General features: G+C 44.5%; 1 long non-coding RNA gene across 2 annotated transcripts; it reads right to left on the minus strand.

Moving 5' to 3' along the window:
• Positions 1-17,252: 17,252 nt before the first annotated feature.
• On the minus strand, positions 17,253-49,574 carry LOC142830937 (uncharacterized). Of its 2 annotated transcripts, XR_012906500.1 has the most exons (8): positions 49,440-49,574; positions 47,890-48,125; positions 45,981-46,062; positions 26,451-26,528; positions 24,548-24,653; positions 23,786-23,890; positions 19,222-21,564; positions 17,253-18,506 (listed from the first exon to the last, which is right to left on the minus strand). It is a non-coding gene; the product is annotated as an uncharacterized LOC142830937 (long non-coding RNA). The 2 variants fall into 2 exon arrangements; XR_012906499.1 differs by lacking the exon at positions 17,253-18,506 and having other exon boundaries at positions 19,004-21,564.
• Between the last annotated feature and the right edge of the window lie 6,461 nt (positions 49,575-56,035).

Consider the following 56,035-nt stretch of genomic DNA (forward strand, 5'->3'; position numbering starts at 1 on the left):
TAAACGATATTCACTTAAGGCACGTCTACACTGCACGCTTATTTCTAAATAAGCAATTTTGGAATAAACACTCTGAAATAGCTTATTTTGAAATAGCGCGTCTACACTACACATGCCCATCAAAATAGTGCTGAGCTATTTCAAAATAGAGTGTCTACCCTGACTGGCGTCTCAATCACATTTAAGGACCCCCCAGAAGCACTTTGGACAGGGCATCAGGACAGCAGACGCCTCCTGGAGCTGCAGACTGAGGCCAGCTGAGGCTTGTGCTAAAAGGACCCCCCTGAATAGTCGTGTCTCAGGCTCTTCACCCTGTTATTCTCTGTTAGGGGTGGCTATATCCTACACTAGAGAGAGGGGGGTGAAAGGCCTATGGGCAGAGAAAGCACCGCCGCTTTCAGCCAACTGGGCATGCTCCCGGTGTGGGGACTGTGTAAAAGGCCTGAGTACAGCTCAGTTGGGGGAACTGCAAGCAGGGAGGGAGCTCAGGCTGGAGCTCCTGAACCAGCCTGGTCGGCACAGCCGCTCTCCGAGCAGCAACCCCAGCAGCAACCACCGCAGCCGCTGTTGGAGGAACAAACCCAGTAGCCACCACCCCAGCTGCAGCCGGACCTGGAGCAACCATCCCAGCTGCAGCCCTTTCTGGAGTAGCAGGCCCTGCTGCAGCCACCACTGCCGCAACCCCAGAGACTACTCCAGGACAGGGTGACAGCCACAAGATCCAGGAACATCGTGCCACATTCTGGGGATGAAGGGATACCCCTCCAGGAGCTTAGCACATTTCGGGTGGACTTCCTGCTTAGCTGGCAGTGCAGTTTCCACTGCCAACAGAGCCCCGGGTTGGAACCCGGTGGAGCGGGAGGGCCTGGGTCCTCCTACACTCACCCCAACTGGTGTTTGGCTCTCCAACAGCCGGGGAAAGCACACCGACTACTCAGGCTTCTAGGCCATTGAACTTTGGGAGTAGGCCTGTGTGGGCCGTATTTCCCCTGAGTAAAGACAATTGAACTTTGAGATTGCTCTTACGGGGTTGATACACCCCGTGATGGGGTCGTACCCCATGACAATCTCCTTCTACAGTTGGTGAGGGCCATCAACACCATCCTGCTGTGCAGGATCATCATCCTGGACAGCATGAAACACATCATGGCTAGCTTTGCTGTCATGGGCTTCCCCAACTGTGGGGGTGGGCAATGACAGCACCTTTAACCCTATCCGGGTCCCCAACCACCAGGCATCAGAGTACATCAACCAGAAGGGGTTCTTCTCCATGGTCCTGCAGGCTGTCATGAACCATCAACTCTGGTTCACCAACATCAACATCTAGTGGTCGGGGAAGGTGCACAATGCCCACATCTTCAGGAACTCCAGCCTGTTCCAGAAGATGCACACCAGCACCTTTCCCCCTGACTTCACCATCCAGGTTGGGGATGTGGACATGCCTATGTGCATCATGTGGGATGCAGCTTACCCCTTGCTTCCCTGGCTAATGAAGACCTACACTGAACACCTTGACCCCACCAAGGAATGTTTTAATGTCAGACTCACCAGGGCCCACATTATTGTGAAGGCGCCTTTGGTGATCTCAAAGGGAGGTTCCGCTGTCTCATCACCCACCTGGACCTCGATGAGTGGAACGTCTCCCAGGTGGTGTCAGTCTGCTGTGTCCTGCACAACTTGTGCGAGAACAAGGGTGAGAGACGTTCCTGCCAGGATGGGAGGCAGAGACCAAGCAGTTGACCAGAGCCTTTGAACAGGAGCCATCTGGAAGGCCCATAAGGGGGCTGTGCACAGACAAGGACACCTGTTCCACTGTCCCCCAGGCATCTCCATAAGGGGCCTCTGCAGTGCCCCTCTGTGACTTTCGTCCCACACCCTTCCCTGCCCTTGCCCTCCCTTCTCCCCCCTTTCTCCATCCTCTCCTCCCCTGCTGATAAAATAAACAAGACTTTTTGTTTTGGAACAAGAAACTCTGGGGGGGGGGGCATTTAGGTAAATGTAACTGTGGAAGAACTGGGGAAAGAACCTGGGAGGTGGGAGTGGGAGGAGGGGGGAAGAGAGGTTCAGGGATAGGGCTGGGGCTGGTGCCTGCCTCAGGCAGTCCCACTGCCTTGTGTGTGGGGCTCTCAGCAGCCACGGGTGGGGCTGGGGGGAGAAGCTGGAGGGAAAGGAGCAGGAATGGGTGAGGAGGGGTGTTGGGAAGGAGCAGGTGTGGGGAGGAGGGATCTTGGGAAGGAGCCAGTGCAGGGGGTCTTGAGAACGAGCGCGTGTGGGAGGGCAGCTGCTGGCCCACTCGATTGCAGTGATCATGTGGTTGGCAGTGGTACCGTATGCCACACACATGCTCCAGGCCTCCTGGGACAGCTCCTGCCAGGTAGAGCATCACAGCACCCGGTCAGCACGGAGCTCCTCTAGGTCTGCACCCATCCTGTGGGTTCCCACCGAAGGTCCTCGCGGGGTCAGCGGAGCCTACGGGTCTTGCAGTGTCAGAAGTCTGGCGCAGGAGTTGTGGTTCACGCCCCATTCGCAGCTGGTCCAGCTGAGAAGAACAAAGCGAAGAGCAGTCATCCCAGGAGACAGGGTGCATGAAGCCCAGCCCTCACCTCTGAGCTGAAACCAAAAGGTCTCACTTCAGACAATGGGGATGTGCTTGGAACAAGGCTATCTGAGGCCTGGACAGCAGGCACTTTCCTGCAGGGGCACAGATGTCCATGGGGGGAGCCTTGCTACTCCCACATCCCAGGAACAAGCAGGCATGGGAAGGTGCTAGCAAGGCCGGGAGCCTGCAGGTGGGTGGGAGGCAACGGGGCACCTCAGCTTCCCTCTGTGCTGCACACACACCGGGTCCAGCAGTGGTGGCATCCCACAGAGGGAGGACTTGTACCCCTGACCTCTGGAAGAAGTGGGGGAGGGTGTTGTTAGAGGTGAGCGGCAGTTGCCACTTGCTGGGGAGGGTGCTACTGACAAGCCTTCCCCTCTCAGCAGGCTCCCCTTGCAGAATAATGGTGTCCTCCACCTCACCACACTTGCCCAGGAGCGGCTGCTGCCCCAGAGTGTGGGCATGCCCATGTGCAGCACTGCTCTGTGTGTGTCCCTGACCCCATCTTCTTTAGTGGTGGCTTGTGGAGGAAGGTGCCCCACCACGGGCTGGGGAGTAAGGCAGGCCTGTGCAGGAACCTTGTGAGTAGGAGCACAAGGTTCCTTTGTGGCAGCCTCATTGCAGCTGTGTGCTCTGGACTGGTGCTTCATATGCACCCACATGCACAGGCTGCTCTGCGATCCCCAGGCCAAGAAGGCCAGGTGAGGAGCGCGCAAACCCCTCCCCCCACAACCGCCTGCTGCTTCCCCCACGTGTGTCTAGGGAAAGTAACAGTCACCTGATAGACCTTCCCCAGCCTCGTCCAATCCCTGGGTGGCATCCTAGGAGTCGGGGGATAGCTCCAGGGACAGGCTGAACTTGTGGCTGGTGGGCATGGTGTCGGTGCTGATCTCCTTGCCTTCCTCTTCCTGCACCTCCTTCTCTTCTTGCTCCACCTCCACAGCCACACCCTCCAGGAGGCTGGTGACAGGTGTATCCCACCTACAGTCCACAACAAGGGGGGGAAGGGACTGATCCTCCCTCCCAGGATGCAGTGAAGCTGACCGAAATACTGAAAGGTCTGGGGTGCCACCCCAGAGCAGGAGATGCACTCCCTGGCCTTGGTATAGACCTGCCTCAGCATCATCACCTTCATCCTGACCTGATCCTGGGTGCGGCTGTGGCCCCTCTGGCCCAGGCTGGTGGCCATCCAGCAGCGTATGTCAGCATTCCTGCACAGGGCTGACCAAAGAGCTTGTGGGGCCCAAAGCGGCATGTTGTGGTTGGCTGCACTGCATGGCCAGGTGGCTCCTAGCCAGGGCAGTGAGTGAGCAGCCGAGTGGGAATCCCCTACCTGCTTCCTTTCTCCCACATTCAGCTCTGGCTTCTTCACTCTGCTCTACTAGAGTGGAACAGGAACCCTCTGGGTGACCAGATAGCCAGCCCAGAACACAGCTGTTGTCAGATACCTTTCCTTCCTGCCAATCCACATAGGGCTGTGTGGGTGAGGTAGTGCTGGGAACAGAGTTGGACAGCACAAGGGTTATTCCTCAATCTTGCTCCATACTTTTCACATGTACCTATCTTTTGACGGGCTGTAGGTCATCAGGAGTTTGATAGATTCTGTCCAGACACTTTCATTCCTCTGCCTCCATTCTCTCCTCCAAGTCATGTCTCAGAATACATAATGATACAACGTGACATCAGCTTGCATAATGACATTTTTAGATTGCAAGCCTTTCCGGGCTAACCTAGACTGCACCTAGAATGTCATGGACAACCCTGGTTCACCTCTCACTGACACCACAATATAAATCTTAAGCAATAATAAAAAATAGACACTACCACTATGGGAACTGGTGAGTTCCCTCTTTGTAGTTGTAACTACAACTCATGATATTGTCACTGGTTCAAATCCATTCTGGCCCAGTGATGAGGAAAATCACCACTAACCTGATTTATGTAGTTTCAGAGAGGTAGCTGAGTTAGTCTGTAACTAGAAAAATTTAAAAAACAATTAATAGTCTTGCAGCACCTTGGAGCCTAACAAAACATGTAGATGGTAACATGAGCTTTGGGTGGCACCCACAAAAGCTCACAATACCATCTGCATGATTTGTTAGTCTCTACAATGCTGCGAGACTATTTGTTGTTTTTTAAGATTTTCCTGATGCATGTAGTAGTGTTGTAGCCATGTTGGTTCCAGAATATTACACAGGCAACATGGGTGAGGTAATATCTTTAACTGAATCAATTTCTGTTGGTGAGAGACACAAACGTTTGAGCTCATACAGAGCTCTAGATGTCACCTCTCTCACTTTGTCTTATTAACCGGATGGCAGCTTGAATCTGTCTTTGAAATGAGGTTGGCAGTCACTGTTCAGTTCTCTGTGGATATCACAAGAAACACTACCACAATTGATGCCCATGTTGAAACTCTGAGCAGGAATTCTGGTGGTTAACTAGGCCATGGAGACTTAACTGCCCTTTTCCTCCTAAAGGCTATCCCTCAGACAAGGGGTTAAAGTATGTTGGCAGGGCAGAGGAAGGGTATCTCACGCTGCTGTTGCCTGTACTGTACCTATTTGTGGCTCAATAGATTATTTCAGTCTCTAATACAGAGAAGCTAACTATGGAAAATTAGCTCATTTGAGCCTGTAAAGAAAACACTTGATAAAATAGCAAACTGAGTTTTGATGCTATTGATTTGCTCCATCAAACGGCTGGTGGATTCAACCTGCTGTCCAGGAAGAAAGTGCCCTTTGCAGGAATTAAGTGTGATTCCTGATTCAGCAGTCAATGGGCCTTACAAAATGCTGAACAGGGATGTCTTAAAGAACATGTTTAATGCTTTGCTGAACTGGGTCCTAATTGACCACTGGAGAAACAAAGCAAACAAATAACCCCTCACCACATTCTCCAAAACCCAAACAACCCCTCCCCCCATCACAACTACACGACAGCTGCAATTTTAAAGCAATAGGTGGTGAATACATTTTGTAGTGAATACATTTTCTGCCTATTCATTTATCAGTTCTTAAACTATAACGAATGAATAATCAGGAATAATTGTCACATTTGTATAATGATAGAGAAGCGCTACCTGTGAAGATAGTAGGATCATTTTAAATTTATGAAATCCTATTTTATTTTTTAAACTTCTTTCTGTGAAGGCAATTCCCATTGCTAGAACTTTACTTTGCAACTCTTATGTAGATTAATCACGAACAGAATTCATTGCTTGTCATTAAAATTTGAAAAATGAATTCCCATTGATTAATCTAACCCAATGCCTTGCTCAGCTACTGTGTGGAGTGCTCTGTATTTTCATTTGTTTTTTCAGTCAGAAAACTTAAAACTGGGAAGTCAGGATTTGGATACAAAACAAAATGAAACAGGGATGGGATGATGGGTGTGTGAAATGTTAGGGAGATTGAATAGCAAAAGGGTCAGATTACAGCTCATGAAGAGGCCAGGGAAATATTAAAAAAATATGAAGTTTATAATACTGGACAGAGGATTAAAAAAAAACTAGAAATACAACACAGAAATAGATGGATGACAGCTGTGGGAGGGTGAAGAGAGAAAGAATAGGAAGGGGCTGATTTTGTTCTCACGGAAGTCAATAGCAAAACCCATTTGACTCCAGTGGGAGCTGGATGAGGCTTATGGTAAATGAAAACTCACGCCTGTGAGAGAAAATTCTAGAATGAATGGAAAGGGAATAAAATGAACAGGGGTAGGAAAAATAACAGAGAGCAACAATCAAAGCCTGAGGTGACACAGTAAGAGGAGTATAAGTGGCCAAGACAGTCAGGGAAGTGAGGGTCTTCAATTTATGAGCCAGTCTTGTAGATCTTATTGTAGATGTGCTGTAAACGAAGCTGGGGAAAGAAATGACAGTCTTGTGACTACAGCAACTGAATGTTCCCATGGAAAATTGGATTCTATCCCTGCATCTTCCATAGAGTTCCTGTGTGATGCCAGGCAAGCCACTTAGACCAATCTGTTCACCAGGGGGTCTCTAACTCCGTGTTCCTTATTTTCTATGTGCACAATTTGAGATAACTGGCTTCTCACGTGGAGAAGTGCTGAGCAATCACAATGACAACTGAAGCCAATGGAAGCTCAGTAGGACTTGTACACATATAAATTCTGCAGAATGCCAAGTACTCTGAAAAAATCAGTCCAGAGGCATGTCAAACTAGGCACCAAAAAGGAGTTGACACTTTGGGCAATTTTGGCTTTAATCTCCGTGCCTTCATTCCCTGGGTGCCACCTGATCTCACAGGGGTGATATAAAGAAAATGTCATTATTCTTTATAAAAAAAAGGTAAGACATTAAAATGACGACCATAGAAACACTTAGGAATAAATTAATAATTCTGTATTCAGGTAGGGTTGGGATAGTGTGCAATAAATGAGACATGGGCCTTATAGCGAACGATGAAGATAAATGGAACAACTGAATCTTTCCTGTGGACTTTAGGATCGAACTACCTACTCCGTGCCGCATGTAGCCGCGGGCACGGAGTTCGGACTAAGGAGGATTTTAAAATGGTGGCGCCCGGGGAAGATGCAAATGAAGCCCAGGATATTTAAATCCCGGGCTTCATTTGCAACTCTGGTTGCCCTCATTTTCCTACCTAGCTCGAACTACTGAGTTAGTGTAGACATACCCATGTTCTGTGGGGGAAAAATGATCATCTTATTAAAAACTATCAAAATTCACATATATGAGGGGGCCAAATTAAGGTTGTACAGGCAGCCTTAATTCTGTCAGTATGAAATTTCAGTGTATTTTTTTCTACAGTAATTAGAGGTAAAGATAGAGAAAGAGTTTAATGCAGATAAAATGTGTGTTTGTATACATGTGTGCACGTTTGTGTATATACACATGTGCATATGTGAGAGAGAGAGAAAGACAGAGAGAGAGAGTCTACTGTCTGAGACAAAGAACATAATGTACTGTGTGCAGGTCTTTTGGGGCTGACTTGGCTTCACACGCACACCCCCTTCATTCAAAATTACACACAGATGACCCATTAATTACAATTATCCTATCTGGGAAAGGACATCAACAATATTCCCAATCTCACAGAGCTGTTGGAAGACTTAATTAATTTATTGGCCCAATCCTGCTCTCCTTACACCCTCAAAATTTAGTTTAGTTCAAGCAGGACTTCTAGAGGGTGCAAGGAAAATAGGCTCTGGTCCATCACTTGTGATCAGATTTGAGCTCCTCAAATGAGAGGGCCTGTAGAAGTGCAAAACACAAGAAGTGCAATACACTGTACTTCTCACAGAAATCTCAGACCCGGTTTACTCCTCATCCTTGTTATTTGGCATTGCTTGTGCTGTCACTCCCAAATCTGTCACGTTAAAATCAAGTGTCAGTGAACCCTGATGGTCTTTATTCACTCTTTTTTGTTGAAAGAACAAAGATTAAAGCTAAGTCCATTGGGTATAATCACATGGTAAATATTAATTTAGTCCAGCATCTGAACATTTGGAGTAAATTTGAAAACAGAACCATCTGTTATATAAACTAATCCAATAGACTCCACACTTTGTATGACCAGCCGCTGTCAAGTAACAGATTATGAAACCAAGTAATAAATCTTAATTCAGAAAATGTTTCCCCATCTGAAAGGTTTGAGAATTCATTTCTGCTTTCCTTGTTTTAATGTAAACTTGATGCAAGTTGGCAGAACTCTCTGACCTAAAGGGGTTCTGGTATTCACTCAGATCCCTATGGGAGGCTGTGGATCAAGTCTCACTGAGGTCAATTGCAAGGCAAGCCTTGTGATACAGGCCCTCTTTTTGTGTTTCAACCATTTGCTCTCAGACACATAAAGTGTAAATCAGTGTTTAAAAAGAATTCTAAAAGGCCAGTGTTTTTCTCTTTTCCCCAAAGAAGGAGCCGGCTTCTAGTACTGGCCACCGAGCTTTCTTTTACAGTATGCTGGGGAATTACTAGTTCAGGGTAGCTGGCCCAACCCTGCTACTCTGACAATCCCTGTACTTATTGCATAGAGCTGTGCTCTTTCCTCTACTTAGGGAGAGAGATAAAGCACATCCAAAGACAAGCAGGGAAAAGGACTATCCCTTCTGCCCACATCCACCTAAAATCTGTATGAACATATTTACCTACCTCTAGTCATATAATTTATCTTTCATGTATCGATGTGACACACAGAGGAAAAAAAAACATTTTTTAGGGAATATAACAAGAAAACAAACAAATTAAATGGAGGAAAGATCCACAACTATATTTTATTTTCAAAGCAAAAAGGTTTTTTACTAATTTATTCCTTTAAATCCCAATCCCAAGCCAAGTTTTGTCATATCCCAATAAGAATCACATATGTGGGGAATGCCATGGGAAATGTAATAGCTTTTGCCACCACATCTACAAGCTAGAATAAAGTTAATCAATGAAGAGGCCACTGGAAATACTTAGGAACACCAAGCATATGGAAAACTGCAAAGATTAGTCACCTTTAGTTTGGGTTTACTCCCAGTTCCATATGGTAGTGGAAGTTGAAGAACAGGATTTGTTTGGGATAAAATCTTTGGAAGCCCGATGATGTTGTGCTGGGACTTGTTTGCGTGTCATGGGGAAATAAACATAGGATGAAGGAGTAGCTATAATAGCTTATTCAATAATGGTCAAATTCTCTCAACTTTCTGATGAGTAATACATTATTTCTCCAGCAATCCCATCATTTCAATGGGACTACTAAAGAAGTAAGGCACTAACCTTCAGGAATAAGTGTGGAAGAGTCTACTCCTAACAGTTGTATCTCATTATAAATATACTGTTTGCTAAAATCTTCCAAACTCTATTTTCTATAATGGCAGCTGTGTATTGCTGGGGAGCTCCTAACCCAAATTATATCTTCCTATTTCCTTCTTTACTACCAATACCCTCCTCCAATGAATGATTAGGTGAGCACTTCATAAGTAGCACCACAAGTATCCAATGGGACTACTTTGTTGAATAAGGCCTGAACCCACAAAGACAGAGCTGTCCTTACCCATACACCAAACATGCAGATGCATCGGGCACCTGAAAATTTAGGGCACCACTGGTTTTTAATGTCCACCCACCTGCCTCTTTCTATCCTTGCTCTGAGGCTTAAGAGACAATCTAGTTAACTTAAAAGTGAAAAAGCCTGCCAGTCCAATCAGCAGAATCTGTGAAAGAGCCATTCAAGTGGTAACAAATCCCTTTAACAGGCATTTGCCAACCTCTATCAGTTTCTGAATTTACTGTGTTAGTCTACAGGACCTTAGTATAAAATATGTTTTTAAAAGATTTCATTAGTGCGTTACTGAGGATTATAAAATCACATCTCTCAAAAATCATCGTCCCCTCTGGCTGCCATTGGATGCAGGGCACCGGTTTAACAGTACTGTGTAGGGTTCCATAAATCCTAAGAATAGCCCTACATACTGGGACTTGCATACTGTGATGCTGAGTATCACAAAGGCTATCTTTTAGGTGTCTAGAAAATCACATGAACAACACCGAGCTCCACAAAGCTTCATTTAGTTGTCAAGGCTCCTTGAACAGATAGAGGGCCTTAAAATGTGATTCATAAAAGCCAGCAAGCCAGGCAAAGACCCATCTAAACTAGCCAATGGGATAAGCTGATGAGAAGGGTGTATCCCAATCCCCACCCCTCTTGCAGAGATCAGCCCCTACCGGTAAATCTAGGCTTCAGGGAGGCATCTATCTCTGCAAGTGATCCACAAACCAGGGCAAGATAGGTGTTCCTTTGCCAAACTCATATACAAATCCCAGTCCAATAGGTGTGCTCTGAGGCCACATAAATCTACACAAAGCAGCTAGGGAAGGGGGGGTATCCTTTAAAACCTTTATCTCAGTGGTTATAGCATTCACCTGTGGCTTGTCTAGACTACGCAGAAGATTCGAAAGAGAATATGCAAATTCTGTGGGAATTTGCATATCTTCTTCTGATCTCCGCTTTCTAAAGTGAAAGTAGTTGGAACGCAGCTTTTTCGGCAAACCCCCCCTCTTTTTCAAAAAGCTGCGTAAACCTAATTTTTTGAGGAAAAGCAGCTTTTTGAAAAGGGGAGCTGCCAAAAAAGCTGCATCCTGACTACTTTCACTCTGCTCTGCTTTCGAAAGTGAGATCGGAAGAAGATATGCAAATTTCCCACTCAAGTTTCAGCTCAAGTCTCCCCCTAGGGGAGAGCCCTAACCACTCACTCCTGATGGCCCACTTAATATTGGATTATTTAATTAATTGGAGTGGAAGAACCCCAATAGGACCAATTGAGGGACACCCACAGCACACAATATTCCATAGCCTAGCAGTTAGCGCACCTCTCCTGAGAGGTGGTATATCCCTGTTCAAATCCTGTGGCACGAGTGATGGGTATCGTAAGCTAGGAGAGGCTGAGCCTCCCCAAACAGCCCAGTGTGGCCCACCCAAACTCCACCCCCTGGTTCCCTCCTGCCTGCTTCCAGTTCTTGCTCTTCCATGACCCAAGCCAGGGATGGGGGCGACCGGCCTACTCAGGGCAGCTGAGGATGGTGCTCACAAAGCTTAGGCCAGAGGAGCTGAGCCTGTGGCTGTGCCCGATCTACCAGCTCTGGGGGGTAGGGGAGCAGGGATTGTGCTGCCCACTCTGCCCTCCAGAACAAGGGGTGCTTAGATGGCCTGCGGCTGAGGTAGCAGGGCAGCTGATAGTCACAGTAGGAATGTTCTGGATTCTGGCAGGGAGAGCATGAAAGGGGACAGGAAGAGGTAAAAGGGGAGGGGTCAGAGGCTAGCTTACCCCAGCAGGGAGTTCATCTGCCACCCATGACCTTTGGATAGATGGTTGAATGGAGTCTGCCACCTCCTGGGTAAGTATCCTAACCAGTGAGCTAAATGTTAGAAGGGTGTTTGTTGTCATCCTCCAACTTCCATGTGTTTAGTAGATCTAGGTAGCCTCTGAGCATGCCTACTAGACACAAATTGGGTGGAAGAACACCTATTTTTCCAATGTATGGATTGTTATGGAGTTTAGGTAGGCCATAGGTGTGCAGGCACTCAGAGCTAAGCAGCAGTGTGCATAGCTGGAGCCAGAAACATAGATTCCTAGAGAACTTTTACTGCAAAAGCTTAGGTGCTGAGAGAGTTAAGTTGCCTATAGAGAAGGCAGGAATTGAGCATGAGTTTTGTGGATTGCAGTAGTGCCTAAAATGGGGCTAAGGCATCTAAGTAACTTTCTGGGTAGAAATCTAAAAGCTCAACAAAGTGATTAAGAGTTACAAGACTAGTTATTTCTCTGTGACACATATTTCAACTTCTGGGTACTTGCATTCCATAAATTACCTATATTCTTTCTGCACATTTCCAGTTCTAACCATTATGAACCGGTGGAAAATTACTGAGAGACATTTGTTCTCCCATCGATTTACTGAACTATTTCCCATTAACATGTACACAGAAAGGAGAATAGGTTCTGCAGAATGCAATAAAAATATGTTTTGCTAACTAAATAAATTCCTTTATATATTATGGCAAGAAAAAATAAACAAACCCTGAGATTTACAGACAGCCACCTTGGCTGACATTTCACAGAGCTGGATCCTTCAGCAATACTCTTTGCTTCATTCTATCCTTTCAGAGCCCTGGCACTGCTCCCAACATCTCATTTTTCCATCTCTCCCCAACATCCTTCTTTCAACCCTATTTCCTGATCTCTCTGTTTCCCTTACCCCCCGTCCTTTATGAGATTCCTCTCCTTCAGGTCCCCAAAGCCTCTTTCATTGATGTGTTTCATTCTAACCGTCCAAGATGTCTCTCTACTCCAAAAATCAATTTGCCCTTTTTATTATTTCCAGGTCCTTCTTCCTTCTGCATGCTTTCTTCCTTTTTCTGTCTTATCTGTTCTTTCACATTCTTTCCTCCAACACTACTTCCCCTTCTGCCTCTCTCATGTCTCATCATCCCATTTCTGGCCAGGTCTTTCTGCTCTGAGGGAACCAACAAAAGGATTTTCCATCATACCAAAAATGTCACTTTTTTTTTTGAGCAGGGTGGGCTCAAAACAAACTTCCCTGGACAATGTGGGGGCTCAGCTCCACTCCCAGAATGGGCAGGGCCTCAGGCAGAAGGGATGAGGTTAGGAACAGTCAGCCCTCGGTGCTGACCAGTCTGTGCTGTGCGGAGCTCCTACAGCAATTTAAAGGATGTGGGGCTCTAGCCACCATTGCTGCCATAGTAGCACTGATGGCAACCTGGATCCACAGGCCCTTTTAAATCGACGGGCCCTAGAGCAACTGCCCCTATATCCTCCCCACCCCACCCTTGTCAGCAGCCCTGGCTTTGAGCAGTGACAACTGAAAACGCGAAGAGCTCAGGTTCACAGAAACAACAAAAGAGAAGACATTTGGACAGTTTTCACCGCAAAAATCTATGCAGAGCAACAGGCAAGATAGAGGCACATGTTCATTTCTGAAGCCACATGAAACCTGAGTTCTGAAAACCAGCCCAAAAGCTGCTGAAAACCAGTAAAAACTTTCCAGAACTATTTGTGGTCTTCCTATCCTTCATCTATATTTCCCATGTCAAAAGGCATCATTTGAATTTGACCTGACAAGCTCTGCTCTAAAGATGAACACTCAAGGTCAATTTAAGAATTGGTGTGATGTAACTATGTCCACTAACACCAGCTTGGATTTTTTGGCTTGGTATCTTCACTTCCAAGAACTAAAATGAACAAATATTACCCAAGCGAAGTCACCAAAATCTTACGCTACATACTTGTCATTATGTATTTTGTTTTCATGTACATTTTGACATGCAATATAAAGTAAATGCAGATAAATCTAACACAAATTAATTGCTTATTCCTACTTGGTCTTTTATTGGCAGAAGCATAGGAGAAGGTAAAATCCTTTATTGGAATGTCATACATGGAAACTTTTTTTTATATTTGTGGGTTCAAATTAATATGAGACTGATTATTCACAATTTATCTCAAGTTTTCTTTGCCAACAACAAAATACTTAATTTTTATTAAGGTGTTCACTCCTGTTCCCATTAATGTCAATGAACATTTTCCCATGTACTTCATCCAAAGCGGGATTAGCAAGCAAGACAACACAATTCATTCTTATTTAACTTCTGAAATTTGATGGTGTTTTATGCTGCATTCCTATACAAGCAAAACTCCCACTGACTTCCTGTATTTGGAATGCAGAATCAGGCACTTCACTGTTATATAGCAGATTGACAGAACCTGAGTGGTACCATCTATTACTACTGACACACAACATTTGAATTCATCTTCCCTTTATTCACAGGATGACTCACGCTGTCTTGTACACACTTCACTTTCGATTTATGTAAGATGTAAATTTCAACATCCTCTTTGAGATGCTCAATTATTCCATCTATTTTTGTCTTTCTATTCATTAGCTTTTGCAAACCATTTTGCATTAATAATCAGTCTCCGTTCTGACTCATTATTTAGTATTATTTGGTATAACGGAGTATGTGCCAATTAATCAGAAGTTGGGATGAATGACACATTTACTGCTAAAAGTTAAAACATAAAACTTCAGGCAGCAAAAAGGCAACCTATTTCTAAACCTACTGTCTAGTTTTGAAAATCATGGGACTGACTTGTGGCAAGTTAATAATAATAGGGCTCTCTTCCCAGCTTTCCAAGGGTCAATACCTACCTTCCTTCCAGGAGGACACTGTACAACACCCTTAGGGAAGGGTCTATTAGAAGGGATACTCTATCATCATAGAGTGACAATTGTAGGACTGAAAGGAACCTTGAGAGATCATCTACTACAGTCTGCCGCACTCATTGCAGGACTGAGTATTATCTATCCATTTGTGACAGGCATTTGTCTAACCTGCTCTTTAAATTGCCAGTGATAGAGATTCCATAATTTCTCTAGCCATTTTATGCCAGTGCTTAACCACTCTGGCAGGTAGAAAGTTTTTCCTAATATCCAGCCTAAACCATCCTTTCTCCAATTTATGCTCATTGTTTCTTGTCCAGTCCTCAGAGATTTTAGGAGAATGTTTTTTCCCTCCTCGTAATAACTTTTTATGTACTTGAACGCTCTTATCATGTCCCTCCTCAGTCTTCTTTTCTGCAAACTAAACAACCCCAATTTTTTCAATCTTCCCTCATAGGTCACATTTTCTAGACATTTTCTAGACCATTCATCATTTTTGTTGCTCTTCTCTGGACTGTCTCCAATTTGTCCATCTTCTTCCTGAAATTTGGCACCCAGAACTGGACACAATACTCAAGGTCTAATCAGCAGACAGTGAAGCGGAAAAATGACTTCTTGTGTCTTGTTTGTAACACTCCTACTAATTATCTTGGAATGATTGTTTGGGGGTTTTTTGTTTGCTTTTTGGGGGGTGTTTTTGTTTTTGCAACAGTGTTACACTGTTGTCTCATCTTTAGCTTGTGATCCACTATGTTTTCTGCAAACAATTTCCCATCATTCATGTATGTGCACTACTGACAATTCCTTCATCAGTAGAACACTTTGCATTTATCCTTACTGAGTTTCAGACCATTTCTACAGTTGTAGTAAAGAGGAGAGCATAGAAATTGATAAAGTACAAGTAGGAACTGAGGAAAAATAGCCAAACAAAAAAATCTCCAATTCAATTACTTCACGAGAAGGCAGACAACTAAATATTGGCACATTTTATAAGTGTGTATATATAAAAGCCAGAAGTCTTAATATTAAAGATGGGTGAACTTGAATGCCCGGTATCAAATGAGGATATTGACAGAATAGGCAGCACAGAAACTTGACTGATGATGATAATCAGGGGTGCATGTAATAGCAGGGTAGAAAATATATAGGAATGACTGAGTAGGTCTTGCAACCTCACCCCACAGTGGAGAAACGGTTTTGGAGACTGGACATCAGTTCGGATTGGTGGGACCGGCTGATTATGGAGTGGTGGGACTACCAGCAGTGGCTCCAAAACTTCCGTATGCAGAAGGGCACCTTTTCAGAGCTCTGTGCCTGGCTCGCCCCTGCCCTCCAACGATGTGACACCCATCCACGGCCCACCATCCCTTTGGTGAAGCGGATCGCAATTACCGTCTGGAAGCTCACCACCCCAGACAGTTACCAGTTGGTGGGAAACCAGTTCGGCATGGGGAAGTCCACAGTCGGGGCCTTCCTCGTGGAGTTAAGGAGCTCTCAGGCTGCAATCCCTGCTGGGGATGGGGGGAGTCCTGGAAAAGGGGGACCCTAGGGAAAAGGAAGTGGGGGTAGGATTGGGATAGGGGTGGGGGGAAGCCCCTTCCCCAGGGAGTAGTGCCGTACCACCCTCACACAGCCCTGCTGCTGCAGGGTGGTGGTCTCATAGAGGGTGGCTCCTGGGGTGTTTGGAGGTGGGGGGGAGAAAGAGGAGCAGGCACCTTCCAAGGGCTCAGGCACTCCCTCTCATTCTCTGCTTCATGTGTTTGTTTGTCTCCTTCTGCAGGTGGTGAGGGCCATCAACTTCATCCTACTGCACAGGGTCATCCACCTGGGAGACCTAGACCCGATCGTGGCAGGATTTGCCACCCTGTGGTTCCTAGTGGCGGGGGAGCCATTGATGGAATCCATATTCCAATCTGTACAAGTTATTGAGCAGCCCAGTATATTAACAGGAAGGGCTACTTCTCAATGGTGCTGCAGGCCCTGGTCGACTGCCGTGGACAGTTCACAGACATTTTTGTTGGATGGTCAGGCAGGGTGCACTATACTCGTCTATTTTGCAACTCAAGCTTCTATGGGGAAGCTCAAGGTGGGCACATTCTTCCCTGGCGTGACTTTGCAGTTGGGGACATGCAGATGCCACTGTGCATCATGGAGGATGCAACCTACCCCCTCATGCCATGGCTGATGCAACCATATACCGGCCACCTGGACCCCAGCAGGGACCAATTTAATTCCCACCTCAACCAGGCGAGAATGCAGGTGGAGTGCACTTTTGGCTGCCTCAAGGCATGGTTCAGGTGTCTCCTGACCTACCTCGACGTGGAGGAGCCCAACATCCCCAAGGTCATCTTGGCATGTTGCGTCCTCCACAACATTGTGGATAGGAAGGGGGAAGCCTTCCTACCTGGGTGGGTGGCAGAGGCCGGTTGCAAAGGGAGACCCTTCAAGCAGACACAAACAGCTGCCATCCACTGGGCCTATCAGTTGGGGGTGCATATCCGGAAGGAGAATTTCTCTCAAGGACCCCAGTAACTCTCCACAGGGCCTCCCCGATAGGGACCTGGGCCTTGCTCCAATATCCTTTTTCCACCCAAACCCTCTGTGACAGACCGGGCTGTGTCTGGGCACAGCTGAGGGCATCCGCTCAGGGAGAATTGCTCAAATCCGGGGCTCCTTACAGCCCCCAGACTGGTGACCTCTCCAAATAGGCCACAAAACAGTTTCACAGAGCACTTCAGCTGCCTGCCTGAAGCCTCACGAGCTAAACCCCTCCGACACCCCAGCAATATCCGTGCCCCAGATGGCCCCGGGCCTCATACACAGGAGGGGGGTCCTAGCATCCAATCCCACCTACCCCGAACAAGTTCTGTCCGGTTCCAAGAAACCAGCCACAGATCCCTGGTCAATTTACCCTCTGGATCTTACCCACAAATCACGCTGGGCCAATCCTTTAGAATCTAAAACTAAAGGTTTATCATCACAAGAAAGAAAAGCATGAGAGTCAGGTTGTTAAAGAATATTATGTTACATGCACCGAATCTCCCAGTCCTTGATGCAGGCTCTAGCAGAGATGTTACAGCTGCTGGTTTAAAAGTTCTTGTTGCACATCCTAGCATCAGGATGGGTTCACAGGTCTTCCGGGCTCTTTGATCCCTGCAATGCTGCCTCTGGGATGAAGTGCTGAGCTGAGAACAAAATGGCATCTACCACACCTACCTCCTTCCTGGCCTCTTCTTGTATGCAGCAGGTCACCTGGTCAGAGGCCAATCTCTGTGTTTCCTGCTGGCTGCTCTCAGGTGACAGCCCCCATTCTTTGGGTGTGTCCTTGGCCCATCAAGTGCCATTGTCCTACAGGGCCTGGCTAATCAGCCTGTCCACAGCAATGCTTAACCACATTCAGAGAAATATTCAGCTTCCACACAGATTACAGATTCCTACCTACACACACAGACATTATACACTCACATAAATAGCGTACATAAGATCAGCAAACAATAAGCTCCCATTCAAAACCCCACATGGCTCCCTTTTATACCAATTTCTGGGGCCAACACCCCCACCTAGGGGTGCAGCAGCGATCTGGCTGCTTCCCTCCAATTCGGTAATGTGACACCCTCCCCTTCCCCCCTTCCCTGTACAGTCAATAAATACACCTGTTTTGATTTAAACATAACAAACTTTGTATTTATCTTTCAATAAAAAAGATGGGGAGGAGGGGGGCTCAGAGCTGGGAGTGGCATGGGGAGCAGCTAGAAGTGCCATCTTGGGTGCGGGGACCTTGACGAACTTGGGGTTGGGTGGGTCCAGGGTAGTAGGAGGGAGGCTGGAGTAGGATCAGGGATGGCAGGGGTCAGGGGGAAGGGCATGGGCATCGCTTGGGGAGGGGGCAGAGGCATCGCCTGGGAGTAAGAGGAGGGGAAATGGGCATAGCATGGGGGGCAGGAGCAGGGACAGCAGCCATGTGTGCCATCATTACATGCACGATGTCCCACATGTTGTCGCCCTGCCACACAAGCTGGTCCCACATGCGGGTCCATCATTCAGCGTCCTCCAGGACCTTCTGCACCAGGCTCTGCTGCATGTCGTGCATGATGCCCACATGATGCCTCATCAGGTCTTCGTAGACCCTGGAGTGCTTTCAGGTCTCCCGGGGTCAGGTGGCTGTTTGGGGTGGTGTGGCTCACCCCTCAGTGATGGCTGCTCCAGCTGTGGAGAATAAAGAGGGAGAGGTGGTCAGTTATCCATGCGACACTGTCTCTGAGGCTGTGCCCTCCTCTGTGAGCAGTGAGCAACAATCCTCGGGACAGAGGACTGGGATGTCCCAGGAGCAAGACCATGTGTGGCCTGCACCACAGGCCCTGCCTCACAGGGGATCCGAGGTGCCCAGGGAACCATGATGGCCGCTCTCCCGCCCATGGACAAGCAGGCAAGGGAAGTGTCCAGTGACAGTGGGATCCCATGGGGGAGGAGAGGTGCCTGGAGCAGCCTGGCCCTCCCTGGGGCCTGCACACACACCTGCACCTGGCAGCACTGTCCGCGGGAGTGGGTGGTGCCTCGCGTGGGCAAGGATGCCCGTGTGCTGTGTGCGGCACTCCTCGGTGTATATGGGCTTGTGCCTGCACCCTTGGTGCCCGCCTGCTTCCAGCGGTGGCTGGTGGTGGGAGGGCGTCTCCCCTTCCCCCCCCCCCCCGCCCCACGGCCAGACATGTATATGGCCTCCTCTGAACCTGTGAGCAGGATCCCAGGGATGCTCAGGGGCTGCTTCCAGAGGCAGCGTGGTGCATGCTGGTGCTGCACTTGGTTCCACATGCATGGACTGCAGCATGATGTCCAGCCCAAGCAGGCCAAGCGAAGATCGCACCCCATCCTCTCTGAGTCTGCCTCCCCTGCCTTGTGTGTACGAAAGAATGAGAACACTCACCTGATGATCCCTCCCCACTGTCAGATGATGCCTGAGACATGTCCTGGCCCTGGGGTACCGTCGCCAGGGTTAGCGTGACAGTACTTGCCATGTCCTCCTCCTCCTGCCCCTCTTCCTCCTCCGCAACCTCCATCCAGGAAACAATAGGCATCTCAAGGCCGGAGTCCACCACCATGGGTGAGGAAAGGGCTTCCCCACCCCCCATTATCTGATGCAACTCCTCAGGAGTGGGGTCCTGCCCCGGAGCATGAACTGTGCTCCCTGGCCCTTGCATAGCCCTGGAAGAGCCCCTTAACTTTACTCCAGTCCTGTTCTAAGGTCCAGGAGGAGGGATATCCCCACTCTGCCAAGGCCTCAGCCATGCACCCATAGATTTCAGCATTTTGGCATCTGGAGCAGAGAGCCTGTAGGGACTCTTCTTCCCCCCACAGCTCCAGGAGGGACAGGATCTCCACTCCAGACAAGGAGGGTGCCCACTGCTAGGTACCCCTTGGTGGGTCCTGGGAGCCCTGGTGCTGCTCCCTGCAAGGGCCAGGGGAATCTCGGGGGCTTGTAGCTGGGCCATGGTTGGCAATGCCCTATGGCAGGGAGAGCCTTGCAGTCAGATACTGCTCCAGGGCTGGCTTCCTGCCACAAAGCTTGTCCAGGGTGCCTGCAGCTTTAAGAGATGCCAGAAGACAGGAACTATAGAGTTCGGATTATTTTGGATGGAGTGGACACTAGGGCACCTGTATTATTTCCTGGAGACCTCTTCTTTCAAAAGAAAACCCTTTTCCCCGTCCACACACACCTTTTCCTGAAAGAGCTCTTTCGGAAAAAGGCTTCTTCCTTGTAGAAAGAGGTTTACCAAAGTCGAAAAAAACCCTCCATTCTTTCAACTTTTTGTCAAAAGAATGTGATTGCAGTATGGATGTAAGTGAAGTTTTTTCTGGAACCATTCCTTTTAGGTCGCAGATCTGAGGAATACTCCCAGATTCACTGTTTAAGACCATTTTCACCCGCATCACAACAATAGTTTAATCTTGCTGTGGGGAAAAAAACCAAAACAAGGCAGAAAAAAATACCTCACCCAGAAACTTTTTGAAAAACAACTATTTTTTCATAATTTATGTCTCTGGAACCCCTTATTCAAATGACAGTAAATTTGGTTCACTCCCACTACACAACAATCCCACAAAGCATAGCAAATTTCAAGAAAATTCATGCATGCAGACTTTAGAGACATTAGAAGTGTCATCTTTTGAACCAGGAGAATAGAGGACTGATGGTGAGAAAGGGCTTCTCTCAATACATCCCAATGGAAGCGCAGGCAGCTCTGAAATGTGGCAAGTTGCTCTTTCATCTCCAAGTGATGTTCTTAGCTGAGTGACAATGCACCATGAAAATGAGCACGGCCTGAAACAATAGCTTTAAGACCTGTGAACTGTTCCGTTGATTTTAGTTGTCCTTCTGTGCTTTTGAGCCTATGAGATGCATGAAATACATGAATTCTCAGCATCCCATTCAAAAGGGAAAGGCCCCTTAGAATTCAGCTCATGTACCACACACACACGTCCAGATCTTGGCACAGATATGGGGGCAGCAAGTGGGGCTCAAACACATGCAGCCAATACCATCTGCCCTTGGGATGGACCTGGATCCTGGGCTAGGACAGCAGGATAGGGACCCTCTGAAGGTAGCAAGATGGGGTTGGTTCTGGAGTGGTGTAGGGGATACATTTGCCTGGGGAACACAGGGTTGGGGGCTTGAGTGCCACCCACGCAGCCAGACAGCTGCCCTGGCCCTGCAGTACTCCTGAAAGCAGCTGACATATACAGCAGTGGCAGGAAGCTGGCCCTTGAGGCCTTGTCTCAAACACCTGAAAAGAGACAAGGTCTCCCACAATTCAGCTCATTTGAGAGGAGTAAAGAGGGAGGTGAGACCCCCTAAATGGGCAAGTATGGGTGTCATGCAATGCTGTGAGTAAAACTTGACAGTTTGAGATCATTTTCAACAGTAACTCATCAATAATTCGATCATTAGCTATGTGAAAACAAATGAAAACCTACAATTTTGTTTGAAAAATGATTAATTTGGTCTTATATCTCTGAAATCTATAGCTGAAATAGCCCCAACTTTGGGTCACTACATTTGAGGCACACCAAATTTCAAAGGGATCTGATTAATCAGATTTTTTTACAAGCCTGAGGGAAAAAAAGTTAGACTTAAAAAACAACAAATGGTCTGGTAGCATTTTAAAGACTTACAAAACAAGTAGATGGTATCATGAGCTTTTGTGGGCACAGCCCACTTCTTCAGATGACCAGTGCTGGATGTCCAGAACTAAAATAAATAGGCGAGAAGCTGGTGGGGGGAGAAAAAAAAGGGAGGGGACAACAAGAAGAGGCAGTGGGTATAAAAATATCACAGAGAAGGCAGAGCTGGAATGTAACAGGAAAAACAAATAGTCTATAAGCACCTAAAGACTGGATAGTCAAAAGAGGCAGATAAGAACCATTAGTAGGCAATTAGAGAAGAAGAATACCAACAGCAGATACTATACAGACAAAAGTGACAAGGAGTCCTGTGGCAGGAAAGCTTATGCTGCAATACATCTGTAGTCTATAAGGGTACGTCTACACTACAGCGCTAGTTCGAACTAACTTAGTTCGAATTAGTTAATTCGAACTAAGCTAATTCGAACTAACGTGTCTAGAACTAAAAACTAGTTCGAATTAGCGTTTTGCTAATTCGAACTAGCAAGTCCACATTGAGTGGACCCTGAACAGGGCTTAAGGATGGCCGGAAGCAGTGCCGGCAGGGCATCAGAGGAGGACTTAGAGTGTGGAGATGCTGTCTCAGGCTAGCCGAGGGCTGCGCTTAAAGGGTCCCGACCCCCACCCCGGACAGACAGTTCTAAGGGGTGCCCCGCTTGCAAAGCAGTCCTGGCTTGGATTGCCCAGAGTACCCACACTGGGCACATCACACCACTCGGCCATCAGCCCGGCTGCACTTGCCGCAGGCTGCCATCTGGGGAGAGGGGGCAATCGGGGGGCTGCAGGAGAGGTTCCACCCCCAGAAGCCCGCAGAGCCAGCCCAGTCCTCCCCATCGGGGGCTCGTACCCCATTCCTTCCTCACCTCCTTCCACTTACCCTTCCCTAGTCCCCCTTCTTATTGATGTACAAAATAAAGATAACGTTTCTTCCAACATTGACTCTGTCTTTATTGAACAAAACTGGGGGAGACTGGGAAAAGGAGGTGGGAGAGGGGAAGAGAAAGGCTGGGAGAGGGAAGGCAACTAACATGATCAGGGGTTGGGAACAGGTCCCAGATGAAGAGAGGCTACAGAGACTGGGACTTTTCAGCTTAGAAAAGAGGAGATGGAGCGGGGACAGGATAGAGGTCTCTAAAAGCAGGGGTTGGGTGGAGAGGGTGCATTCAGAAAAGTTCTTCATGAGTTCCCATAAAGAAGGACTAGAGGACACCAAAGGAAAGGAATGGGTAGCAGGCTTCAAACTAGTAAGAGAAAGTTGTTCTTCACAAAGCAAAGAGTCAACCTGTGGAACTCCTTGCTGCAGGAGGCTGTGAAGGCTACAACTAGAACAGAGTTTAAAGGGAAGTGAGATCAAGTCATGGAGGTTGGGTCCATGGAGTAGTCTTAGCCAGGGGGTAGGAGTGGTGTCCCTGCCCAAAGTTTGTGGAAGGCTGGAGAGGGATGGCACGAGACAAATGGCTTGGTCACTGTCTTCGGTCCATCCCCTCCAGGGTCCCTAGGGTTGGCCGCTGTCGGCAGACAGGCTACTGGGCTAGATGGACCTTAGGTCTGACCCAGTACAGCCATTGTAAGCTCAGGGCTCAGGGTCGGGGGTCTCAGTGGACCCCCTTGATTTTCATGCACACCTGCTCCTGGGTGGCCAGGCTGGCAGCTCTCCTGCCCTAGACGGCCACTTTCCTGTGCCTAATGCGGAGATCGTGGACGAGGTCCACGATGTCCGCACTAGCCCAGGAAGGTGCCCGCCTCTTGCGGTCCAGGGCAAGCTCCCGGGAGCCGCCAGCCTGCTCCCGGGAAGAGGGGGTGGGCTGGGGGACATCGGGTGGGTGGCTCTGTGCCATGCCAGGTGCAGGGTCTGCTGGCTGGGTGCTGGCAGGCTTGCACCTGGCACGGGCACCGTAGCCAGCCCGTGCCCCTTTAAGGGGTCCGGGGCCGGGAGGGGGGCATAGAGTTTCCCTGGTGTTGGCCAGAGTGGCCACCAGGGAAACCTGGGGAGGGCTAGCCTCCCACTAGTTCGAATTAAGGGGCTACACACCCCTTAATTAGAACTAGCTAGTTCGAACTAGGCTTAATCCTCGTAAAATGAGGTTTTCCTAGTTCGAACTAAGCGCTCCGCTAGTTCGATTCAAATTCGAACTAGCGGAGCGCTAGTGTAGCGGCTATGAATGTTAGTTCCAACTAACGTCCGTTAGTTCGAACTAACATTGTAGTGTAGACATACCCTAAGATGCCACAGGACTCTTGTCGCTTTTGCAGATCCAGACTAACACGGCTACCCCTTTGATACTAAACAGACAAAGAACCATTGGCACCTTCATTGTCTGATAGGTTGATAATGTCCCAGCCATCCGGAATCTTTATTTAATCCATTAGCATGAGTATCAAACTTGTGAATGAATTGTAGTTCCAGTCCTTCCCTGTGAAAAAAAAAGTTGACCTTTAAATAGAAGCCACCATACAGCTAGGGACCAGTTACCCGGGAAGCATGCCCCTTATCAACATGCTTATTGGAGTGACTGGTTAACTGGCGGGGGCCGCTCTGGCTGGACTTGGCCCAGACAGAGCAGCTCCCCTCCCCACCCACAATGTGGCAGGGTGCACAATCTGTAGTGTGGTGCGAGAGGCTTGTCCAGGACTGGTGGGAGCAGCCAATGGTACCACTCAGTAGTTTCAGTCAGGCTGGAGTAGACTCCCACCACAGGATCACAGTTAATTGGTTAAATGTTATGTTTAAGCAGTTAACTTTTAAACTGGGATTTTATATCCCTAGATACAACCTTAACTATAATTGACCTGGTATGCCACTATAATCCTGCAATGTCAATACCAGGAATTGGAAATCTGGTTTTCTGGTGCTTTCCACACACCTAATCACATCACACCACACTAAAAAAAGTTACTTAAATAGATGCTTTATTTATGGAAAGATTTATAAGTAAATGCAAGAAAATTGATGTTCAGCATGCAATTTATTTGTTTAATCTACATGTTTGACATACTGAGTCTATGGGCAGAATGACCAGCCAGGGAAAATGAATAATGTTCTCACCAGCAGCTGAGTTTTAGTCCCTTACCTCAGGGTCTTCTTTTATTGAGCCATAAATGAAGGATCCAAGACCAAAGCAACCCATTCAGAACTGTGAGTGCCAGCTGCAAGAGACCTTTCCAGCTTCTCGACAGCTAGGAGAGGAAACAACACACCCTTCCCTCCAGTTAACCATCGCCAGGACCACTTTGCCACTACCTTAATATGCACAACCCTGATCACCCAGAGGCCAGGCAGGGTTAACTCTTCACACACAGAGGCTTCCAAAACATCTTTCTATTGTGTCACAAGTCACATTTTCATGACATTTTGCCGATATATGATTAATCTGTGTGTGAATTAGGGAACTGGATTTGTGTGAAAAGTGTAGTTCAAAGATACAGTTTCCCCACTATACTCTAATTCTCATTATTCAGGAAACATGACCAGAGGCTGCCTGTAGCTAGCACACTGAGGCCTTGTCTACACTATATGGAAGATTGTCACTGCCATGACCAATGTTCCAGAGTTCAATTTAGCAAGTGTAGTTAAGACTCGCTACATCGAACACAGAGGGTACCCCACCAGCATCTGGTACTCCTGCTTTTGCGAGTAGTAAGGGAAGCCGAAGGGACACCACCAACCTCTGCTTAAGGTAAGCCAACTCCAGTTATGTATTTTACATAGCTGGAGTTGAGTACCTTAAGCCGAGCTGCCGGATCTAGTGTAGACCTGGCCAGATATGGACAACAAAGCCTGAGTAGAGTGGTGAGTATGGTGCCTGCTTTGTATCACACAGGCAGTGAATTCAACTCTAGCTGTACATATTGGTTTAATAACTTTTCCCGTCAATCCCAGACATTAGTTATCCTTACTACTCTTCCAAAGCATAGGAGTGAAAAAAGATACAGTAACTGAGTCAAAACATGTCATGCCATGTTTCTCAAGATAGAAGAAAGTTCTGTCCTATAAAGATGTATCATCTATTTTAAAAGGACAAAGACAATGTTAAAATGTTAAGCATTTTATTATAGATATAGACTGTTGATTGACATAGATTGTTGATTGATATATATTGTTGAGCAGCATGTTAGCTTTTTATCCAGATCTGAAAGAACTGTGATTGAAAAGAATCAGTACCCTCAGTCAGAGCTGAAACTAAGGTTTCCTACACTTGGAGCAAGCTACTGAACTGCACTTCCTGCCCCAAAAAAATGATAAAATTCTTAATTTTTTGTATTAATTTTATTAGTTGCACATGTTGTTAATTGCACGTATATTGAGCTTGCAAATAGATGATAGTAAAGATATAAATGAAATAATATTTTAACTTTCTAATTTTTAATTTTTCACCCCTAAATGTATTACGCCTTGGGCAAGTGCCCCACTTGTCCCACCCTTGTTACGGCTTTGCCCCCAGAACTGGATTCCTCATCACAGCAGTGTCCACCCATGACCAGAGGGTGACACAGGGCACCAATAAGTCAGTTCGCCCATACAACCCCTAAATAAATATAACAAGGAGTCAGTTATCCATAATCAAATCACTACCATTCTTCCTTAGCACAAACCCATATCAATGAGCTAATCAGAAGGGCCTCAGAAGGGATAGCTGTTGTGGTCTCTAATTTAAAAAAAAACAATGAGCAGTGCTGTGGCACATTAGAGATTAATGAATTTATTATGTCATGAGCTTTCGCTGGGAAAACCCACTTCATCAGAGGAGGATCAAGACTCATCTGATGAAGTGGTTTTTACCCACAAAAGCTCATGACCTAATAAATTTGTTAGTTTCCAAGGTGCCACAGGACTGCTCATTGTTTCTGCTCAGAAGGCTTTGGTCAAATCTTCATCATTTGACTAACTACAGAAAACTCAAAGATGTATATGCGGTGAGAAGAGCCAGGCTATGTTGCCAAGATATTAACAGTAATATTTCTAGTGTCACTGACCTTCACATCCTCCAGATTCATACCAGGTCACTGTTTCCTACATCTATAAGTCTGCTCAGTTTCTGGCTTCTTCCATGGCTGAAATTCAAAAACCATTGTGTCACACTGATGACAAAGGTGGAACTCACTGCGACACACACTATTTTCTCCTCTTAATGCTGCTGTTGTGAAGAGAAAGAGAGAGAACTCTAGAACTGTCTTGATGTAAGATAGCTCATTATTCACATACTGAAGTTTGCACCAGAGCATGGAAAGACTAAGTCCAGGCCACAGTCTCTGCTCTCAGCCTGTGTAGAAACTCTACACACAGAATGGTAATGACATACAAAGTGGCACATAACTCACCAATGGCTTTTCCAAATGATATGATGTGATTCAGTGCTAGTTATAGCATTTTCTTTACACCCCTGAACAGAACTTGTCAGTCACAAGGACAGTCCCCTTATCAGACAGAGATAGATCAACGGAACAAAGCTGAAACATAGAATGGTAGACCTACAGGCACTTTTCTTTCCTTTCCTTTGCGTCTCTGTTTTTACATTCTTCCTTGGGGAGAAAGCAGTGTCTCTTTACAGGTTGTTGCTGTTCAGGGACTGAATGTGCTATAGGTAGAGAACAAAAGGTGGGGTGTCCTGACTCAAGTTCCAGGCATTCTATCATTGACTCTTTATGCAGCCTGCTTGGGCAACTTGATAAATCTATGTAAATAAAACAGCATATGCTTGTTCCTCTGTAAAATGGGGAGTATAATTAGAGATGTATGAAAAATTCAAAATGAAGTTTTGCTCTGATAATAATACTTAACGAGGAAGTTGTAAAGCTGTACTAAGTAATGTTTGTAAACCACTTTGAGATCTTTCATGAAAAGTTCTAGAGAAGAACAAATAATATTGTCTGCCATTCCCTTCACAAAAATACTTTCTTATCAACATAATAGAGTATTTGCTTGTGCATGTTAGAAGCATAGATCATAAAGTCGGTAGGGGCCATTGTAATCTAACCTGTTGCAGAACACAAGCCAGAGAACTTCCCTAAATTAATTCCCATTTGACCTAGAGCATATATAACACCAACAGGCCAAACCTGAGTCCTCTGGAATTTAGTGCATGAGCCTCTATAGCTTGAGCTATAAAGCCAGCTGGCTCTCAGCTAAGACTGTAGAGGAAACTCATGCTTTCTCTTTATAAGTGGTTTACGTGTCATCACATGGAACAGTGAACCACCCCCAGCAGGTGTGTGGGTTACACATATATTTTAGAACAACACACAATCTTGATTTTAAACTTTCCAGTGATGGAGAATTCACTACAGCCCTTAGTATGTTGTTCCATATATACCTATTGTTTACCTGAAAGGACAGCCAATACTGGTGGTATTTGTGTATGTTTCATCACTAAATATATAATAAAACTGTATTCACAATGTGTCAAATGGAAAAATTGGATGACAGTTTAATTTATTATTCCCAATGTAAACAATGAAGTTATAAACACCCTTTTTTCTGGATAGTCTACTTCTCTCCCCAACCTTACCTCAGCAGTCTGGTTTTAAATAACAAAAAACAAAACAAAACAAAAAGAGAGAGAACTTTCTCCTTTATTTTATTCCTTCAGGAAGCTGCCAATCTTCTTGCTGTCTTTCTCTCCTTATAATTTGGAATCTTAGGCTGTGTCCAGACTCCATGCCTCCGTCGACGGAGGCATGTAGATTAGCCAGATCGGAAGAGGGAAATGAAGCCGCGATTAAAATAATCGCGGCTTCATTTAAATTTAAATGGCTGCCCCGATCTGCCGATCAGCTGTTTGTCGGCAGATCGGGAGAGTCTGGACGCGATGCCCCGACAAAGAAGCCTTTCTTCATCGACACAAGTAAGCCTCGTGAAACCAGGTTTACCTGTGTCGATGAAGAAAGGCTTCTTTGTCGGGGCATCGCGTCCAGACTCTCCCGATCTGCCGACAAACAGCTGATCGGCAGATCGGGGCAGCCATTTAAATTTAAATGAAGCCGCGATTATTTTAATCGCGGCTTCATTTCCCTCTTCCGATCTGGCTAATCTACATGCCTCCGTCGACGGAGGCATGGAGTCTGGACACAGCCTCTGTGACTTAACCAAACACTTTGTCATTCATGCTAAACACACTGTTTGGGAATGAGTTTATCGGCATAGAAATTAACTTATAATTAAAGTTGTATTAGTCACCGGGCTGTCAAAAGTGTAGAGGACATCTTCAGCTAGGTAACTAGTAAATGGCGGGATGGCACACATAGTGCTGGAGGTGAAGGTGAGTGGAAGGCATACAGATTTTTTCCCTGTTATATTCCCCTTCACATTTTAATTACATTTTTTCAGTCTTTCCAGAAGACTAATTATATAAGAGCAAGTAATTGAGCACAACAGCATTGATTCGTCATTCTGTCAGAGCACAGAACTGCAGCTGCAGTGAGTCAGTTTTGATTAAATTTATGTGTAATCATCCCAGGAAGAGTGTTTGTATGCCATTTTTACTGTACATGCGCCAATGCACTAATCAGGATTATAGAGTCCCGGGTTCGCCACCCACCCCAACTCTCCTAGGGTATGTCTACACTACAAAGTTAATTCGAACTAACGGACGTTAGTTCGAATTAACTTTCATAGGCGCTACACTAGCGCTCCACTAGTTCGAACTTAATTCGAACTAGCGGAGCGCTTAGTTCGAACTAGGTAAACCTCATTTTACGAGGACTAAGCCTAGTTCGAACTTCCTAGTTCTAATTAAGGGGTGTGTAGCCCCTTAATTCGAACTAGTGGGAGGCTAGCCCTCCCCAGCTTTCCCTGGTGGCCACTCTGGCCAACACCAGGGAAACTCGTATGCCCCCCTCCCGGCCCCGGCCCCCTTAAAGGGGCACGGGCTGGCTATGGTGCCCGTGCCTGGTGCAAGCCTGCCAGCACCGAGCTAGCAGACCCTGCACCTGGCATGGCTCGAACCAGCCACCCGATGCCCCCCAGCCCTCCCCCTCTTCCTGGGACCAGGCTGGCAGCTCCCGGGAGTTTGCCCGGGACCGCAAGAGGCAGGAACCCACCTGGTCTAGTGCGGACATCGTGGACCTCGTCCACGACCTCCGCACTAGGCACAGGAAAGCGGCCGTCTAGGGCAGGAGAGCTGCCAGCCTGGCCACCCAGAAGCAGGTGTGCATGAAAATCAAGGTGATCCACTGAGACCCCTGACGCTGAGCCCTGAGCTTACAGTGGCCGTCCTGGGTCAGACCAAAGGTCCATCTAGCCCGGTAGCCTGTCTGCCAACAGCGGCCAACCCTAGGGACCCTGTAGGGGATGGACCGAAGACAGTGACCAAGCCATTTGTCTCGTGCCATTCCTCTCCAGCCTTCCACAAACTTTGGGCAGGGATACCACTCCTACCCCCTGGCTAATACCACTCCATGGACCCAACCTCCATCACTTTCTCTCACTTCTCTTTAAACTCTGTTCTAGTTGTAGCCTTCACAGCCTCCTGCAGCAAGGAGTTCCACAGGTTGACTCTGCTTTGTGAAGAACAACTTTCTGTTACTAGTTTGAAGCCTGCTACCCATTCTTTTCCTTTGGTGTCTTCTAGTCCTCCTATTATGGGAACTAATGAAGAACTTTTCTTCATGCACCCTCTCCACCCCATTCATGCTTTTATAGACCTCTATCCTATCCCCCCTCAGTCTCCTCTTTTCTAAACTGAAAAGTCCAAGTCTCTTTAGCCTCTCTTCATATGGGACCTGTTCCAAACTTCTGATCATTTTAGTTACCCTCCCTTCTCCCACCCTCTCTCTTCCCCTCTCCCACCTCCTTTTCCCAGTCTCCCCCAGTTTTGCTCAATAAAGAGAGTTTCTATTTTTGAACATACGTGTCCTTTATTTTGTACATTAGGAATGGGGGTTAGGGAGGGGTAAGTGGAAGGAGATGAGGGAGGAATGGGGTACGAGCCCCCAATGGGGAGGACTGGGGTGGCTCTGAGGGCTCCTCGGGGTGGAAGCTCTCCTGCAGCCCCCCAATTGCCCCCTCTCCCCAGATGGCAGCCTGCGGCAAGTGCAGCCAGTCTGATGGCCGAGTGCTCTGATGTGCCCAGTGTGGGCACTCCGGGCACTCCAAGCCAGGACTGCTTTGCAAGCGGGGCACCCCTGAGAACTGTCTGTCCGGGGTGGGGGTCGGGTCCCTTTAAGCACAGCCCTCGGCTAGCCTGAGGCAGCAGCTCCACGCTCTAAGTCCTCATCTAATGCCCTGCCAGCACTGCTTCCGGCCATCCTTAACCCCGGTTCAGGGTCCACTTAATGTGGACATGCTATTTCGAATTAGCAAAACGCTAATTCAAACTAGTTTTTTAGTCTGGATGCGTTAGTTCGAATTAGTTTAGTTCGAATTAACTAATTCGAACTAAGTTAGTTCGAATTAGCGCTGTAGTGTAGACATACCCCTACATATTGCCTCTCTCCTCCTTACATCTTCTTTCCTTTCATGCCCTCACAACATCTTAATCTTTGATCCTACTGTACCCACAAATACCACTATTTGGGTTCCTGACAACAGTGCAAGTCCATAGCTCACTGCTATCCAACTGACTTTTACCATTAGGATACTGACACTAATATGCTCCAGTCACTACCATTAGCTGGATGGGGCTAGTATAACATAAACAAGCAAATATTTAGAAATGTAACAGTCACCAGGCCAGATATTTTCAAAATGGCTTAAGACCATGGATACTTTTTTGAATCAATGTGTTTTACATAATTCTCCCATCTTTATAATTAATACATTAAGATGATTTTGAACACCTCTTTACTAAAGGTACTATGATCCTGAGCTCTGGTTTGGCTAGTTTTACTCACACACTTGTGGGTTAATCTTTTGTAATAGGCTAAGGACTAACCACAACTATAAATGCTCATACAGGGAAAAATTCTATTATTCTTTCCTCTCCAATCTTATTTTCTTTAGGATGAAGAGTTAATATATTATGAACAATATTCATTCATCCAAGGTTGTGGTTTATTGGAAAGTCCAAATTCTTAGCAATCTCAAATGACATTTGGCTAAACATGTACTTGGGTGAAGTTTAGACATCAGCCACTATAAAGGATTGTGGTTAGATATCACGCTAAACTTGACATCCCAAAATATAGGACGACATGGTCTTCACACACTAGATGAAAGGGTTTCCTTTTCCCATCGCTCAACATTTTCTTTTTGCAGCCTGCAAGAATTATTGGCAAAAACATTTATAGTATGTCTATGGTACCTTCTATGAGAACCTATACTGAACAAAAGCTCACACCTACAGATGATGCCTCCATGAGCTGTTCAAATTATAAATCAAAATTCAGAAGTTTTAACGTTTGATGTCAGATTGCAACCTCTCTGCCCAGGCTAGACTAATATTCACATGGACATTTATGGACAAACTAAGTTGGGGAATGGATGTGGTAACACAAGATGTCCCTTCCAAACTTATTTTCAAATTCAAAGAAGTTGAACACATTTTAAAAGGTACTTTAGATAGTCCATAAACCCAAAACTAATCAGAAGTTTACTCAAGCTTCATTGGAACTCAGAAGATAATCTTGACCAGGTTCTGAAAGCATGCCAAGAGATCCAGGCAAGAACTTTTTGTGGCAGGCTCCAATCTCTTTCTTACCTTAAACCATCTTCTGGTTTGGGTGACCTCTCATCTTTAGAGACTGGCTAATATACCTACTTTCCACACAGTGATCTTGAGGGAGCAGCTGATTGGCCTGCTTCCTCCTATGTTTATAAAGGATCACACCAGAAACCTACTTTTTTTTCCTACAAGAACAGCAAGACTGGAAAGACTCTTGTTGGACACTCGCTACTGCCTCTTTACTGGTTCTTTAAATCATTTTGGTGCTGAGACACTATGAACTATGAGATTCAGTGAAGCAGCAGAAGCATGCAGAAGAAGCTTTTCAGTTCTACCTGGAGCTGAGATCGCAACATATATAAAGAGGATCATGTCTGTACACCTAAGATGCTGTTAGATGTGGTACGGTGAGTTAGTAGGTGCAATTTTTCTTCAGAATTAGTATTAAACCAATGTTCCAGCTTGATGTGGAGGGAGCATTATGTTATCGGAAGAGGTATCTTTTGACTTAGACATAAAAAAAAGGTCTTTACCACTTGTGGTCATTCTGCAAGTGTAGATGAATATTCCTGATCTTACAATTTTGACTATATACTCTGATTTAGGTAAAATTACAACTGCATTCCAGTTTCAAATGGATGAGGATTGCTACATTTGAGGCTTGATTCTTATTTACACTAAGTCTCCTTTATATTGTTCTGTAAATAATAATTTATAGTTGGTGCACTTCAGTGGTGTGTGAAGTAATGGCATATAAACAGTGTCTAAAACCTAGAATTAAAAAAGCATATTATACATGGCAAATAAAAATATTGTCATTATCATTATGAAATTTACTGGGATATTTTATACAGAAATGAAAATGGGGGGAGGGGACATTGTTTATTTTGTTTTGCTTTCTTTTTGTTTAAAAGCAGTATCTGTGTTTTAGAAAAATCAGTAAGTGACACGGAGTTAATCCCAGTGGTCCAACATTAAAGCTATAAACTCACTCTTAGCTCAAATAAATTCTCTATCTTTTCTTGTCAGTTTGATTAAAAGCTCATGTTCAATATAACTGATGTTCAGGAACATTAATTTTCCTTTGAATAACTGACAAAGGAGACATTTCTTTAATGTTAATCCAAAGGGCATAATGTTACAATGGACTCTTTGTGATGCACTAAAACAGATTTTAACCCATTCTTATCTCCCAAAGCCCTTGATAACAGCCAGTACAATACCTTGCCAGTCCAGTGTACACAATCAGTGGATTAGTGTGGAGCCCTGGTATTCGGCATAATGGATGGTCCGAATAAGAGAGGCAGACCCCACAGAGAATGGGGTAGATGATATAGCAGATTGGTGCAGAGCTAGTCTACAGAAACTAAGCCACTCCGCACTGGACAGGGAAAGATGGAAGGAAATAGTGAAGGAGGCATTGGACACCAACAGGCATTGAGCCATGTTTGTTTATGGTGATGATGAATTAGCTATCAACTCTCGGTAGTTGTTACTTTAGTGAGGAGAGGGGCATATCTAATCTCTCATGGGACCTGGAAGGGTTGTAACTGGCTCCAAATTAATCAATCTGAAATACAGACTGTGCTAGTCAAATGAAACAGTGGTGTCTCAGCTCAGTGAGGATATATGCTCCCCACAGTAGTCAATGTTTGTTTAGTCTCTGGATTCTACCAGAGTCATCATTCCTGCTGGGGGCCTAAAAATGGCTTCTTTCATATTCACCTGCGTGTGCAGCATGGATACCCCTGCACTCTAGAGTAGAGAAGTGTTATTGTAACCATTTTTATAAATGAACTGAAACACAGCATGCATGGGCAGCCAGTATGTCAGGCAAGGAAAGGCACTGCCTTCCCAAACTACCAGCCTGGCCCCGCCCAAACTCCACCACAGAACGCCTGCTGTAGCGCCTGCCCTCTCTGTGCTCCTGGCTGGAGAGGTGTGCAGTGTGTGGCCCTGCCTCCCTGTGGGAAAGGCAGGGAGGAGGCAGGAAGGACAGAGCCAGGGTTGGAACTAGGGGCTTGCCTCTGCCAGCCCTATGTTCACCAACCACCTAAGCAAGGCAGGATTGAAAGACACAAATTTTCTAGCAGAATTATGAAAATAAAGCTTCTATTCCCAAACTAGTCCGGCATCTTAACCATAGGAACATCTGTCTACCCAACTGGCATACGCACTAGAGAGAGGATGACTAAGACACTCAGGCTGTGTCTACATTGGCACCCTTTTCCGTAAAAGGGATTCTAATGAGACACTTCAGAATTGCAAATGCCGCGGGGGATTTAAATAACCCCCGCGGCATGTGCATGAACATGGCTGCCGCTTTTTTCTGGCTCGGGGTTTTGCCGGAGAAAAGCGCCAGTCTAGACGGGATCTTGTGGAAAATAAAGCCTTTTCCGGAAGATCCCTTATTGAAAGTAGGAATAAGGGATCTATCGGAAAAGGCTTTATTTTCCGCAAGGTCCCGTCTAGACTGGCGCTTTTCTCCGGCAAAACCCTGAGCCGGAAAAAAGCGGCAGCCATGTTCATGCAAATGCCGCGGGGGATATTTAAATCCCCCGCGGCATTTGCAATTCCGAAGTGTCTCATTAGCATCCCTTTTACGGAAAAGGGTGCCAATGTAGACACAGCCTCACTGTGTCCTGTTGTCTACAGGGCACAGTTAACATTTGTCTGCTTTAAATAAAGTTCCATCTGTTGTTGTACCCTGAAATTGTGTGTCTTGCTTCATTCAAGTAGAACCAGGAGTTTAGCTCAAAGGAATTCATCATGTCTGAGTCCTCACTGGAATAAAATCCCCCACCCTCCCTTTTCCATTTTCCTTCAAATGGAAGGAAGGAAGCAGCTCTAGCAGAATCAGTTTGTCAGCTATCTTGCTGGTAAAAATCTGTTGAGAAACCAGATTTCTCCACATGGAAATCAGTGTGTTAATTAGCCCCTTTTGTGTCAGACTGTTTCTGAGCCAAGTCTGGAGTGGGATCTGAGAGCAATGAATGTCTGTTCCAAAGAGAGGCTTATATGACTGAGAGTGTCATGACCACTTGAAAAACTTTCTTCAAGGATGAGAACTTTTCTGTTGGCAACATATTATCAGGAACATCTAGTCCAATACCATCCAGGTTTTTTTTCTCTCTCTCTTTGTTTTAAAAACATCCAGCCACTACAACTTCTTTTGGTTGCAGTGATACAAGGAAATGAGAGCAACAGGCAAAAGGTTCCGGGAAATTTAATTAATGGATATTACAGATTTGCTGTTAATGCAAGCATGTATATTGAGGCCTCAAGTTGCAGTATTATCTAGTGGTTTCTCTGTAACTCCTGTAGGCACAGGCAGAGCCAAGAAATGTAGTTAGGGAATGTAAACCTCAGTTTCAGATTGGCTTGACTTATCTGGATAGGGCACAAAGTTCAGGGAAATTTGGATCCATGTAAGCCCACTTTTGCAAACTTATTGGACTACAATATCTGCCACTTTTGGTTTATCCTGTTTGGGTGAGTAAAACCTGTCAAGTTTATTTTGTTTAAGTTATAGACAACACTTCATACTCCACTCCATCTCTTCTCCTCAGGGATGATTGAATCCCGAATCCTCTAAATAAAACTGATACCAAACAAACAACATTCACCAACATCCTAATGAAAACTGCATGTTTCTTTTCTCCTCTTCCAACTAATAGGCCTTTGTACTCACTATATCTCTTCATCAGATACCTTTCCACCCCTTCCCAAAACAAGCCTTAGAAGTCTCCGTCCCTTTTCCATTTAGCCATATCCATGCCCTAAAAGCACCGCAATCACTCATTTTTAAGCATCTTCTGGGAAGGCCAGTACTCCCCAAATTAAAAAGATTTTACAGGCAGCCAACAATAAAAAAGTAATATGTACACCTAAATTTGAATTTACTACCAGTATGATGTAAACAATAGCATCTATCACACTACTCAAGCTTTGCTGCCCGTGTACACGTGCTAGCTACAGGTAGCGTTTCCTGAGTAATGAGGATTAGAGTATGGTGGAGAAATTGTATCTTAGAACTACACATTTCACACCAAGTTCAATTGTTACACCGACAAGTGGAATCAAATTTGGGACCGCTGGAGCTTTGTGTATGAGCTAAAAGCCAGCTGGCTCTCAGTTAAGGCTATAAAGCAGACTCATTATTTTCTCACTGGAAGTGGTCTTGGTGTCACTAGGTGGGACAGTTAACCACGCCAGCAGATGTGTGGGTTGCACTATCATGTCTTTGCAAAACCTCCACATAAAATTTTGAGAGAATCAACAAGTGGCTTATGCGCTAACTCCGAAGTGTTTTTATGTTTGCTGGTGCTCCGACATTTCTCAAACGGCACATGATCCCTTGGAAATTATAAGTAGGTGGCATTATTTTTATTACTAATAATTATGATTAGCATTGCTGTAGAGCCTAAGAGTACTAACCATAGACTAAGACCTCACTGTGCCAGGCACTGCACAAACACAGAACATAAAGATGGTTCCTGCCCCCAAGGAGAGACAATCTAAATATAAGGCAAGAGACAACAACAGATACAAACAGATCAACAGAGGAGTACAAATGAACAATGAGAGAATACTGGTCAGCATGAAATACTGAGGTCCCTGCATAACTACTGTCCATTTTCTCTAGGCAAGCCAGTGTGATCTCTTGCCCAGACTGCAGGCATTAACTAAAAACTGGCAGCCAAATAGCTGGGAACCAGATCAGGTCATGTGTATGTCAATATTGCTAAAAAAGATATTAGTCTGATACGAATGTATTGCGTGATTAGACTCCATGAAAGGCTTGTATATTATTGCCTGCATTAACCTCACTTATAATTTCTATAGCCCATATTATACAGGCATGGTTTCAACCTGTGGTCTGTGGACCTTTAGGTTCCACAGACTACACATAAGGGGCCTGAGAATGGTTGTTCTTATCATAGAACAGTAACTTTCAACCTGTGGTCTGCAGAGTCCTGGGGGTCTGGAAACTATGCCTAGGATTTCTAAATGGGGTCTGTACCTCAATTCAGAATTTTGTAGAAATCTGCAAATTAAAAAAAAAGTTGAAACCCACTGTTAACAGTCAATATTTAGAAATAATTAAATTTGAAATAATAACCCGTGAAATAACTATTTTGAAATAAGATTATTCCCCAAGGACAGCAGGAGAGCAGATTTCAAAATAACCAACCTGTTATTTAGAAATAACAAGTTTGGTGGTGTGGATGCTCTGCTTATTATTTTGAAATAAGGGAGGTTATTTCAGAATAATTCCCTACTGTACAGCAGGGCTAAGTGTTTCTATACTCTAAACATGTTTGCTCTGAAATTGTCATACACACACCCACAGTGTTCTCTCTAATCCTTTCCATCTGTGTGCAGAATGCATTTTTCTATGTGTACCCAGTGCATCACCAGTAAAAACAAAAACTTAACTGAAGACACTTTGCTAACCAGCAGGACAGCATTTGAATCTCTCCTAAGTGGTCGCATAGAAGAAAGCAACATTACCAAGTATGAAAGATGAGTGTGTTAAATGGGATTATCTCCTGCATAACAAAAGAAGACCCATAGACACCAGGAAAACCACTGTGGAACATCAAAGAACACAAGATATTATTGATTCTTGCTACACTCCTGCCCCTGCACAAGTAAAATACAAACAGGAAGAGGAGACAAGAACTCATCCTGTCATTTTGAACTCTAGGGGAAGGGAATAAAAGTCTGTGACAAAAAAGAAAGTATATCTTTTTTGGCTGTTTGAACTCTCAAGGTCCAGCATCTCCAAACCAAAATCAGACATCCTGCAAGAGCTTCCTGAGTCTGTCCTAAAAGACAATTTGAATAGACAGGCCACTACAATGCTGTCACTCCTAGGATTTAGAGCAATGGTCCTCAACATGGTGCCCTCAGGCAGCATGGCGCCCGCCGGGCCATTTCTGTGCGCCCACCGAGTGATTGGGGCTGGCCCCAGCTCCGGGCATGTGGTGCATGGGCAGTGTCGGCCCCTGAGCACACAGCGTATGGGTGGCCCCACCTCCAGGTGCACGGCGCAAGGGCTGTGCCAGCCCCGCGCGCGTGGCGTATGGGCGGTGCCAGCCCCTGGGCGTGCGGCACAGGCGTGGTGCTGGCCCTGGGTGCATGGTACAGGGCTGGCACCAGCCCCAAGCATGCAGCACATGGGCGGCCCCGCCCCCGGGCACGTGGTACATGGGCGGTGCCAGCCCTGGACACGCGGCGTATGGGCGGCACCGGCCCCTGGGCACGGCACAGGCATGGCGCTGGCTCCGGGTACACGACACAGAGGCGGCCCCACCCCCGGGTGCACAGTGCATGGCTGTGCCGGCCCCAGGTGTGCGGCATATGGGCGTCCCTGCCCCTGGGCACGTAGCACAGGAGCGGCTCCGGCCCCAGGTGTACAGCGCATGGGCGATGCTGGCTCCTGGGCGTGCGGCACAGGAGCGGCGCAGCCCCGGGAGTGCGGCGCATGGGTGGTGGAGGCACTGAGCACACAGTGTGCGGCCCTGCCCCCGGGTGCTCAGCGCATGAGTGGCCCCACCTCCAGGTGCCCGGCAGCCCCAAAAGGTTGGGGACCACTGATTTAGAGAGTCTCAGAGGGGTAGCGATATTAGTCGTATCTGCAAAAACAATAAGGAGTCATGTGGCACCTGTAGGTGGCACCAGGAAGTGCACTCCAGAACACGTTAGTTCGAATCAAACCCCTTGGTTCGAACTAACATTACTCCTCATTTTTCAAGCACTTCCTGGTTCGAATCAGCTTTTGAGCGGAATTATGCGCGGGCGAGATTATGCTAATGAAGTGTGGGATATATAAATCCCCGCTTCATTAGCAATTTCAGTCGGTTACATTTGCATCCCTAGTTCAAACTAGGGAACAAGTGTAGATGTACCCCATCAGATTAATTAGAGTGGAAATTGCAGAGGCAGGGACATATATATTAATATAACAAAAGAAGGGAGTTACTTATCAAGTATAGGACCAGTGTTAATCAGTCAGGGTAGATGTGGCTGACTCACAACTGCTTATGGGGAGGTGTGAATATCAAGACAGGGGAAATTGCCTTTATAGTGAGATAACCAATTTAAATCCTTATTCATTCCTAATTTGATTGTATTGAATTTGCAAATGAATTGCAGTTCTGCTGTTTCACTTTGTAATATGGTTTTGAATCTTTTTTTTGTAAAATAGTTACTTTTAAATCCATTATTGAATGTCCAGGGAGATTAAAGGGTTCTTCTACAGGTTTATGTGTGTCACATTTCTAGATGTTTGATTTGTGTCCATTTATCCTTTTGTGCAGCGACTGTCCAGTCTGGCCAATATACAAGGCAGAGGGGCATTGATGGCACATGATGGTATATATCACATTAGTGGCTATGTAGGTGGATGAGCCTCTGATGGTTTGGCTTATTGGTTAGGTCTTTCTGATGGTGTCCCTTCTATAGATATGTGGATAGAGCTGGCAATGGGGTTTGTTGAAGGAGTAGGTTCCTGAGTTAGTGTTTCTGTGGTGGAGTGCATGGCTGCTGATGAGTATTTGTTTCAGGTTTGGGAGCTATCTGAAGGTGGGGACTGGCCTGTCTCCCACAGTCTATGAGAGTGAGGGATCATTTTCCAGGATAGGTTGTAGATTGTCAATGATACACTAGAGGGGTTTTAGTAGGGGGCTGTAGGTGATGACCAGTGGTGTTCTCATATTTTCATTGTTGGGCCTGTCCTGTAGTAGGTGACTTCTGGGTACTCATCTGGCTCTGTCAATCTGTTTCTTCACTTCCTTAGGTGTGTATTCTAGTTTTAAGAATGCTTGATAAAAATCTTGTAGGTATTTTATGTCTGTCTGAGGTAATGGATCAGATACGGTTGTATCTTAGGGCTTGGCTGTAGACAATGGATTGTGTGGTGTGTCCTGGATGGAAGGTAGAGGCATGTTCGTAAGAATAGCAGTCAGTGGGTTTTCAGTATAGGGTGGTGTTTATGTGACCATCATTTATTTCTGCTGTAGTGTCCAGGAAGTGGATCTCTTGTGTGGATTGGTCCAGGCTGAGGATGATGGGGGGGGGGGAATTGTTGAAATCCTGGTGGACTACTTCAAGGGCTTCCTTCCAATGGGACCATAGCAACATCAATGTAGCCCTACATTGCTGAGATCTTCATCATACGTACTCACAGGAAGGAAGTCCTTGAAGAATTCCACCATGATTTCCAAATTTTCATCCCGACATTAACCTCAATCTGCACCAATCTACACATTGATCATGCAGTTCATTGACTAGTCAAAAGCATTCATAATCATCCAACATGACCATCTTTGAATAATACTGGTGAACAGGGGGATTCCGAAGCACCGCATTGAACTCATCAGAAGTCTCTATTGTCAACAAGAAACCAGAGTGAAAACAGCAGCAGGCAATAACAAGTAGTTTTCTACTGAGAAGAGTGTGATACAAGGGTGTATTCTGTCCCCATGCCTTTTCAACATACACACTAAATTTACTATGAGACTCACTGGAAGGTTCTGACAAAATGGAAGGAGCTGGGATTTCCATTGGTGAATGCTCTTAACTGCCCTATGATTAATGATGTTATGATTCTCTTTACTAGAACCATTAATGTAATGCAAAGAATGCAAGTCTGTGAAAACAGTTAGTGAGAAATATAGACTATTCAAAAATGAAATGCCTGCATTCTGATATGATTAACAAAAATAAGATGCAAGCAAACATCACAATTTATGGTCAAATTGTAGAAGTAGATGAAGTAATATATATACACACACACACACACACACACACACACACACACACACACATAAGTTTAGAAAAACTGTGGCAGCTGGAAATGTACGAAGGTGCAACTGGTGAAAAGCTTAATTTTTTTTCCTTAGTGACATTTGAATGTGAATCATGGGAAATTAATGCAGCTCACAAGACAAAAACTGAAGTCTTCAAGATGTAGTGCTGGCAAAGACTCTTGCATATCTTCTGGACAGAAAAGAAGATGAATGCTTATGTTGGAGAGATCAACCCATACTGTTAGAACTCAAGAGGCACAACCGTACTTCGGTTTCATCAGGTGTAGAAATGGAAATAACCTCAAGGAATGTATTACAGAAGGAATGTTGGTGGGTCATACCAGAAGGGGCCAACCAGCACATAGCTGGATAGAAGGTGTTTGTGAATCACTTGGAAGCCAGTTGCTGAATCTTCAAAGCTAGTGATAGATCAAGAAGGCTTTCAGAATTTTTGTTCAGGTGTCACCAATATTCAGACATGACTCAATGGGTTTTACTTACTTAATGAGGTAGCTTTGAGGTTATTTATGTCCCAGATTTTCCTGGGTGTGATAGCTGATAGATTTCTTCACTATATAGTTGCTGAACCAACAGAGGTGATGCCATTTTAGATGTGATATTGGAGAGTAGTGAGGACCTCTCAGAAGAGCTAGATGTAGAGGACAACCTTGGTTCAAGTGATCATGAGCTAATTCTCTTAAACTAAAAGGAGGAACAAACAAATCTGCAACAAGGTCTTTGATTTCAAAAGAGTTAACTTTTAAAAAAATTAAGGGAATTGGTTATGGAAATTAAGTGGACTGAAGAATTCAAGTATCTGAATGTGGAGGAGGCTTGGAATTGCTTTAAGTCAAAATTGCAGAAGCTATCTGAAATCTGCATCCCAAGTAAGGGACAAAATATATAAGAAAGGATTGCAGACAAAGTTGGATGAGGAAGTATCTCAAACAGGTTGTTATTAAAGCAGAGAGCCTACAAGGAATGGAAGATGGGAGGAATCAGTAAGGAAAGTTACCTTTTGGAGGTCAGAAAGTGTATGGATAAAATGAGAACTCCCCAAATCTGAGCAGAGTTGAATCTTGTAAAGGGAATTAAAACAAACAATAAAACATTCTATAGTCATGAAAGAAAGAAAGAAAGAAAGAAAGAAAGAAAGAAAGAAAGAAAGAAAGAAAGAAAGAAAGAAAGAAAGAAAGAAAGAAAGAAAGAAAGAAAGAAAGAAAGAAAGAAAGAAAGAAAGTTCTGTCGACAGAAGGTGTTATTGCATCTAGGGTTGTGTCTAGACTACAGGGTTTTGTCGACAAAGCAGCTTGCTTTGTCGACAGAACTGAATGTAGTCTAGAAGCTCTTTGTCGACAGAAGCCTGTAGTCTAGATGTACCCTAGGAGTCCTAGATATGGAGGTAGCAATTACCACATTTGAATTGGACAAAACATCTTAATAAGACTAAATCAAGAGCCTAGAGAATCACCATCCAAGAATATTAAAGGAATCGGCACATGAAATTGCAAGTTTGATAGCAAACATTTTTAATTTATCTAGCATACTCTTAGACTGGAGAATTGCTAATATATTTTCTATTTTTAAGAAAGGGTAAAATGTTCTGGGAAACTACAGCATTGCTAGTTTGCTCTCAGTTATATGCAAGGTCTTGAAACTAATTTTGAAAGAGAAAATAGCTAAGGACATAGAGGTGAATGATAATTGGGATAAAATGCACCATGGTTTTACAAAGAGTAGATCATACCAGGCCAACCTGATCTCCTTCTTTGAGAAGATAACTGATCTTTTTCAGACAAAGGAAATGCCATGGATCTAATATACCTGTAGTTCCATAAGACATTTGATATATTTCTATATGTGAAATTATTAAATTGGAGAAGATGGGGATTAATATGAGAATAGAAAGTAGAATAAGAAACTAGTTAAAGAGGAAACTGGAATAAGCCATACAGGTGAAAGATGAACTGTCAGGCTGGAGGGAGGTTACTAGTGGAATTCCTCAGGAATCATTCTTGGGACTAATCTTATTTAACATTGGTACAAAAAGCAAGAGTGTACTAATAAAATTTCCACAAGACACAACATTTGGAGGTATTCCCAATACTGAGGAGGACTGGAATTTCATATAAGAAAATCTAGATGGCCTTGTAAATGGGAGTAATAGAAATGGAATGACATGTAATAGCGCAAACTCCAAAGTCTTGAACTTAGGGACTAACAACAAGAATTTTTGCTGTAAGTTGGGGATTTATCAATTGGAAGTGATAAAGGATAAGAAAGACCGAGGTTGATTACTGAGGGTACGTCTACACAGCAGGGCAAAAGTTGAATTAAGCTACGCAACTTCAGCTATGTCTATTGCATAGCTGAAGTTGAAATAGCTTAATTCGGCTTTTGGCACTGTCTACACAGCAGGAAGTCGAAGAAAGAACACTCTTCCTTCAACTTCCCTTACTTCTTGTGAAATGAGGTTTACAGGAGTCAGAGTAAGAAGTCCTCCAGTTCAACATTATTTCGAAATAATGGCTTGCAGTGTAGACGTGCACTTTGTTATTTTAGATTAACATTATTTTGTTATTTCATAATAACACTGCCATGTAGACATGACCTATATAACCATGGGCCACCAATGTGAAGTGGCTGTGCAAAAGGCTAACGCATTTCTAGGATGCATCAGGCAAGGAATTTCCAGTAGAGACAGGGAATTCTACAAAGCACTGGTGACATCTTATCCACCATGTTGTGTGCAGTTCTGGTCTCCAATATTTAAGAAAGATTTCTGGAACAGATGTAGAAAAGGGCGACTCGGTTGATCTGGAAAACTTACCTTATGAGAGTAAATTCAAAGAGCTTGCTTAGCTTGTTTAGCCTAACCAAAAGACAGACGGGGGGGGGGGGAGGAGTAAGATATGATTGCTGTCTCACATAAATAAATACCAAGGAGGGAAAGGAGTTATTTAAATTGAGTGCCAACGTGAGCACAAGATCAAATGGATATAATCTGGCTATCAACAAGTTTAGGCTCAAAATTAGGTGAAAGTTTCTAATCATCAGAGTGAAATTCTGGAACAATCATCCAAGGGGAGCAGCGGGGGCAAAAAATCCTAACTGGCTTCAGGACAGAACTTGATAATGTTATGGTGGGGATGGTAAGATGAGAGTGTCTACAATAGCATGTGGATACTCCAATAGCAAAAATCCTCAAGGGCCCCAAGGGATAGAGACAAAAGACTAGCTGAGGAGGAGAAGGGCTCTGAGTTACTACAGAGAAGGCTTTCCCAGGTAGCTGTTTGTTGGGTCTTGCCCACATGCTCAGGCTCTAACTGATCACCATATTTGGTGGCAGAAAGGGAACTTTTCCCCAAGTCAGAGTCATAGAGATTTTAATGCTTTTCTTCCTTCCTTTGCAGTATAGAGTCATTTGCTGGTGTAAACTAGTGTGAATGGTGAATTCTTTGTGACCTGAAATTTTTAAGCCATGATTTGAAGACTTCAGGAAGTCAGCCAGAGGCTAGGGGTCTATTACAGAAGTGGGTGGGTGAGGTTCTGTGACCTAGAATTTGCAGGAGGTCAGACTATATGATCACAGTGAGCCCTTCTGACCTAAACATCTATTAGAGGAAAACGTTAAGGGAAGTTTAAGGGAAGAGATTGAGAATGTGTGCAAGAGAGATCAGGACATGGGATGGAATCTCAGGGGAGAGTGGATTTAGAATAGCCATGCTAGGGCTGAGGTCATAACCAGTGTGCCTTGAGAATCAAGGAATAAATAACTAGTTCTCTGACTGCCTCCTTCCCTATTTCCCTTGAGCAGAACCGGGTGCAAGAGAACATTTGGACCATACTAATTCTTCCTAATTCATGCAGGAGGTTAAGACTTGAAGTAAAAATTTATTCTAACCTATTCCCACTACTGGAGACATTTGACAGCTACTCTATGGATTGGATATGCAGAAAATGTTCCACTATCTCCCAAGGCCATATTTTCTTTGTTTCCTAAAGTTATAACCTTATGTATAATGTTTATTTAACATTTTCAGCAAGTTTAGATGTATCAATTGCAAGTTTAGTAAGACACACCCATCTTGTTGATTAGTCATTGGACGTCAGGTTTTCCTTGGAAGGATTTTTGAAATGTAAGCAACAAATAAATAAATGCTGTTTTCTGTTAATAAAGGTCATGTAATTCCATGATTTACCCAACATCAGTTATTTAATGGTATACATAAATTTGTGTGTTGCTTACATGCTTTTCTCTACTTTTGGTAGTAGCTGAATTTTCACAGTTCTTATAAATTTACCTTAAAGGGCTAATTTAATAATGAGAGCAGAGTCTGTCAATCATTCTAATTGCAGTGGTTTTGTGGAGGCTGCACTGTAATCTACTGGGAGGATGCTAAAGGTCTTAAACCAAAAGAAGAAAATGCCTTTCTGGGTGTCTTTCTGTCTCTATTTTCACACAGGCAAATAGAACTCTGCCTTATTAGCATAATCTATAAAGAAAGATAACAGTTTTGCATGTGCACAGGTCCCAGTCACTGAAAGTGAATATGGATGGGGTAGAAACACCACGTCTTGTCTGTGAAAAAGATGATATGCTCAACATCTGGACAATATGGTATTTTCTTTATATGATTACCATTAAACGCAATTTTGTTGTGTTCTTACAGAGCTATAAAAAAGTTGTTAACGTGGTTACATCATGAACTTCAGCTGTTTTTTATAACACACGATTTTACCCAAAGCAGAGATATTCACTTACCACTTATTTGAGGAAAAAAAAGTAAGATATAATGTATTTCAACAGGATTTCTTGCAAGTTTTCTTTGGTTAACTTCGGAACAGATGTGCACTGATAATACTTAAAAATGCATGTAGTCTCCTTGATTGTAATAAAGTGCAATTCAGTGTGAGTCAAGGGGGCAGATTCTGGTTCATAAGTAACTGACCATTTCTTATTGAACCACTCTCTCCAATCTGTAGCTTAAATGTAACCTTAATTATGACATTGGGCACAAAATGCTAGGTGATTGTGTTTTAAATATAGATTGCTTTGGCCATGAAAGAAAATAAATTACAAGTTTCACCTCCTTGGTCCAGTATCCTTGGGACCTGACCAGTCCCGAACCACAGAATTTGCCAGACCAGGGGAGGTCAATGCCAGCCCTCCTGCAAAATAAAGATGTGAGAGCCATAAAAACAGCCACATCAGAAAGGAGTGGATTGTTTAAGATACAATTAGCTTAATTTGTGTCTTCCCTCCTTCCCTCAATCAAAAGTTCTCGGTATAGGTTTTTAAACCTCAAGCAAAGGACCAATTTCCCCCTAAATGTACCTTGTTTAACCTCACCATTTTAATAGTCAACCCTTTAATGATATATTTTATAAAGCTCTTTCTATGACAGAATTGTCCTTTTTCTTACTTATCCTTCTACATATCATAAAACCTTTCAGATCAGTTATTTATTTTTATTTTTATTTTGAAAAAAATCACAAAAATTAATCTCCAATCACACTGAAGGAGAAAGGGTAATAGAGTCACTTAGAATTACAAACAATAGCCAAACAGGGCCTGACACTCAGAAGCATGGAGCATCTACAACATCAAATGCTTAGTACCTCTCAGAAATAAGCCCATTGTTTTATTTGCCAGATGTTGCTGTTGGTTCTGTTTACCATCTCTTTGCCAAAAGATCTAAATTTGTTCAAATGTAGGCCCTGATAATCCACCAGAGCAAATGCATGTGTGGACCCAGAAACGTCAAATGGGATTTTGCATGAGCATGGGATTCCATACTTGTGGATACTATTGTATAGAAGCAGAATCTTATTAGAAAATAAGAACATCAGAACAGCTATACTGGTCCATCTAGACCAGCATAATGTCCTCCTAAAGTGGCCAATGCCAGGTGCCAGAGAGGGAATGAACAGAACAGGTAATCATCAAGTGATGCACTCTCTGTCACCCATTCCCAGCCCTGACAGAGACAAGAGACACCATTCCTGACCATCCTGGCTTATTGCCATAGATAGACCTAACCTCCATGAATTTATCTAGCTCTTTTTTGAACCCTGCTAAAGTATTGGCTTTCACAACATCCTCTGGCAGGATACCCCTAATCATTTGCTTTTTTCTGAACCTTTTTGGAGATGACATCTGTACACAGTATTCAAAATGTGGATGTGCCATGGATCTATATAGAGTCAATAATATATTACCTGTATTATTCTCTATCAGTTTCTTAATGATTCCCTACATTCGGTTTCCTTTTGTGACTGCTGCTGCACATCGAGTGGATATTTTCAGAGAACTATTAGCAATGACTTCAGGATCACTCTCTGGAGGTAACTGCTAATTTAGTCCCCATAATTTTATATGTATAGTCTGGATTAAATTTTCCAACATGCATCACTTTGCATTTATCAACACTGAATTTTATCTGCCTTTGTCACCCACTCACCCAATGTTGTGGGAATCTTTTTAAGCTCCTTGCAGTCTGAAGTGGACTTAACTATCTTGGGCAATTTTGTGTCGTCCGCAAATTTTGCTTTACCCCTTTCTCCAGATCATTTAGGAATGTGTTGAATAGGATTGCTCCTACTACAGATCCCTGTGGTAAACCATTAGTTACTTCTTTCCATTCTGAAAACTAACCATTTATTCCCACCCTTTGTTTTCTATCTTTTAACCAGCTACCAATCCAAGAAAGGATTCCCTCTTATTCTGTGACAATTTACTTTACTTCAGAGACTTTGGTAAGGGACCTTGTTAAAGGCTTTCTGGAAATCTGAGTACACTTTATCTCCCATGCCCACATGCTTGCTGACCTCCTCAAAGAATTCTAGTAGATTGGTGAAACACAATTTCCTTTTATAAAACCATGTTGATTCTTCCCCAACAAATTATGCTAATCTATGTGTCTGGAAATTATGTTCTTTGCTATAGTTTCAGTTTGTTTGGTTCTGAAATTAGACTTAAAAGAAAGAGTTACTCACTTTGTGCAGTAACGGTGGTTCTTGCAGATGTGTCCCTGGGCATGCTCCACTCTGGGTGCTGGTGCGTCCTCGCGCTGGCGACCGGAGACTTTTTCTAGCAGTTTCTACCATGCCGTGCATGCGCTTCAGTGCTCCCTTGTGCTGTTGGAATCTGTTAGGCACGTGTGCAGCGTGGCTCCTCAGTTCCTTCTCTACTGTCCTCGGCAGCAGATGGAGCCTTTTGTTCTCTCAAATTTCTGTTAAAAAATAGACAAGTACCCAGTTATTCCCTATAGTTACCTCAATATCCAAGTTCTTTCAGCCCCTTTTCTCCTTCCCAGTCAGTTTCCAAAAAAAAAAAAAAAAAGTTTTTCATTGCGGCTCGCTGCTTTTCACCCCAATGCCTCATGCCCTGTTCTCCTGGCTTTAAGAGGTGCGAGTCTTGCCACGATGCTATGCCCATTTCTGATGGGAACTCTAAGTGCATAAAGTGTCTGGGGGAGTCACATCAGACACAAGAGTGCCCTCACTGCTCTAAACTCACCACGAGAGCATGTCATGATCAAGCTAACAGACTTAAGACACTCCTCTACGAGAAGTCCCTTCGCCCGTCTTCAGAGGATTCTTCCATGGCTCCAAAACCAGTCTCACAGAGTAAGGGTATGGATAAAGATCGTCCCTCTACCCACTCCGGCCTCTCAGCATTCAAAACAGGCCTTTCCCCAACTTGTGCATGGGTCAGAACTGAGGATAGACCCAGAACGTCTGGTATGGCACTGCCTAAAACATCGGCACCGCACAAGACAGCCCACTCGGAGCCAAAACAGAAATCAGCGGCGCCGCAATCTACAGCACTGGATACACCTTCGGCACTGGCCGCACTGGCGGGTCAACACAGGGAGCAACTGGCACCGAAGCACCATACAAGAATGGCACTGGTATCTGTACCGAAGAAGCCCCACACCGACATGCCTCCGCCAGATCATTCGGCACCGATGCTGCCTTCAGCACCAACTAAGTCACATGCCTCAGTATCGACTAAGCCACACCACCCAGCACCAATAGAAGGACGAGACCAGTACTGATCGCCGGTGCAAAGTCATACAACAATGGCACTGATTTCACTGGGTTCGTCCTTATAGTCAGTGCGGTCCCGTAGGTCTTCCAAGGTTTCTCGCTCCCCCAGCAAGACTGACACGGAATCAAGGAGCAGTTTTCTTCTCAACTCTCCAGCCCAGCCCACAGACCGCCCTCTTAGCAACCTGGCACAGTACAGTACACATACCCTCCTCTTCCACCACCATGGTATGCACAGCAGTATGCCTACCCACCACCGCCATATACCACTCAATGGCAGCCATGGGAGCCACGTCCCAAGAACAGCCATCACCATGCCCCTTCTACCATCTGTAGACCACCAGCAGCCTCGCCACCTTTCACTGCTTTGGTGACTGAGCCAAACGCTCCAGCTCACTCTGAGATACAGTACTCTCTCTCCGAAAGAGAGGCTAGATCCCCCTTACACAATTCATCATCATCTCCCAATGAGGCAATCACAGCTGAAGCCCCACCATCTGTCGACGATGCAAGACAGTTCCAAGACCTTTTCAAAAAAAGGGTGTTTTTGCCTGATTCTGAAGTTAGACTTAAAATTGCCAAGATCACTCCTTGAACCCTTTTTAAAAATTGGTATCATATTAGCCATCCTCCAGTCATTTGATAAAGTAGATGATTTAAAACTTAGGTTTCAAATCGCAGTTAGTAATTCTGCAATTTCACATTTAAGTTCCTTCAGAACTCTTGGGTGACTGCCAACTGGTCCTAGTGACTTATTAATGTTTAGTTTAACAATTTATTCCAAAACCTTCTCTAATAATACCTCAATCTGGGACAGTTCCACAAATTTGTCACCTAAAAAGAATGGCTCAAGTTTGGGAATCTCGCTCATGTCCTCAGCTGTGAAGACAGATGCATAGAATTCATTTAATTTCTCCAAAAAGGCCTTATCATTCTTGAGTGCTTCTTTAGAATCTTGAATGTTCAGAGATCCCACTGATTGTTTAGCAGGCTTCCTGTTTCTGATGTACTTTAAAAAAATGCTTTTATTTTGAGTTTATGGTTAGCTACTCTATAAATTCTTTTTTGGCTTTCCTAATCATATTTTTATGCTACATTTTCCTGAGTTCATATTTCTTCTATTTTCCTCACTGGAATTTAACTTCCACTTTTAAAACTATGCCTTTTTGTCTCTCAGGCTACGTCTACACTGCAGGCTTCTTTCGGAAAAAGATTTTCCAGAGAGGTCTTCTGGATAAACTTCTTTCGAAAGAGAGTGTCCACACAGCAAAAGCACATTGAAAAAGCAATGTGCTTTTTTGAAAGATCGCATCTACATTTATTGAATGCTATCTCACATTTAAGTTGTGATTACTATGGATGGAGTGGCCACCAGGGCACCTGTGCTTTTTCCTGGAGGCCTCTTTAGAAAAAAAACAACCCTTCTTCCCCGTCCATACATGCCTTTTTCTGAAAGAACTCTTTCAGAAAAAAAGCTTCTTCCTCGTAGAAAGAGGTTTACAATTGTCAGAAAACCCCCTGCATTCTTTCAACTTTCTGTCAAAAGAACACAATAGCAGAATGATCATAAGTGTAGTTTTTCCAGAAAAATGGCCATCTTTCCGGAAAAACTCTGCAGTGTAGACATACCCTCAGTGCTTCTTTTACTTTGTTGTTTAGCCATGATGACACTTTCCTGGTTCTCTTGCTTTATTTTTGTTTAATTTGGAGAATACATTTTAAGTTCTTTTAAAAGTTTCCGTGCAGCTTGCAAGTATTTCACTTTTGCGACTGTGCCTTATAATTTTTGTTTAACTAATTTCCTCATTTTTATGTAATCCTCCTTTCTGAAAGTAAATGCTACAGTGCTGGGCTGCTGTAGTATTTTCCCCACCACAGAAATATCAAATCTATTTATATTATGGTCACTATTACTGAATGGTCCATCTATATTCACCTTCTGCTCCACTTAGGACTCAATCAAGAATTGTATCTCCTCTTGTGGGTTCTAAGACTAGCTGCTCCAAGAAGCAGTAAGTTGAAGTTTTAGAAACTTTATTTATCCATCTCGTCTTGAGATGACATATACCCAGTCAATGTTGAAATTCCAGATTATTGTTGAGGTTTTTTTTAAATGGCCTCTCTAATCTCCCTGAGAATTTTCACAGCAGGATCACCATCCTGGTTAGATGGGCTGTAACATATCCCTACTGCTATATTCTTACTATTAGAGCATGGAATTACTATCCATAAAGGTCTTATGTAAAGATTCATTTAAGATTTTTACTTCATTTGATTCTATACTTTCTTTACATATAGTGCTATGCCCACACACACCTCCCATCACCACCTGTTCTGTCCTTCCAATATATTTTGTATACTGGTATTACTGTGCCCCATTAATTATCTTCACTCTACCAAGTTTTAGTGATACCTATTATATAAATATCTTCATTCACTATGAGGCACTCTAGGTCACTGATCTGAATTGTTAGTTTTCTAATCAAAATTTTTGCTAGACAAAACATTTATGAGAACAAATTTCACTGTTCAGGCAGTCCCCGGGTTACATGGATCCAACTTACATCGGATCCCTACTTACAAACGGGGTGAGGCAACCCTGTACTAGCTGCTTCCCTCCAGCAGACCAGGGAAACGCGAAGCTAGCGCCCCCCCCCCCCCCCCCCAGCAGACCAGGGAGATGCGGAGTGGCTTTTCTCAGCAGACACCTCAGCTTGAGAATAAAGGACTGAGGGAAGTGAGGTGTGGGAGAATAAAACTGAGCTCTGGAGAAATGTTTGGCTAGAGTTTCCCCTACAATATGTACCAGTTCCAACTTACATACAAATTCAACTTAAGAACAAACCTACAGTCCCTATCTTGTACGTAACCCGGGGACTGCCTGTATAGCTTATTTGTAATTTTTCACCTATACATCACAAATAATAAATAGTAAGTGTCTGGTCCCCTAAGCCTTGTGAACCCTGATTTTCATATCACATTAGTTTATAATCATGTAATTCCACTGACTTCAGCTGAGCAAGTCCTGATTTACATTGGCTTATGAGAGGAGAATCAGGCCCATGATATTGTGCATGGAGGGGTGGGGCGGGTTTCTGCCTGGTTGAACAACTAGAGCTTCTTAAACAGGAGAATAATGAAGCATGAATATTTATTATGCACTAATATTAGCATTGGTACAAAAAACAGCCATCTTCCCAAACAACTGTGAGACATGAACATGTTCACAAGAATTTTTATGTGTGCATTACAAGGGGGCTAGGAACAGTCAAAGCAAACAGCTGTTCGAGATTCAGCCAGCTATGCTCAAACACCTTAGAAGAAAGATTCAGACAGTTGTCACTAGGGCTACATCTACACTACAAGCCAGCAGTGTGAGTCCTCTACTCACATACACGTACTTGCACTAGCTCCCTTCGAGCTAGCACAAGTATGAATAACAGTGTAGCTGCAGCATTATAAGTGGCAGCAGCAGAGGCATGGCTGAGCTGTACATATCTACAGATTTCAAGTGGGTTTGTATCCAGCATGATACAATGAGAGCTAGAGAAAAGTTGTGTTCTCGAGCAGGGGAGCTGCTCTCCAAGCTTGTAGTGTAGATGTAGCCTAGGTTATGTGGTAATTTGTTATTACCTATAGGAATGTAGAGATGTTCCTTTGGCCACCAGCCCTCAGAGCCGCCCAGAATGCACAGCACAGTACTCCAGCAGTGATTTAAAGGGCCGAGGGCTCCCGCCACTGCTGCTAGCACAGAAGAGCCCTTTTGAATTGCCAGGTCCGGGAGCAACTGCCCCCTTTGCTCCCTCCCCATTGGTGGGCCTGTTAAGTATCCAGTACCATTTAAGTCAATGGGAGGCCTCCCCATTGACTTCAATGGGCTTTGGGCAGACCCTTACATATATTGGAGTGCTTACAATATTAACAATATGTAGCCCAAGGTCCAGTGTGTTTCAGCAGCAGCCCTGGGAACTACAAGTTGTGGACTATAAACTGCGGCATGTTGGGAGAACTTCCTGGACCCTGCCAGTATGTGCCCTCTGCCCCCAACAGGGTCTCAGCAAGGACTGTGCTAGAAACAGCACCCAGGCTGCATGCTGAGAGAGGGAGCTGCTGAACTGTTTTCCTCTTCTATGTTTTTTACAGGTAGGACCAGAAAGGGCTATAGAGCACCCTGAGAGGAGGTTAAGTGACACAAAGGGAGAACCTGGACTTGGTTATGTGGGGTTTAGTTACTGTGGGAGTTGGAACATGTGTTCCAAGGGGGCTGTGTTGTGTGCTGTAATCTCGGCCCCCATCAGGATCTCAGCAAGGACTGTGCTAGAAGCAACACACAGGCTGCATGCTGAGAGAAGGGGCTGCTGAACTGTTTTCCTCTTCTATGTTTTTTACAGAATAAAGCCTGTTCCTGGTGATTTGTCTGAGTGGGTCTGGTCTGAGGTGCACTCACACATACACAACGCAGAGCACACTAAGCAGCCTCAGGCCTAGCTCCCCACAGTGGTGTAAGAAGTCACAAGCTTCCCCTATGCTGAATAACCTCACACTGGGCTAGCCAACAGGAGGGGTTACAGATCTTTGAATGGTACAACTTATTTGTAACAATCTTTTATTGTCGCATAGGCCTTGCCTGGGATGTGGCGTGGTGGTGAGTACAAGAAAATGGACTGTTTGGCTTGCCTTTTTCCGTTTGGAACTATCTCCCTCCCTCTGCCCCATTAACATTTGTTTCTAGGAAATTTATAGAACTTCAGACATTGGTAAATAAATGCCTTATCAAACCTCAGACAACATCGCTTCAGTCTATGATAAGATAAAAACAGGTTTTTCTGCCATGTCCTCGCACTGCCTGTTTTGTGTGGAAATGTGCAGCCTGGCTAAAATATACTTTAAAAAACACAGACATTTTTATTTTATGGCTCATTTTTTAAGTCAGGAAAATAAACAACCAATTAACCCGCAGAATAGAAATCTTACATCTCCACAAAAATAAGTTATAACTGCATGGAAAAAACCCTAAGTCAAGCTGACATGGTAACTTTGAAATCACTTAATAAAGTGCAATAACATCTTCAATATTGTATTTTTATGCATATATAAGGTCATGGAACATCCTATAAGCTGCCACAAGAACATAGTCAGTTCTGAGACATTCTTGATATCTTCTGCATCAGTAACTGTCTTCTACAAGCAGAATTTCTGGATGAAGCTCCCCCTCCAACCATTCTCCTCTTGATCCAACTGACAGATTTTCTGGAAAAACAGCCATTTTTCTGGAAAAACTATACTTACATCCACATGGCTATTGTGTTCTTTTGATAGAAAGTCAAAAGAATGGAGGGGGGTTTCCAACAACGGTAAACCTCCTTCTATGAGAAAAAAGCCTTTTTCTGAAAAAGGCCTGTGTGAACGCAGAAGAGGGAGTTCTTTCAAAAGAAGAGGCCTCTAGGAAATAACACAGGTGCCCTGGTGGCCACTCTGTCCATACTAATCACAACTTAAATGTGAGATAGCGTCCAATCAATGTGGACGCTATCTTTTGAAAAAGTACATTGCTTTTTCCTTGTGCTTTTGCTGTGTGGATGCTGTCTTTCAAACTAAGCTTTTCCAGAAGATCTCTTCCGGAAAAGCTTCTTCCAAAAGAAGCTTGCAGTTTATACACAGCCTTTCCTTCCCTTTGGACTCTCTTCGGTCCCATCAACATACTGTTATTTCTGGTTGCACTCCATTATCGCTCAGTGGAATTTATCCCTTGTTCTTCAGATGCTGTTGGAGCCAGTGTTTGAGCCCCTGAAAAAAAGACTTTTTAGTTGCTTCTACCTCTGCTAGGCAAATAAATGAGGTGAGGTCCCTCATTATTCTCCACTACATGCAGTGTGACAAACATGGTCTTTCATTGTCCACCTGACTATAGATCCCCACGTCACAGAGCCGACACTAGGATTTTCAAAGGCAATTAGGCACCCAACTCTCACTGAAATTCAATTAGAATTGGATGCCTCTCATTTCAATGCTGCTTTGGACATCTCAACACTAACACCTAAATTAGTCAATGGAGGCACAAAGGAAAAGCTGCCACGAAGCCTATAATTGCCAGATAGACCAAAGAATTTAATTTAATACCAAGCTAATCAATTGTATTTACTTAGGCATCACTCCAGATGGGTCTCTGCTTCTTGAGGAATAAGAGTGGAAGGAATCTTACCAAAAGTATTCAAGACAACGTACCTCCTCACGTTACTACGGCACTACCACGTTAATCTCACTGCATCTCTGAATGGTTTCGTTCAGTATTACTGTCCTTCAAGCAGCTCAATATGATGACTGCCCTGCTTCTGTGATAGAGTCAGAGAAGAGAGATGTACAGTGAGGCAAAATTACTCTCCTTCATGGTCCTTTTTTATGGTCTTTTTATGGTCTTCTGCCATCCCACATCCTACCCTCTCGTCTGCTTAAGAATGGGGATACTGTGCATCTCATCCTCTCCCAAACCATCTTGATCTCTGCCCCCAAAGACTTTATCATCTATCTATATGACTGGATACAGTCAACAGATGGGTAGAACACAAAGTAACAGTGATACAGTTATGATTAGTGTATTAAGCAGAAGTCACAGCACCTCAGTTGCCTTCCCTTTATCAAGTGATTTGCAGGCATTACATCATTAGTGGGTTTTAAGGAGAAATTTAAAGAAGGCGACTGTAATAACAGATTTTTACTAGGATCTCCTTCTGTGTATAAATAAGGACAAGGAGAGAAGGTGCCATTGTGTTTGTTGAAAAATTTGACACGTGAGCATTACAGCATGTTATTGACATCATACATATCTTAAAAATGCAAAAAGTGATGCTGATAGTATATAAATATCCCAAAGTCCAATTATCTCATATGTTTGCATTTAGCTGTGTGAGTATTACATCATTTCAAGTTCTAGTCAAGATGCACATTCAACAGACAGAGCACCACCCATGCAATCATTCTGTAATGTTAGATGGATCGCATACATTCAAATTAAATCCTTATTTGTGACCTGAACATTTCTTGGTGATGATTTTTAGGACTACTATGTAATCTATAGTTTACAGATGTGCTC

Source organism: Pelodiscus sinensis, chromosome 1 (genome assembly GCF_049634645.1).
Source record: "Pelodiscus sinensis isolate JC-2024 chromosome 1, ASM4963464v1, whole genome shotgun sequence".
Lineage (NCBI taxonomy): Eukaryota > Metazoa > Chordata > Testudines > Trionychidae > Pelodiscus > Pelodiscus sinensis.